The sequence below is a fragment of the Acomys minous genome (assembly GCF_964271855.1).
Source record: "Acomys minous genome assembly, chromosome: 13".
Classification (NCBI taxonomy): Eukaryota; Metazoa; Chordata; class Mammalia; order Rodentia; family Muridae; genus Acomys; species Acomys minous.
In genome coordinates this window covers 31,579,653-31,651,741 of record NC_140495.1, presented here as the reverse complement: position 1 = coordinate 31,651,741, position 72,089 = coordinate 31,579,653, and the positions used below count along the sequence as shown (strand labels likewise).

Here is a 72,089-nt window from a genome sequence, read left to right as displayed (position 1 = left end):
TATGATTGTTCTTTTAAATTTTGAATCCTTCAATAATTCTTTTTTACAGAACAAGTAGGTTTTGGAGAGAAAATGATGGCTTGATAGTCCCTATTGTTTGTAATTTTGTAATAAGATCTGGGCTGGTTGACTTCTTTTTGGTAGTTCTGTATCTTATTCTGACAGAGCATCTTCAGGGAGAAGAGAGGATGGACAAGTAATTGGGTTCTGGAAATGGTTTGGGTAGAATGAAGTCAGGTGGTCAGAAGGAACTCCTTTGGTGTGTAGCGTTTGTAATCCTGGAGTGTGTGGCTAGAGTCATTTGCAGAGGTCTGATGTAGCATGGGAGGGACCTGTGGGTTGTGGAGACAGGCAGGTCAGGCTCTGGCCAAAGCCTAGAGGCTTAAAGTGGCATGTGCAGGTGTGCCAGACTAGGTTGGGGAACTCGGCTCTGCGCTAGATATGGGGGGTTGGGGAGAGTGCCCGGAAATGAGGATAAAGTAGACACATGGGGATAGAGGGATCTAATGAGCAGCTTTTTGGCAATCAGCATTATGTGAAAGACAAATAAGATTTTATCTTAGTAGGCAGCTGTGTTCTAAACAATGAAATCACCTTGGTATACGTGAGTGCTGTGTAGTTGGAATTAAGGATAAAAAAATAATATGTTTGGAAGTGCTGTGGCTCGTGGCTGCTATTTTCTCCATGTGGCATATACCCAGAGAGTCTCATATGAACGGTGACTGCATGAGATTCTGAGATGACTTAGCAGATCCCACAATAACATACTAATGGCCTCCTGCTGGAGAAACAAGAGTTAATTGTTAGTTAGGAGGAGGGGACTTGTCTGTAAGAAGGCACCTTGTGCAAACCAAGCAGTCATGTGGTGGAAAGAGTAACAGTACAGGGAGACAACAGCACAGCAGAAAGAAATGGACAGGTTGTGTTGAAGGACTACTTGCAGGGTAGGGGTGGTAGGTACAGGAGTAGGGAGGGCCGTTTTGGAGTAACATTGTGTGCATAAGGAAAGAGCCCAAACCATTACTGTAAAATGCAATGCCTGCCTGCTAAGGTTCCTAGTTGCTTCTGGCAACCTTGAGTCTTTGAAGATGTTATGAACAGTGGGATGCTGAGGAATGAAGTGGAGAATCAGACAGGGAAAATATTCTATAATCGCACATTTCCTAGGAGTGGCTTCACAGATCAGGCATTTTCTTTTTTCTTTTCTTTTCTTGGCTTTTCTTTCTTTTTAAAATGGGACACCCAATTGTTTCCTTTGTTCATTGTTCATTTCAGTGATCTGAAAAGAACTATTACTTAAAAATTAATCCTAAAATAAATTCAGCAATATTAAGTTTACATGGATTAGAAATATCAACGTCACAATGTGTTTTGAAAGATACTTATAGTCCTATTTGTTACTGCACTAATGTCTTCTCTGTAACCAGAATTATACAATGCTAAGTGAGGTAATGAATGCTGCAAAATGTACACTCTTTTCACTATTTACCCCAGGTCTGAATGACGAGTTTATAATTTCTGAGTAATGGAAGCACACTCATGGCATTGGAATCTGTCATTATTAAAACATAAATCAATGCATCAAAGCCTTATGGCTATGGCTGGCTATGGGAAAGACTAAAAATATCTAATGCTTTCTGTAAACATCTGTGCTTCTGATGCAGCAGCTTCTGTTGATTTTCTGAGAAATTACAAAGTTGTGTCTATTTTGGTACTATCAGCATATCTAAAGATGTTTATAATAAGAGAGATTTTAAAGCTATGCATTTTGTAAAAACTGTCCTTTGATGAAAACAAAAAATTGTGGCTAATAATTCCTCTTACCCATTTCAAAATGATAAAGACAATACTGTTAAATATAAAATTAACCTGAGCTGGATATAATTATTTTTCTGCACTGAAACCATCTGGCCCTGGGATTTTTTGGATGGGAGAATTTTTATGACTGCTTCTATTTCCACAGGGGATATAGGATTATTTAATTTGCTTAACTGATCTTGATTCAACTTTGGCAAGTGGAATACATCAAGAAAACTGTATATTTCCTGTAGATTTTTAAATTTTGTGGCATATGAGTTCTGAAGTAAGACCTCATGATTATTTGGATTTCCTTGGTGTCTGTTGTTAGGTATCTCTTTTCATTTCCAAGTTTGTTGATTTGGATAGTGTCTTTCTGCCTTTTAGTTAGTTTGACTATGGGTTTATCTATCTTGTTGATTTTCTCAAAGAACTAGCTCTTGCTTTTATTGATTCTTTGAATTATTATCTTTGTTTCTAATTTATTATTTTTGGCCTTGAAATTGATTATTTCCTTGGGTGCTTCTTTTTTTCTAGGGCTTTCAGATGTGTCATTAAGTGGCTTGTATGAGATGCTATCAATCTCTTTACAAAGGCACTTAGTGCTATGAACTTTCCTCTTAGCAATGCTTTCATTATGTCCCATAAATTTGGGTATGTTATACCTTCATTTTCATTGAATTTTAGGAAGTCTATAATTTCTTTATTTCTTCTTTGACTCAGTTATCACTGGGTAGAGAGCTGTTTAGTTTCCAAGTGTGTGTAGACTTTTTGTTATTTTTATTGTTGGTGAGGCCCAGCTTTAGTCCTTGGTGGTGTGCTGGGATACAAGGTATTATTTCAATCTTCCTGTATCTGTTGAGTCTTGCTTGGTGACCTATTATATGGCCAATTTTGGAGAAGGTTCTGTGAGTTGCTGAGAAGAAGGTATAATCTTTTGTGTTTGGATGAAAAGTTCTGTAGATATCTGTTAGGTCCATTTGATTCATGACATCTGTTAGTGTCATTATTTCTTGGTTTAGGTTCTGTTTCTTGACCTATCCTTTGGTGAGAAGAAGTGTTGAATTCTTCCACTATTAATGTGTGGGTATCAATGTATGGTTTAAGCTTTATTGTTTCTTTTACAAATGTAGGTGCCCTTGTATTTGGGGTATAGATTTTCAGAATTGTGATATCAACTTGGTCGAACTTTCTTCTGATGAGTATGAAGTGTCCTTCCTCATCTCCTTTGATTAATTTTGATTGAATGTCTATTTTATTAGATATTAGAATGACTACTCCAGCATGTCTCTTCTATCTGTTTGCTTGGAAGAACTTTTTCCAGCTGTTTACCATAGTAGGTAATGTCTATCTTTGTGGCTGAGATGTGTTTCTTGAATGCAGCAGGATGTTGGGTCTTATATATGTATCCATTCTGTTAGTCTATGTCTAGCCTTTTTGGGTTGGGTTGGAGTTTTCCTTCTAGCAATTTCTGTAGGGCTGGATTTGTGAAGAGGTACTGTTTGAACTCATTTTTGTCATGGAATATCTTGTTTTCTCCATCTATGGTTATTGAAAGTTTCACTTGTTATAGTAGTCTGGACTGGCATGTGTGGTCTATTAGGGTTTGCAAGACCTCTGCCCAGGCCCTTCTGGGTTTTATTGTCTCTGCTGAAAATCCAGTGTGATTATGTTAGGTTTGCCATTATATGTTACTTGACCTTCTTCGCTTGGTGTTTTTAAATATTTTTCTTTGTTCTGTACATTTTATATTTTTATTATTATGTGGGCAGGAGGATTTTCTTTTCTTGTCTACTCTATTTGGTGTTCTGTAGCCTCTTGTATGTTTATATGCATCTTTTTCTTTAAATTGGGAAATTTTTCTTCTATAATTCTGTTGAAAATATTAGAGGCACATATCCTCTCGATTCCTATTATCCTTAGGTTTCCTCTTTTTATGATGTCCTTGATTTCTTGGATGTTTTATGTCACATATTTTTTAGATGTAACATTTTCTTTGATGTTTGCATCAAATTCTTCCATTGTTTCTTGTGCACCTGAGATTCTTTCCTCCATCTTTTGTATTCTGTTGGAAATTCTTGCCTCTGCAGTTCTTGTTTTCTTCTCTAAGTTCTCTCTTTCAAATCTTTCCTCCGTTTGTGCTTTTATTATTATTTCCATTTTCATCTTCAGATCTTGAACCATTTTTTAAATCTCCTTCAACTGATTGTTTGCATTTTCTTGAATTTCTTCCCGTGATTTCTTCATTTCCTCTCTATAGGCACTCTAAGGTTGTCAATATGTTTGGCTATATCTTTCTGTATTTGTTTATGGATTTTATTCATTTTTTCCATTATAATCTTCATTATGAAGAATTTGAGATCATTTTCTTGTGCTTCCATTGTGTTTGAGTTACCAGGGCTGATTGCTTTGGGATAACTGGTTTCTGGAGATGCGATATTATTTTGGGTTTTGTTGTTTGTATTTTTATGCTGGCCTTTAGTCATCTTATTGTTTTTTGTGTTGGGTGGTAGTTTCTGGTATCTTTCACTGGCCATTAAGATCAGCTCATAGGAAAGTGGCTGGAGGTTGAGACCCCTCACCTGTGGAATCAGGGAAACATTGTGTGGATCAGACAGGTGACCTGGGTTCAGACCTGGGGACTTTCCTTGCATTGGCTAGGTGGCCTGACATCAGATCCACCTGTGCTGTATACTGTGGTGTTTCCTCTGGGCTCTAAGACACAGACATTGTTACTTTTTGGATGGTGCAAGACCATACCCACCTGTGCTCCACCCAGTGTGGACCCCTCTCAGTCAGGGCACTCCAGCTCTTGTTGTCTGTAGCTCTCAGCCTGGTCCCTCTGCTCGGTCCTGCCAGTCAGACAGTGTGTGGTTGATGCCACCATCTTGCATTACCCTCTAGTCTGTGTCTCTATTGGAGAGTGGAAACCATTGCTATTGAGAGAGATTAATTACCAGTGACTATCAGGTTTTTTTTATTTTTATGTTGGTTGTGTTAGTGTATTTATGTGCTTGTCTAAATTTTCTTTTACTAAAATGAAGTTATCTATTTCTTATAGTTTCCTGAGTTTAGTTAGCCTCTTTTGGTTGAAGTTTTTCTTCCAGTATCCTCTGTAGAGCTGGATTTGTGGATAGGTACTGTTGGAATTATTTTTTGTCGTGAAATATCTTGTTTCTCCATCTATGGTTATTGAAGGTTCCACTGAGTATAGTAGTTTGGACTGGCATCTGTGGTCTCTTAGGGTTCGTAAGACCTCTGCCCAGGCCCTTGTAGCTTTTATGGTCTCTGCTGAAAAGTTGGGAGTGATTATCATAGGTTTCCATTGTATATTACTTGGCTTTTTTCCCTTGTTGCTTTTTAATATTTTTTATTTGTCTGTACATTTTTGTTTTGACTATTATGTGGCAAAAGAATTTTCTTTTCTTGCCTACTCTATTTGGTATTTTGTAGGCTTCTTGTATATTGATAGGCATATCTTTCTTTAAATTGGGAAATTTTTCTTCTATGATTTTGTTGAAAATATTTTCTGGGCTTTGGAGCTGGACATCTTTTCCTCCATCAATTCCTAGTATCCTTAGATTTTTGTCTTTCATGGTGTTCTTGGTTTCTTGGATGTTTTTTGTCACTATTTTTTAGATTTAACATTTTCTTTGATGGTGGTATCAAATTCTTCCATTGTAGCTTGTACAATGGAGATTCTTTCCTCTACCTCTTATATTCTGTTGGAGATTCTTACCTCTACAGTTCCTATTTTATTCTCTAACTTCTCTCTTTCCCGGCTTTCCTCAGTTTGTTCTTTTATTATTGATTCTATTTTCTTCTTCAGATCTTGGACTGTTTTATTGATTACTTTCAACTGATTGCTTGCATTTTCCTAAATTTGATCTAGTGATTTATTAATTTTCTCTCTTTATGCCAATGTCATGGCCTCTCTAAGGGCCTTAATCTGTTTGGCTGTATCTTCTTGTATTTCTTTGCAGATTATATACATTTCTTCCATTATCATCTTCAAAGGGAAAGATCTGAGGCCATCTCCTTGTGTTTCAGTTTATCTTCAGAGTATCCAGGGTTTATTGCTTTTTGAATAACTGGGTTCTGGAGCTGCCATAATTTTTTGGCATTTGTTGTTTGTGTTTTAGTTATCTTGCTGTTTCTTGTGTTGGGTGGTAGTTTCTGGTGTTTTTCATTGGCCCTTGAAAGCAGCTCATAGGTGAGTACCATTGGTAATTAATATCTCTCAACATCAATGGACTCAATTCCCAATAAAAAGACACAAGCTAACATAATGGATGCAAAAACAGGATCCACTCTTTGGCCACATAAAAGAAACATACCTCAGGAATAAAGATAGGCATTACCTCAGAGTAAATGACTGGAAAAAGATTTTCCAAACAAACAGACCCAAGAAGCAAGCTGTAGTAAGCATCTTAATGTCTAATAAAATAGACTTTCAACCAAAATTAATCAAAAGAGATAGGGAAGGGCACTTCATACTCATCAAAGGAAAAATCCACCAAAATAGCATTCCAATTCTGACCATCTACAACTCAAATACAACAGCACCCACATTCATAAAATAAATATTACTAAAACTTAAATCACACATTGAACCCCAAATAATGGGAGATTTCAACACCATTCTCACACCAATGGATAAATCATCGATACATAAACTAAACAGAGAAATAATGAAACTAACTCATCTTATGAGTCAAATGGACCTAAAAGATATCAACAGAACACTTGATCCAAACTCAAAAGAATATTCCTTCTTCTCAGCACCTCATGGAACCTACTCCAAAATTGGTCATATGGTCAGCACAAAGCAAATCTTGCATTGGAATTTATATATCTAGCTGTTCCTGGTGTTGTCTTGATGTTCCTGATGCTGTCAGGACTCCTAGGAAGGCAGGTGGAGAACCTTGCCTTGACAATGGGCTCAGAGAACAGTCTGTTGCTCACCTCTGCTGGCTGTGCCCCAGGTGGACCTGAATGTTCCCAGGGTCCTGTAGGTTTGCTCAGGAAGGGAGGCATAGCTGTGAGACTGACAATGGAGTTCAGGGAGCAAAGGGCAGGTCATCTCTACTTGTTGTGTCCCAGTAGGACCTGACAGGCAGAGGCCTGGCAAGCCTGGGTGTTCCTGAACCCCTGAAGTACTCCTTGAGATGGGGCTCTGGGGACAGTGTGCAACTTACCTCTCTCTATTACATTGTTTTTGATAGAGATACATCTGCATTACAACAGGAAGGTATGTTTCAATTCTATACAGCTATTAAGCTGCCTTGTTCATTTAAGTTATAATTTCTTATAAAAATGTATTATTATTTCTATTTGATTACATTTATTAGTGTGCTTATTTCAAGATCGCTCAATTCATTTCTGTTGATATCAAACAGAGGGTCAAAGAGAAAATTTAGACACTTGGTTAGTAGCAGGAGGCAAATGAAAGTGATAGAAAATATTATACTGGTTTTAAAAGCCTTGTTACTTTTCTTATTACTCAGATATATCTCACTATGTTTCAGCAAAAGGCACCTGATGGTTAATGGAAGGCTTATTGTAATGTGAATATGCTGACTTGAGTCCTGGTAAAATAGGAAGTGAAAGGTAGAGCCAAAGAAACATCATGCAATAAACTTGGATACTGACTCCTTAAATGACATCAAAATGAGTGCATTGTCAAGTTCAGTGATCAGAGGGCAGTTAAAACAGCTAAAAAAGCTTTTGGTAAAAGACGCAAGCATCCAGTTCTGAGCAGAAATTTAAGGTGGATTCCACTGAGTATGGGCATGGCTTATAGATGCTTCCGTGCATTCAACATCAGGATGCAAATGTACTCCCTTTATATATGCATGTGAAATCTTTCCAACAATTATTTGTAAAGAAAGCAGCAGGGAGCTCACTGGCAAAGACATGAGTTCATGGCAGGCAGTGGAGAAGAGGGATAAAGCTCACAGAATATGAATCTCTCAAGAGATGGCCAAAACAAGGTCCCACAACAGAGCACTAAACATAAGGTTAGAACTATAATTATAAATAACCCAAGTCCCTTACTATAAAAAAAAACCCAGAGAATAATGTGAAAGTAAAGAAATATGTTGAGCTTGGCAAAGCCACATTCTTTTTCACCTTTCTTTGAACCGGTTTTGTTTTTTATCCATGATTCTTTTAGAGCTGAGGAAAAAAAAAAACCTTTGTAAGGGCTATCTGGAAGTTTTCCAACTCACGCTGTTGTTTTCTTTACTCTGTGTTCTTCTAGAGCTCCATGTGACTCCTTTTGAATTTCATATCAAAGATATATGTTACATATATTTTCTTTCTAAAATGTATTTTTTCTCCCTCACTCTACAGTACTAAGAGCAAATTATTTTGAATGCCTGGCAAAGAAACTTGCATTCTGCCGCTGGTTGCATCCACAGGTACTGCCTTTGATCTACAAATCTATCTTGTGCGCTGCCTATCACAGAACACATGAACAGGGAAGGCAAATGCAAAGAGCTCTATTGGGGACAGGGTGACTGCGAATGTTCTGCTAACTGTCATAGCCTTGAGGAATCAGAACATGGCCGAACCGTCACATCAGGTGGGCACTGAACACACTAACAAGTGGGAAAACACCAGGGATGCAGCTCATATTTCCAGGATGCAGAGAGATGAAGAATCACATTCTCAGTCTTTGAAGGGGGAGCCTTCTCTTTCTAAAAGAAAAGGGGAGGAAAACCCAGCCTTCACAAATAGATTGCCATAGTTTACCCACCACTGACAGGCTTCACATTTGTTTTCTTCAACCCGAGAATAAAATCTCTTGGACATTCTATACAAAAATACAGCAAAATTTGTGCGGGGTTTAGTCGTATCAGCTGAAAAAGCAAGTTTATTCAATAAAACCAAACCAAAACAAGAACAGAGGATGCCTCACTTAACCTCTACCAGTTCCCACCACAAAGATAAAAGCAACAACTTGGTGAAAGTGGGACTATCCAAATAGTATTCACACCAGTTCCACTAGACAGTTCACACATGCTAATTCTAACTTCTTTCTCTTTTTTAAACGCCTAGTTAAACTGCATGATCAGTTAGGTCAGAGGATGAGGAATGTCTGAAGATCATGTATTCTATAAAGGTGTGGGTAAGCTGTCTTGAAGATTGTTGGTCTGTGTACATTTTACAAATGAATGAGTTGCTAATGGGCTTTTTGTTTGATGTCCTTATGTGACTAATAGGCTTCATATACTTCTATAAAAATATTTTTTATAAAAAGAAAAGGCAATTGTCTTTTGTTCAACAAACCAGCAATCAATTATAGTTTCTTTAATGCTAATAGATTCTCAATTTCTACAACTATTAACCTATAAATATATTTTATAGTATACTCCACCCCTAATTTTACTCTTTCTGAAACCAATTGTTTATTTATGTCCATGCATTCAGACCTTCAACAAAAGCACATCTTTCTGTGATTGCCTTCAGGAGCATAGCCTTAATCTTCACTTTTCAATACTCTTTGTGGTGGTGATAATAAATTCAGGAAAATTCATTCATTGAAATCAATCTTGGGAAAATGCACTGGTCTATAATTTAAGATTATTTGACTGTTCACTGGGAAGTGATTACATAGCTCAACCATTTAGTGATTTTGATCTGAATTTTATGAAAATCATTCACACACCATGTGGTGGATGACAGCAGAGAAAGGAGTGAAAAACTAGCAGCAGGTTTTAGGCAACTGATCTCCTCTATAGAACTATAGTTGCACATGTAACTCAAAGTCTTCTGGGAGACTCACAGAGGGCTGATGACAAGAATCATCTAAGACACTTCACACTTGTAGATGGACTAACAGACACATGTATGTGTTCATCCACACACAAACATTCATGAACATACATGCAAACATGTATCCTTATTATAAACTCACCAGAAAGCTTCACCTTAATTAGGCTCAAGTTTGTGAAGAAGCCAGTTGCTTTTTAATTTTTCCTGACACTATTTCACTAAAACACTATCTAGACAGTATTTATTATCTTGTAAGTCCAGAGATAATCATCCCATTCAATCAGGATTCATGAATAATTCAATAACCCCAACTTCACATAATTTCTGGTTCTACTTTTACAACCAGTGAAAGAATCATTTGTATCATTTATTTATTTATTTATTTTGGTGACAATGAGTAAAAGATAAAGGAGGTTTTATTTTGTGAATTTCTTTTCAAAGAAAATGAGCTTCTTGGCTCTTTCATTTCAAATTGGCCAAAAGCAGTGCCATACAAACAGGACAACAATGGGTACGCGCAGCAGTTACCTCTGAGAATTGTTTCTATATAAATTTGTTGAGGGGAATTTTAATCATTGTAAATAGTTTAATATTATTTTATACACTATTGCCAGGAAACAATTATAGTTTCCGCCAGACTATTTTAGCTATAATTTCAGGGGTCATTTCAGCAAAGTGCAATTTCAAAAGTACATTTGAAAGAGGATGAACTGCTTTAAGCACCGAGGAGAAGTTGATATCATTTAATCTTAGGACAGAAAATGTGGCTGTTTCTCATTTTCTGACATAGACACTGAGAGACAATAAAAGAGAGCGTGTTTGCCCTTCACAGCAGTTTTGCCCTGTGGAACTTTCTGCGGCACTTACGTCTATGCAATTCGGACTGGGAGCCTTTACCCCCAAGGTCCTACAAGATACTCACAGTGGCTCATACAAACTGGAGGTTGAATTGTTAACCATACATTTAAAACAATTTCATTTAAGTTTCAGTAGCCACGTGTGGTGACGAGCGGCTCCGTGTTTGTCATCATGTCCTGTATGTCCGCAAGAAAAGTGGCTTAGTGAATTGTGAAAACCAACAACAGGTAGATATTGTTCAAACCCCTCTTAGTAAATGTGTCATTCCTATGAAAACGCTCGCTTTCTTATTATGGATTAGCCAGGCATTTCTGATTAAACACTTAAAGAAATGTTCAACATCATTAGTTATTAGAGAAATGCAAATCATAACAACTCTGAGATTCCATCTTACATCTGTCAGGATGGCTATGATAAAAAATTCCAGTGACAGCACATATTAGAGAGGTTGTGTAGGGAAGAGGAACACTCCTCCATTGCTGATGAGCTTGCAACTTGTACAACAACTGTGGAAATCAATCTGGCAGTTTCTCAGAAAATTGGAAATAGTCCTACCTCAAGACTCAGCTATACCACTCCTGGGCATATGTGCAAAAGATGCTTCGCCATACCACAAAGACACTTGCTCAACTCTGGTCATAGCAAAAAGGGAAATAAAAAGGACATTGGAGGTGGATGGATAGAGAAACCAGAGTAGGAGATGGCACGGGGAGAAGAACAGAGGTGGGGACTAGGAGTAGGGAGAGCTAGGGAAAGAAGTAGGTGAGAAAAAATAAACAAGAGGTGGGGTCACCTCTGGGATTTGTCAGAGACCTGGGATAGGGGAGGCTTCAGGAAGTTGAAGGACATCATCACCCTAGCTGGGACTTCTAGCAGTGAGGCATATGGAGCCTGAAGTGACTACCTCCTGTCACCAGGCAGGAATAAGAACACAGACACACCCACAAATCCTTTGTCCCAAAATTTGTCCTGTCTATAAGATGTGCAGAGACAAAGACGGAGCAAAAGTTGAAGGAACGGCCAACCAAAGACTATCCTCGCTGGAGACCCACCCATGGGAGAGAACAAATCCCTGACATTGTTAATGTTACTCTTATAGACAGGAGCCTAGCATAACTCCTCTGAGAGGCTTCATCTAGTAGCTGATGGAAACAGATGCAGAGTCTCATAGCCAAACATTAGACAGAACTCGAAGAGTCCTATGGAAGAGTTGGGGGAATGATCAAGGGAGCCGGAGGAGTCAAGGACCTCACAACAAGACCTACAGAGTCTACTGGCCTGGTTTCATAGGGGTCTCACAGAAACTGGCTAGACCTAGGCCTCCTATAAATATGCAGCAGATGTGCAGCTTGGTCATCATGTGGGTTCCCCCCAAACTGGAGTAGGGGGCCCTCTTTGACTCTGATGCCTCCCTTTGGACCCTGTTCCCTTAACTGGGCTGCCTTGTCTGGCCTCAGTGGGTGAAGATGAACATAGTTCTTTAGTGATTTAATGTGCCAAGGTGGGTCATACCCATTGGGAACCTCCCCCTTCTGTGAGGAGGAGAGGGGAGAATGAGATGAACAGGTGTGCAAAGGGCAACAGGGAAGAGAGGTGGGGAGCTGCAAATAAGGATATAAAGTGAATAAATAAATTCGAATTTAAAATCTCTGAATATTTTAATTTATAAAGTGAAGTTAATGTGTACATTCTTGGATTGTTGAAGAGATTAAGGAAATAATAAATGGAGCTGTGCTTCCTCTAAAAAATGACTATTTGAGTGTTGCTACTATCAATACATTTCCTGGCTATGTTGAAATTCTATTTTTTTTTTTTTTTTTAGTCTTTCAGAATGGTGAGTCCCACTTCAGAGCCATGTAGTAAAAAAAAAAAAAAAAAAGCATAAACTTTCTCCAGTTCTATATTCTTTAGTCTAAAATAGAAACACATATTTGTTGAAATAATCTGATTCTGTTCTTCACTATATTATAATCTCTTTGAAACTAGAAATATAGTTCCTCTACTGATAATAAAATATCTGAACTTTGTTGATAGAATTTTTGCTCTGTTATTATTTCAAGTATATACTTCGCTGCATTCTCTTTAAATCTAAATAAGTATTAATGTTGACTTCATATCTAAAATAAATTCTAGCTTTAGATCAGAAACAGGATGAGCTCGCTGCATTAATCAGAATTTTCTAAAGGAAAGAAATGATAGAATAAATATGCATATATTACAAAGGGATTTATTAGATTGGACTAAAGAACATGGTCCAGATAGACCAACAATAGCTGTCTTAAACTGGAAAGGCCAAGAACAGCATTTGCTTAGTTTATGAGGCTTAGTGTCTAAGCAGTTGCAATCTAGTGCTAAAGGCCTGAAGATTCCTGAGGAGTTGTTGGTCTTCATCCTATGATGGAAGATTGAGGAAGCTAGTTATAATACCAAGAAAGGAATATAGCAGCAGTAGGACAGGTGAACTTGCTAGTAAGAATGAAGATAAACATGAAATAAATAGTTTCCTCTTTTTGTGTTTTTTAAAAAATCTGATCATCTGGTCTACCTCCACAAACAGCATGGTTTTCCCTACTTGGAATAATCTGATCAAGAAAGTCCCTCAAGGGAGTGCTCAAAATGCTCTGAAGCTTACATTTTAATTGATTTCAGTTCTAGTAAAGTTGGCAAACAATATTCATTATCATTCCTCCTTTGGTATAATTGAATTAATTTTCTATTGTAGCATAATGGACTACTACAAGTAGTGTTTTAAAGCAATGAATCTTCTATCTATCATTTCGAGAAATATCTTCATTAGATTATCTTCTTGTCATCTCACAAAGCTATATTTTCTGGGCCACAGCCTGTGATTAGCCTAGAAATAGTAGTTAAATTTCTTCACATGTCACACAAAAGAAGAAATTACAGAAAGGATAAGCACCAGAAATAGGGGTCACTGTGATCTACTTAAAATTTGTAATCCAAAGTGATGTTAAGGGATACAAGATTTTAGTTTTCATTCTTGCAAAAAATTGTACGTTTGCTCATTAGTGTTTTTGTTGAAGACAGAATTAGATAATAAAAATATATTAGTTGCTTATGTTCATTAAGAAATAACAATAGAAAATAAAAAATAATATGAAACCATTTCTGATACAATTTTCTATACTAAAAATCAAATACCCTAATTGTATTTATCTTGCACATGTCTAATAGTTGATCTATTACAGTAGAGCCATCATTAGGAAGATAATTCATCATACTACAAGAGTTGTTTGTGTTATGTGTTATAAATTGCTATAATAATATCCTGCACCTGATAGCTATTCATTTTAGGGCTGTCTGATTTATCATAAAATCAAACTCTATTGTATTTGAAGATAAACAAATTGAAGTTCATTTTCTCGGTCTTTAGGGATATGCTAAAACCAAGATGCTCGAGAACATAATTATTAATTGGGAGTTAACTCTATTTCTGGTCCAGGTTTTGATTACCTAGAAATGGTAGTTAAATTCTTTACACTGTTGTTGGTGTTAGGTCAGTTTATGTTTCATTATATTATGGTCATTAGGAAGATGAACTGGCTCATGCTATCTTTCTTTCAAATAGTATTAGGTGACTTCTGTCAACCTTTTTGATTGTTGAAACTGCAGTTCTATTCTGATATCTAATGGACAGAATCTAGGAATGCTGCCACATATTCTACAATACATTCTATTGACTTTCCACCTTAACAAAGAATTATTGACTCAAAACTTACAAGATATAAAAAAACCCATTTCTTTAAAAAATAGAAACATGAAGACAGGGCAGTAGGATGTACCTCTGCAATTGATGGAATAAAAAGTCACCAACAGATAGAGGTGTGGTTTTGAGAAAGAACACAAGACCCAAGACTATGAAATAAATTTGCCTTTTTTCTTTATTAGCTCTTTTTCAATTTTGTGTAACATATTTTGATGCTATTCCATCAAGTCCCCCAACTCCTTCAAGATCCACCACATTCATAATACCTAATTTTGTATGGTCATCTAAAAGCTCATTAAGTACAATTTGCTACTAATGTATTCTTGGATATATAGCCTTTTAGCTATTATTGCATCATAGGGTGACATTCTTTTAAAAAAATTGACTTTCCCTCCCAGAATCTAAGACTTATCAATAGGTCCACAGATGACTGATGCTGTCATAAGCATGGTTCACATGGGCAGCTGCTCTGCCACATACAGAAAACACTGTTTCTATTCCTTACAGTATTTCTTTCTCTGCTTATACAATAATCCTTGAGCCTTGAGAGGAAGAATTATGATATAGATGTTCCATTCAGGGCTGAGAATTTCCTAGTCTCTATCCTCTACATCTTAGCCAGCTGGGGTCTTCTGTGTTAGTCACTGTCCACTGTACACAGAAGCTTCTCCAGTGAGAGACAGAGGGACATATTAATCTATGTGTATAACTGTAAATCACTAGGGGTCAGTTTAATACTAGATTATTTTGACAAAATGATAGCAGTGCTTTCTCCCCCAAGGTCTACAACCTGTCATAGCCACAGATTCTTGGCTTGATAATGATGGCATGTATGGGTTTTGACTTATGGAGTGGGGTTTTAATCAGGAATTGTTTGGGCCTTTCTATGATATTTGGTACCACTAGTGAACCAATGTGTGCAGTTTTTTAAAGACCAGAGGAACCTGAAAGGCCAAAGCAACATATAAATTAAAATTCATTATTATATGTGGCAACACTCCAAATTTCTAACACTAATAAGTCATTAAAACAATTATATTTTGTTTCCTTTAATTTCATAATGACAAAAATGTATAAAGCTATGATTTCTTATGACTGAAATTTAGTAAACATAGATGACTGATTCTACTATAAGAAGAGTTTGTTGCTTGTTCTTTGCTTTCAAAATGAATAACAAAGTAAAAACACGAATGATTTATTCATCACTATAAATACATTTAATAAATATATTTTCACCTTTGGTTTAACATTTCCACAAATTATGTCATGGTTAATGCTTTTTAAATACATACATATAATAAAATTTTATTCAGCATAAAAGAGAAAAAAATTAAAATTTTATTTATTTATTTCTTAGAATTTTTTAATTTTTATTTTTTAAATTGATTTTTTACTTATTATAATTTACTCACATGACACCTCAATTGCTATCCTCTAGCTCTTCTCTTCCTGTTCCCACCCATCCTCCATTCCCCCTCCATCAGTTTCATTGTCCTCTCCAAGGCCTCTGCCAGGGGGGCCCTCTTCCCCCACCTTCTGGCCACAGTCCATCAGGTCTCATCAGGATAGCCTGCATCCCCTTCCTCTGTGTGCCTGCAAGGCCAAATTGCCAAGGAGCAGCGATCAAATTGTGGGCACCAGAGTGCATAGCAGAGGTGGAGAATTAGCTGTCCATTGGCTACATCTGAACAGGGTATCCAAGTTCTCTGTGTGCATTGTCCTTGGTTGGTGCATCAGTTTGTCCAGGCTGCCCTGTTTGCAGATCTTCCAGCCTTGATGGTCTCCCTATGGAGCACCTGACTCCTCTGGATCCTTTCATTCCTTCCACTCTTCCATACAGCTCTCAGTGTTCTGTGCAGATAAACAAACAAACAAAGAAAAAAAATCAGTGGCCCTCCTATATACAAATGACAAATGGGCTGAGAAAAAAAATTAGGGAAACAACACCCTTTACAATAGCCAGAAATAACATAACACCAAGATTGGTGTAACTCCAACCAAGCAAGTGAGAGACTGGTATGAAAAAAACTTCAAGTCTCTTAAGAAAGAAATTGAAGAAGATATCAGAAGATGGAAAGAGCTCTCATGTCTGTGGATTAAGAGAGTTAACATAATAAAAATTGGCCATTTTACCAAAAGCAATCTACAGATTCAGTGCAATTCCTATTAAAATACCCCCACAATTCTTTACAGACCTTGAAATATCAATTTTCAACTTCATATGGAAAAACAAACAACAACAAAAACAACCCAGACTAGCTAAAATAATCTTGTACAATAAAAGATCTTCCAGAGGAATCTCCATCTCTGATCTCAAGGTGTGCTAAAGAGCAACTGTAATAAAAACGGCATGGTACTCACATAGAAATAGTCTGGTTGACCAATAGAATTGAATAAAAGAAACCCACACAGACATGAACAATTGATTTTTGACAAAGAAGCCAAATCCATACAATGGAAAAAAGATAGCATCTTTAACTAACGGTGCTGGTCTAACTAGATGTCTACACATAGAAAAATGCAAATACACAAACCTTCGTATTTTAGCCAATCTCAGAGCTATTCCAATGTAGTAGGATTAGCTATATTAGTTACCTGCTTGTTTTGCAGTTTGAATTCTTTACATCCTGACTGAAGCTCCCTCCCTCGCCTAGTCCTTAGCAAGGAGCCCTCCTCCCTTAACATTTGACCTCACTTTATCCAGTGTCCTCTGTACTGCCTGTAACTTCTTCCTCTGTGGCCTGGCAGGGTAATTAGATGCCAGTCTTAGTATGGCATGAAGGAAGACTTGCAGATGTCTTACTTTGGCTCTTACAATGAGCAGAGAAACAGGCTTAATTGCTCTGTACATCCTGCACACCTCATACCATCACAATGTTAGAACTGTATAATGCTTGTGAGAAATTATGTTTTCAGAACAAAAGAACTGGACACCAACACTTGGGTCAGACCTGACAGGATTTATTCCTCTCAGCAAGCTGGATGCTGACATCCTGCATCCTCCATGTTCCAGCCCCAGGCGCCTCAGTTGCTGTTACCCATCAGAACAGGACAGCTTTTAGGGCAGCATTGTAGAAAACTTCTGACCCTAATTGGTCCAGCAGTTCAGACTATCCCACACAGGACTCCAATTAAGCCTGGAATTTCACAACTTATGAAAAATGGACCACAAATGCTATCCCTGGCTTGCTTAACCATTTCTCCAATTTTTTGGGGCCTTTCAAAGGAATTATTTGCCCTAAATCAGCCTGAAGAAACCTTAAGAGAACTGCATCCCATTTCCTCTAAGGGGTGTTGGATGGGTTTCTGTTTACTCTCTTGGTCTGCAGATGCTTATTTTCATTGGGAGTTGGTTGTAAGTCTTTTACAGAGAGGAAACTAGGTTTGACTCAGAGATGTATCTCTTTTCCTTTATCTTTCTTTTGTAGGTAAGGAGCTGAAAAGAAAGAAAGGGGGATATAGAAATACAGAGGGAGGATAGAACAAAAGGTAGACTATTAAATCTACTTCTCATTTCAAGGCCCTAATTGTTACTCGTAGATAAGGTTATTTTTTAATTCAATGGTATTGAATTTTGTAAATTGATGCAAATCATCCTTATGTAAAAAACTATTCTAATTTTGTCACAAGAATATATATTCTAGGTCTAATAGATAGATATGATTCTATAGGTATATGAGGTAGAATAGTTAAATAAGATCTTCAGAACCTGAGACCTACAGAATATGGCATTTAAAGATGTTTTTATTATTCTAAAAATTCTTTGACAAAATGACAAGTTGACTCTTGGCAACACCCAGCCTGCCTCAAAGAAGAAGATGAGCACCAAAGAACCTCCTTATGGAGTTGGTTTCAAATGTGGCAAACAAGCCACTGGGCAAATGTCCTCTTTTCTGCCACAGACAGAATTCTGCCTAAAATGGGCACGTTTAGGTGCAGGCAGAGTCAACGGCCAAATTCTGCCAAGATAGGGTAAGCAAGTCCTCAATAGTTCCTGCCTTGCAAATATGTCTGTCAGATATATTGGGCCAAAAGGCTGAAGATGATGCTCCAACATTATAGAGAGTATTGGGTGACTATTCAGGCAGTAAACTGTCTCAGTCATTTTTTTCATTTTGGAAGCTGCTAACCTTCACTCCAGGTTCACTCAGGTATTTAAGTTTTATCCCTTCTCAAGTCTCTGATGGGTTTGCAGACCATATAGTTTAGTCTTTCAATTAAGCATAGTAGGTTAGGGGTTAAAATGTTTTTATATCAAGATAGATGGTTAATAAAGATGAGATATTAATCTCCATTCAGAAATTTAGACCTACAAGATAGGAAAGATGCTTACTTCAAGTTTGATGAATACAAATAACCAAATCACTATGAATGTAACATTTGTATAATTCCTGATTGTCTCATGGTTCTATCTGCTGTATGCATTTTATTTTACTCATGTGTAATAATATAAATGTATATGTTAAAAAAGAAACATAATAAAATTATTAAAAAAGAAAAATACAAATAGATCCCTATTTATCACTCTGCACAAAACTCAAGTTCAAGTGGATTAAAGAACTCAACATAAAACCAGTCACACTAAATCTGTTAGAATAAAAATGGGGAAGAGCCTTGAGCTCATTGGCACAAGAGGCAACTTCCTGAACAGAACAGCCCAGGCTTTAAGGTCAACAGTTAATAAATGGGACCTCATGAAGTTGAAAAGCTTCTGTAAGGCAAAGGACACTGTCAACAGAACAAAGGGACAGCCTATAGACTGGGAAAAGATCTTCACCAACCCTATATCAGACAAAGGGCAAATTTCTAAAATATACAAAGAACTCGAGAAATTAAACACAACAGACAAATTATCCAATTAAAAATGGGGTATAGAGCTAAACAGAAGTCTCAACAGAGGAATCTCAAATGGCTGAGAAGCACTTAAAGATATGCTCAACATACCTAGTCATCAGGGAAATACAAATCAACACAACTCTGAGATTCCATCTTACACCTACTAGAATAGTTAAGATAAAAACCGCAAGTAACAGCACATGCTGTTGAGGATGTGGAGAAAGGGAACAGTTCCTCTATTGCTGGTGCGAGTTCAAATTTGTGCAGTCCTTTTGGAAATCAATCTGGCACTTTCTCAGAAAATTGGGAATAGTGCTACCTCAAGATCTAGCTTTAGAAGCTCTACCGCACAACAAGGTTCATAGCAGGGAATTGGGATAGTAAACATTTTTTAAAATAAAATTTGTAGTCAATAGATAAAACCACCAAGTTATACAATCTTTTTCCCCTTAAAGGGAGTTTTCAATTTAATATTAATTTTTATTAATTTATTTGCTCACTTTACATCTAGGTTGTAGCCCCCCTCCTCTACTCACAGTCCTATCTTTCCTTCCTCTTCCCCCCACCCTCTCCCCTACTCCTCAGAAAAGGGGAGACCCACTCCAATTCATCAACTTGGATCAGGACTGAGTTTATTGATTTCCCATCTGTCAAGACAGTCCCTCTAGGGGGAAGTAATAAAAAAAGCAGGCAACAGAGTCCATGTCAGGGACAGCCTCTGCTCCCCTTATTAGAGGATCCATATGAAGATATAGCCTCCCATCCGGCACATCTGTGTAGTCTACGCATGGTCCCTGGTAGGTGCTTCAGTCTTCACAGGCTTCCCTGGGCCTTAGTTAGTTGGCTCTGTGGATCTTCTTGTGGAGTTCCTGGCATCTCAAGGTCCTTTCACCCCTTGACCCTTTATTTTCCACAAGACTCCCTACCCTTCACCCAATGTTTGGCTGTGAGTCTCAGCATCCGTTTCGAGCTACTGCTGGGTGTACATATAAAGATATCTGGGATGTGTTTGGTGCTTTTCTATTGTTCTGCTGATAAAACACCATGAACAAGACAACGGAAAACATTTAATTCAGTTTATGACTCCAAGGGTTAACTTTTTTTTTTCTTTTAATGTTCTTGATGATGGAGGAACGATGCATGGTGGCAGGAATGGCTGAGAGGTCACACCTTGACTGGAAAGCTGGAGGCAGAGAGCACACCTGGAAAGGTAAGGATCTTTTCAATGGCCAGAGCTCAACCCCAAGTGACATAGGTTCTCCAGCAAGGCCATACCTCCTCAAACAGTCACCAACTGGAGAGTAATTGTTTAGCAGCTCAAGATGTATAGGGGACCACCACATATGTTAAGGCAGCACTATTTGTCTTATTTCCTTTGCTTCTGGATGGCAAATGTGTTTTTTTCCTTGTCGATATTGTTGCTTTCATCCTTACTTGCTATCACAACCCAGCTTGTTTAGTCTTCCTACAAACACCAAAGACCAGGACCTTTCCAAGAGTCCTTTAAACCTTCAGCCACAGGCTGGTACTGCTGAGGAATCCAGCCTTTTCAACAGAACTCTCACTAGTTGTTAGCCTCTTCATTATGAACCTAACCATGGTTATACATGGTACATCATGGATATACCATAACATGTGAGCCAGCTAATAAATCCACTTATATATTAATTCTAGCATATCTGTTTCTACAAGAAGCCCTGATCAATACAGGTACAGGTATATGAATGGTTTTAGAGAAATAGGTTTATAAGGATAAACTTCTCTAGAGACCTTAGCAATATCTGGAGCTGATTTTTCAATTTGACTAAAAAACTTAAAGTTTCTAAAGATTTCTCTGGTAGCATGGGAAACAATGAAAATCAATTCATTTTATACTTATGGCTAACACATTGTGAGAAGCTAAGTATTTGTTGACACTATAAACATTTTGAACATTTTTGGAAGTGCAATACAAAGCTGCTGGTTGTTTGTTTGCTTCTATTATTTCTGGAAAAGGTAACAAAAGAATGAGCTTAGTGATGTACATTGTCTTAGAGTTATCATTGTGATAAAACACCATAGGCAAAGGCAACTTGAGGAAGAAAATGTTATTTGGCTTATACTTCCATATTGCTGTTCATAATTAAAAGGAGCCACCACAAGAACTCAAAAAAGGGCAGGAGGCAATGCAGAGGCCATAGAGGGGTGTGCTGCTTACTGGCTTGCTCATCATGGATTTGTTTAGCCTGCTTCTTATAGAATCCAGGACAATCAGCCCATGGATGGCACCACTCAATGGACTGTGTGCTCTCTTATCAATCACTAATTAATAAAATAGACTACAGCCAGATCTTATAAAGGCATTTTCTCAATTGAGGTTCCCTCTTTTTAGATAACTCTAGCTTGTGTTGGGTTGACAAAATACGATGTAGTGCGCGCACACACACACACACACACAAATCTAAAGGCTTCTACATAAGCCCTCATAGAGAATATTCTTCCAACAGCCAGAAGAATGAAGTTGGTAAAAACGCAGCCCAAGGCCTCATCATTTGATTAGCTGACTTACAGTGCAATTAAACACAAATCTCAAAGGGTGTTGGCAGGGCCCTGATTATAAGGGAATTAACTGGAAAGAAGTGAGATTCTGAAACTTGAGGTGGAGACTTGTAGGGCATGCATGAGACTGAAGATACTGAACTCTCAGATAATTACGACTTTATCTTATCTTGAGGAGTAATAGGCCTACCCCTAGTGGCAGATGAGTCTGTACCTCACCCCATTCAGCCTAGACCTCTCTACTCTTGCACAGAACTAATCCTCTTTTGTTTATGGAATCAGAAATGAACAACACTATCAAGCAAGACAATATTAACACTCCTATGTGCCCACTTATCTATACCTCTAGAGCTGCAACAAGAGTCATAGCTTATCAGGTCTTCAAGGGATGTGTTACGTGCTGTGACCCATGAAGAAGTGAGTGACATTCATAAAGGACTTCTTGAGTTTTCTAATATATAGAAGCACATGTCTGGGGAATGTGTATGTGAAAGATCATAAGAGTGTGTGATGATGGTAAAAGGGACATAAAATTATACCAGTGTGAGTGTATTTATATAACCACATAGATAGAGTTTCTTGGTTTTGTCCTGCAGCTTTCACAGTTAACATAGAGGCCAAGTGTTTGGTTGCTAGACTGAAGTATAGGTTAAAAGAAGACAGAGTACCAATGAGCTGATGATGTATGATATTATTCTTTGTCTGACTGTTGGTGAAGAGATTCAAAATTAAAGGAAATTGGAATGTGATGGTGTATTATCACTGGAAAATCTAATCCTCCATAATGTGAGAGTCCAGGAAATTTAGCTTTTGCTATCATTTCATGATACAGATTTGTGAAGGCGGCACCTGAATAATTGAAAAAAAATTGTTATTGTTTTTACTGTGTACGGACCTTAAACTAGGAGCCTTGGCTCCTCCATTGAATAATTTAAATGCAATAACTATATTTGGGTCCAAGAATAGCAAGAAATGAGTGGCAGTAGAGAATCTCAAAGGTAAAGTCACCATATCTACTTTAATAGCAAAAGCGAAGAAATGCTCATTATGCTCTGATTCAAGTAGTCCTTAGGACTGCCTAATTAATCAAGGTGTCCCTAGAAGGAAGGTGGATGGGAAGCCTACTAAGCTCCTGCTCATTCTATATAAGCAAAAGATTTCCAGAACACCTAGGTGAACAACTATCTTAAATTAGAGCAACAGAGAGATTTTGGCTCCAACCAATTTCCAGAATTCATCAGTTAACAGACACATAATCCCTTGAACAAAGAGGAGGTCACACTTATTTGAAGAAAGACCTTGTTATAGTACTTTATAATCTTACTATTGAGTGCTGGAAGGTTGGCTCAGAGGTTAAGAGCATGGACCCAATTTCAATTACCTGCACCCACTTTGTACAGATATTCTAGTAAGAGGCTGTGGGTCATTTTGGGTAAGGATAGATGGGATGTTTATAGTAACACTTAAAAAAGATTTTAATTTAAAAATTATGTGCATACTTGAGGTTCTGCGTGTGGATATGTGCACATTCATGTGCACACTCCCAGAAAGGGTCCATTTATGCCCATTGAGTTTGCATTCTCCACATCAGGTGGCTGATGGCTACTCTTTACTCCAGATTTAAGGGAGAGGGTTCTGATATCTCTGGTTCAGTATTGTGAAGTGTATCGAAATCTATTTATATGCCATACCTTTGCATGTGCTTAAATCACTACATCTCCCATCCAATCAATACTCAGTTATGTTCACTGCCACTTGATTCACAATAGTTAGGAAGTGAAAACAACCTAGATGTTCTTCAGCTAGTGAACAAATGATTAAAATGTGATTCCATTGCACAGTGGAATTCTATTCTTCCATATTAGAAACAAATGACGAAATTTGAAGTTAAATGGATGGACCTATAAAATACACTGACTGAGGTAACTCAGACTCACAAAGAGAAGTGCCAAACTATTTCTTATTTATTGACTCTAGCTGTGAAGGCGTAGATAATGATATAAGACCTGGAGTAATTGCAGATAGTAGGAAAGCAAAAAAGAGACCATGGTGGAAGAGAGAAAGGACCTCTACAGAGGAGACTCGCAGGATACTAGTGGCATGAAGGAATAAGTGGATAATGAGAGGGGACTATCATTAACTGGGGAGTGGAGAGGTAGGACAACACAGAGGGAGAGGAGGAATTAAATTACACTAAAATGTTAAAAATATATGATATCATTATTTTATGTTTATTTAAAACTTCATATTATAAATGTATAAGTATATGTGTATACACATGTATTGTGTATGTTATATATCCTTCAATATATACTCACACAGATTCTTTAGGAAAGATTAATAGGTGTCTGGCCTTCTTGCAGTAGGTGTGGTCTTGTCGAAGGTCACTGAGGGTTGACTTTGAAGTTTCAAAAGCCTCGTGGAGCCCAGCATCACTTTCTGCCTGTGGATCAGGTTGTAAAACTCTCAGCTACTTCTCTAGTGCTACCCTGTCTGTCTCCCACCACGGTGATCAGGAAACAAACATCTAAAACTGTAATCGAGCCCCTAATTAAATAGTTTGATTTATAAAAGTTTCCTTGGTCATGGTGTCTCTTCATAGAAAAACAACAGTAACTAAGATAGTTTCCAAACTCAACTTGTAGCTGTTTGTCCAGATCAGAATTCATAAATGGGATAGATACATAAATTATATATATGCATATGTGTATGTATGTATGTATGTATGTATGTATGTATGTATGTATGCATGTATGTAGTTTCACAGTTTGCTAATACTGCTCCACTGAAGAATCATTAACAAACTAACAGACTAACAAAAATCCTTGTAAGAAGACTTTTGGGAAATATCCTTTAGAGTTGCTCTTCAGGGGAGTCCAAGAAAGCATCAAACATTAAAGGTTAGTCTCTGTTTCTGAGGGCGCTACACACTTTAGGTGCAGGTAGTAGAGAAGCCAATCTGGATGTGGTCTGGATGCTTCTTCTTTTAGAAATAGCTCTCATAATGTCTGGAGGTGCTATGCAAACTACCGAGGGAGAAAAACAATAGTCCTACCCAGATGTGAAACTTACAAACCACAACAATGACATCAATATAGCCCAAAAGTTGTAATATTAACACTTGCAACTTGGGGATAGCCAATAGCTTTTCCATTGAACTCAAAGTCTCACTCAGTAGGGGAGGAATTCATGTCTAGTGCTGTAAGCCTAACCCGCCACTCCACCTGATGAGGCCATGGAATCTAAAGGAGAAAGGACAACCGTTACTTTCTTAAACCAGTATTTTGAACTTCATTCTAAATACTTTTCCTTATGCCCAATGTAGCTCTTACCAAAAAGAAACTTCTTTCTGGAGCAGATGGACACCTTTACAGATGGGCACACCAGCTGTAATGCAGAGAGCATTATGACTATGAGAAATTGAGCTCCAAGCAGTACATCTACAACTCGATTCCTACATAAAACTCACCACCATAAAACACCACAGAAGACTCCTCATAAAACATCACAGTGGAGGCACTGAATGGTTGCAAGAGGACCAAAGCGTCTTCAGTGAGACTATCTTCTGTATATGACAGGAAAGCTATGCTCATGAAATATCTAGAATATACTTGCCTAAATAAGAGCTGAAAAACGACACTGCTATGCAAATGTGTTTGGGGAAGATCTCACGAGGCTCCACCCTTTGTTTGTTTGTTTTTTTTTTTTACATTTTTTTCTCCTTTATTAATTTATTCTTGTTACATCTCAGTGGTTATCCCATCCCTTGAATCCTCCCATTCTTCCCTCCCTCCCATTTTCCCCTTATTCCCCTCCCCTATGACTGTTCCTGAGGGGGATTACCTCCCCTTGTATATGTTCATAGGGTATCAAGTCTCTTCTTGGTAACCTGCTATCCTTCCTCTGAGTGCCACCAGGTCTCCCCCTCCAGGGGACATGGTCAAAGGTAAGGCACCAGAGTATGTGAGAAAGTAATATCCCACTCTCCACTCTACTGTGGAGAGTGTTCTGTCCATTGTCTAGATCTGGGTAGGGGTTTAAGGTTTACCACCTGTATTGTCCTTGGCTGGTGCCTTAGTTTGAGCAGGACCCCTGGGCCCAAATCTGCCTATCATAATGCTCTACTTGTAGGCTTCTAGGACCCTCTGGATCCTTCTACTTTGCCATTCTCCCATGCTTGTCTCATGTAGAGTCCCACTAGAATGTCCTCCCCTCTGTCTCAGTTTCCTGGTAAGTGAAGGCTTTGATGAAGAGCTACAGGCAACTGATTGACCCAGACTAGCATGCCGTTCTTCAGTGACAAGGTCCTAACGAGGAGGACTAGGAAATCAGAAGATGAAGAAGATAGGAAAGTTGGGCTCAGCAGATCTTGCACTAGCTACATCTTATGCCAAGAAAGTTCATTAAGAAGTGCAGCACCTAATAAGCAGTTTTTTAGGGGAAAATGGGACAGAGTCAGCAGAAATGCATCATATGATGTGATAGGCTAAACAAGCAGTGTTCTGCAAAGGGAACACAGGATATGTTAAGAGTGTCACACCAAGCATGTAGTGGCCTTCGGACTGATACCTTCAATCACTTGAAGGGAAGGAAGCCAAGTTCTGAAGAGCCAAACAAAGCTTTAACTCCACCAAGGCCCTGGATCAAGCCACAGACCAATTCTTGCCAAGTCTGCCTCTGGGCAAGGGCAGAGAACTAGGTTCCCTTTGTCCTTTCATTAGGGCCTGTGAGAGAATCTTGTGTTGGCTTGGCTCTTAACAAGTATTCACTGGTGAAAGTGAGAAAAATCAGCCTTTCCCAAGGATGAGCTCACTAATTGGTTATTCAATATTAAGGAGTCAGACCTAAAACCATATACATACTAGTAATACTAAATGGACTCAGCTGGTTTTACTCATTTGTTTACATACATACACACATACCAATAACAGTTAAAGAAAAAGAGACCATGAATTTGAAAGGCTGGGAGGGACATAGAAATACCTGATGAGAAAATAGAACGGAATAATGTAAACATAGTAATCCTATATTAAATAGTTAAAAATTAAATATTTTAAAATAATACTTTGTGAAAGCATTTAAAACATTTCATCATATATTATCCATTTTAATCTTCTAATCTATTTAGTTTTGCAATGGAATCATTACATATATTGTTCTCACTTGTATATTTTATTTTTCTCTGACTTCCACAATTGATAAGCACTCAATGTTCATAAAAAATAGGGTTTTATGAAGGTCAATGTCTTTTTATCCAAAGTTAGACTCATGATGAATTTAGTGACTTCCTATAGTGCTTTTGATGAGAATGGACCCATAGACTTATATAAAATTTTTATTCCACAGTTAATGGAACTTTTGGGGACAAATTAGGAGATGTGGTCTTCTTGAAGTAGGTGTGGCCTTGTCATTGGGGGTGGGAGTTGAAGTGTCAAAAGCCCTACCAGTCTGTCTGTCTCTATCTCTCTTTATCTCTGTCTCTTTCTCTGTCTCTGCCTCTATTTCTCTGTCTCTCTGTCTGTCTCTGTCTCTGTCTCTCTGTCTCTCTCTGCCTCTGTCTGTCTCTGTCTGTCTGTCTGTCTGTCTGTCTGTCTCTCTCTCTCTCTCTGTGTCTGTCTGTCTGTCTCTCTCTCTCTCAATTTCTCTCTCCTTCTCTCTCTGTCTGCTGCCTGCAGATCAGGATGTAAAGCTCTCAGCTATTGCTCCAGCACCATGCCTGTCTGCTTTCTACCATGATGATCATGGCCTGACCCTCTAAAACTGCGAGCAAGCCCCCAATTAATTGCTGTTATTTATAGACATACACCTTGGCCATAGTGTCTCTTCACAGCAATATGGAAGTGACTAAGATAGTTTCGAAATTCAACCTGTGCTACTTCTACCACCCCAGGATGCATAATTTTCTAGGTATAAGGTAGAAAGGAGCAGATATCCCACATTGGTTCACTGACCTTCTTAATGAGGTGCATTATGTTTGGAATGATCAAATGGAAGCCTTAGAGCTGCCTCTATGTGGAAAAAAGTGAAGTAAAATATATCACATCTTTGAGTATTAGAAGGATTAATGCCAGCATCAAGAACTTAATGCTACATGGTAGTGATGCCACCATATCTCGTTTAGCTTTCTTGTTGGGGTTGTACAGAAGATGCATGCATCATGGAGAATAACAGGTAATTTACAGAAACTTGTTGACTCCAGTGCCAGCTGTTGTATAAAGTAAAATGGTTTCCTTCTTTTAGCAGATATCAACTTTTTTTGATACTCTGTATAGATTTTTTGACATCAGAATTCCTTTTATTTTCTTCCATGCATGACCATAAGGAACACCACAAACAATTTTTTTATTAGTTTCTATTAAGCCAGTATGCCTTTACAGTTCTACCTTGAATATATTGACTTTCCAGACCCATGCTAGAGATCTTGATCATCAGTCTTTTCTGTAAGGCATTACACAGTTCTATTACATTGATGACATTGTGCTGATCTGGTCAAGGAAATAGACCCTATAAAATTGTTGACAAAACACGCATGCATTACCAGATGAGAAACAAATCCAATCAGAATTCAAGGACTTTTTGCTACAGTATAATTTCTAGAAATTAAGTTCACAATTGGGACATAAAGACCAAATCTTGACTTATTGTCATCTTGGTACAACTCAGGGTCAGTTTAGAAGAAGGAACCTCAAGTAAAGAATGTTTAGATTTGATTAGCCTGTATTTGTGTGAAAGATTGTCTTAATTAATAATTGATATGGGTTGGCCCAACATCCTGGGCCAGCATTTCTCGATCCAGCTGGGTCTGGGCTGTATAATAAACCTAGTTAAGCATAAGCCAGCGAACAAGCCCATAAGCAATTCTTTCAGGCTTTAGTTCCCTCCCTGACTTCCCACAGTGATGGATTGTGACCTGGAAGTGTTAGCTGAAACAAAACTATCTTCCTTAAGTTGCTGTGGCAGTTTGGATGAGAACAGGCTCCCACAAGCTCATAGATTTGAATTCTTGGTCATCAGGGAGTGGCACTATTTTAACAGATTAAGACTACGGTCTTATTGGAGGAAGTGTTTCACTGGGGATGAGCTTTGAGGTTTCCAGTGCTCAGTCCAAGTCCAAAGTCTCTGCTCTTTCTGCTGCCCGTGAATCTGGATGTAGAACTCTCAGCTATGTCTTCAGCACCATGTCTTCTTTCATGTGAGCATATTCCCTGTCATGATGACAATGGAGCCAACCTCTGAAACTGTAAGCAAGCCACAAGTAAATGTTTTCCTTTGCTATGGTCATGGTGCCTTTCCACAGGAACAGAACACTGACTAAGACAGCTGTTTTTTTGGTCATGGAATTTATTATAGCCACAGAAAGTGAGCTAGAACACACCTCTTTGTCCCGTAACTCAGGACATTTTGTCTTACAGGGAGCAGAAATACACTCAAAGCCAAAGATAAAAGTGGACCAGAACAAAACAGTGTCTTGTGGACATGGTAGAACCACTTCACTAGGAAACACACAGCAGCTATGCTTTCCTGCATAAGATCAAGCCATTGCATAGTCCAGTACAGAGGTGGGAGGGGCTCATGAGCTCTCATTCATAACTGACATGTTATCAATAGTTCATGGCTTCTAGAGGAGAGTTGGTTTTCTGTTAGAATGTGGCTGCCCCTCATAGGTCAACCATACTCCAGTATATGGAAAAAACACAAGTAGAACTCAGGGGGTTATTTTTTTTTTAAAGAGGCCATGAAGTTGGGGTGGATATGGAAGTTACAGGCAGATCTGGGAAAAATTAGGGGGCAGAGTGGAGGTGAAATGATAAAAAATACATTCTATGCATACATGACATTCTTAAAGGATTAATAAAATACTATATTTTAAAGTTAATAATAGCGATTTAAAAAGGTCAGATTCATGAATTCTAATGGCTGTATGGCTTATATGAGAAAACACAAACTTGTCCTACATAAAAGCTAGTAGCTTTATAATCTGACACTAGGATTATTTTATGTGGCTAATATACAATAAAAAGCACATGTATCATACACACACATTGGAAAGGAAGTAGTTCTTGGGTGGCATGACCTATGCATGGTTATTATGCAGTTTGAATGCCAGGCTTCACAAACCATGCGGTATTCTATGTTCTTAGAACATCTCAGGCAAACTTTTCTGAAAAAATAAAAAATATTATTGAAATAAATATAAAATTTGAAACCATTTATTTCAGTCTTTTTGGAAAAACATGGTCCCTTGCATAAGGTTTCCTTGAAGTTTGTTTTTGCAGAACAAATACTTGTGTTGAGTACAGAGCAGAAGCTAGGAAAACTGCCCTTCTAATAGTGATGCTGAGCAGCCAAAGCTTGTAAATGTAAAGTTCATACACAGCCGTGCCTATCTCTGGCTGCACTAAAAAATGAAGTCTAGGTTATGTCTGCATAATTATCTTTGTGTTTTCTTTACTGGTCTGTATCATTGTCAGTGTCCTATAGATGGGGTTACAAATGACAGACTCATTAACATCACGCCAACTTTCAGAGGCTTAAAACACTTTAAAAATTTTTTTTTTAATGTGTCACAGTTGGGCACACAAATACAAAGACAGGATTCCCATATACAAAATGAGTGCATTCCATGATAATACAGGGCTTCTAACTGAAAAGGAGAGAACTTGGATTTGGGTAATTGAGCTTATCTGTATCACAGAAGTCTGCTCTGGTGCTTTGCACTTTCCACTTGCCTAACAGCCAGTTTCGCTGCCTCTTTTAGATTTCCTTTCTTGATGGTAAAAAGCAGAATCATTAGACCTTCTCTTCATTCTTTAATAGACTCCAAGTTTGCAGTCACAACATTATCTCCCTCTGGGATGCGACTTTGTGTTTTGTTTTCTGAATTTCCTGAACAATTTTTAAATCCCTAAAGAGAGAGACGATATCTTCTAAAGACAGAGACTATATAATACAATTAAAAATGCACTTGAATGAAGCATATATGGAATCCAAATTTAATCGAATGCACATTGTTCAATGGTTGTAGAAAAAATTGACAGAAAATGCCTCTGTGTTTAACATTTACAAATATAAACAAATGTATTGACTAATGATCAACAGCTTATTAACATTGTGTCATTTATTGTATTTAGCACCATAATCATATTATGATTACTCTACTCTTTCATCCTGTTTTACCTCTTCATATCTGTCTAGCTACCCTCTCCACTGCAGGTGAAGAGGGTATGTTCATGTCTTTTTGTTATGGAGCCACTGAGTTTAAGTAGGTCAATCCTTATGACCACGCTTTTACAGGTATCTAATAGAGCTTGGTGAGCTCACTAGTGACTATGTAACTGAGATACTGGCTTTTCTTCCCTAGTAATGTTCCAATACCAATAATTCAGAAGGGAAAAATAAACCCTCCAATGTCCACGACTATTGATAGGTTGAGTCTTGTAAAAACCCAGTATAGACAAACACGGCTGTCGTAAACTCATGTTTGCAAGGCCTGTGCCATCCCCAGAAGATACATTTCAGTGCCCATATCCATATATGTATGGGCATTATATTCTTATATTTTTGGTTGTGAGCCTGACCTTTAACAGCTGAGCCATCTCTCCAGCTTAGGTATTATACTCTTTTTGCTTCTTCCTCCAAGTGTGAGGTATCCCACACTTGGCACTGGGATCTTTTTTTTTTAAACAACCCATAGCTTCTAGGTGTAACTCTACACAGCCAAACAGAACATTTTTCTTCCATTTTTTATTAATTTTAACATATTTTAACTGCTTTTCATAATAAACTTCAGTATGTTTTTTGCTTTGTTTACCTCCACCATCTCCCTCTTCCCTCTAGCTCCACCCCTGTTAAACATCTCCACACTCAATATTTTCCCTTTCTACTTTCACATCACTTGGGTTATTCTAATCTCACCACCTTGTCCACTCCAGTTTTCTGGCTCTCATAGGTACTTCATGTTAAACCTCTAAAGACTGACACTCACTCATATATGAGAAAGAATAGCCTACATTTATCTTTCTTTGTCCGGGTTACCTCTGTATAGCCATTTCAAATTTATCTGCAAGTTTCATAATTCCATATAGCTGCCAAAGACCTTTCTTCCATAACGCCAGATGCTTCCCTTCTCAGGTGACTGCTTCCTTTTCTGCACAGCTTCACAGTTGTTCCATGAAGTCCTAGCTGCCAATCATTGACTTTATTTCCTGACAGAGTGACGCTTTATGTAGGAAGTCCTTATTTGTGCCTATATTTTGCAGCACGCTTACTATGTTCTACGCTAACAGTTTCAAAGTTTTAGTGTTTGCCCTGAGATGCTTGATTCATTTGGAGTTGAGTTTTATACAGGATGGGAAACAAGGATCTATTATTTTTCTTCATGGATACAGATGGACAGTTTTCCCAGGGTTACTTGTTTACTTTTGACATCTTTGTAAAAAGTCTGGGGGGGGGGTTGTAATTGTATGTGATTTTGTACGTGTAACCTCTATTTTTATTCCATTTCTCCACATGCCTGTTTTGTGATAGTACCATGCCTCTTTAAAAAAGTATGATTGCTTTACGGGATAAATTGAAATCAGATACGGTGTTTGTGACAGCTTTAATTGTCAACTTGATGCAGCTTATAATAATCTGGGAAGAGAGGGTCAATGAAAGTTTGTCTGCGTTGGCTTGGCTGATGATGTGTGGGCATTGTCTTAAGTTAACTGACATGAGAGGACCCTTCCCACTATGGGCAGCACCACTCCATAGGGGAGGGAGGAATATCCTGAACTGTATAAAAGTAGATCAGTGGAGCTGAGTATACACAAACAATCAAGCAGATAAGTACGTATGCATCCACTTGTCTCTGGTATTGCCGTCAGACGTGCATACCATAAGCTCCCGCCACTGCAGCTTCCATGTTACGATGAACTGTAACCTGGAACTGTGAGTTGAAATAAATATTTTTCCCCTGTAGGTTGCTTTTGTCAGTGTACTTTATCACAGCAACAGAAATAAAACCATGTAGGAACCAGGCCCGACTGGGCTGCCTGCCTGTTTTGCTGTTTCATGTCCTGTTTCTAGCAGCTTCCACGTCTATATTTATCTTGGTTAGCTAGTCGTGTTTACTGCTCTGAGAACGCGCCCCTCCCTTCCTCGAGACTTTTCCTCCTGTGTGCAATCACCTCTTGAGGGATTTCACCTGGGAGGAGGATTCCTGTTTTGCTGCCTGTAAGAAGGCTCTTTGGAACTCTGGAAGAGGAATAAACCGCTGCCGCGGCTGCTGCGGCTGCTGCTCTCTTAGCACGAAGAACCTGCTGTGTTATTGTGTGTGTGTGTGTGTGTGTGTGTGTGTGTGTGTGTGTGTGTGTGTGTGAGTTAAGTCCGCAGTTCCTCGCCCTCGACTTGGTACTGTGGTGGCGTGGACGCCACAAAACCAGAACAGTACCTCTAACCGTACTCTTTTTACTCTGAATTGGTTAGGCTATCCAGGATGTTTCATGCTTGCGTATGGACTTTAAGATTTTTTTCTATATCAGTGAAGAATAGCATGGTGATTTTGATTTGCATTATATTGAATTTGTGTGTCAGATAGACACTATACTACAGACATACTCTATACTAAGTCATAACTCTGTGGCCTTGTTACTCCTCTGCTAAATACAGAGGATGTGATACCAAATATTTGAAGCCCAGAGGCTAGGAAGTAACTCTAAATTTAGAAGTTACAATCTAATTCCGTTTTACATAGGACAAATTGATTGTTACTAGTTTCTACCAATGTTCACTACAGAAGAACAATAATAAGCTATAAAATATTTTAATAAGATTATTTACTAAATCCATACACAGTGTGTATGGATATCCTCTTGTCTGTCTATTTTCTTCCACAAAACACAATCATCAATGCTTCTGTTGGGAAAGCGCCATAAAAACATTTGTCTACATGGGAAAGAAAACTTCTGTGTGTTTGAGCCATGTACACAGAGTGCTGGCTGTCTGGAAAGGTTCTACTTTATTATATCCAAGATGATAATGAGTTAATTAGGCTGAAAGTAAAGTGTCAACGAGCTTATAAAGGGGTTGTCAGAAGGTAGGGGTGGTGTTCATAATACTGCAAAGAAGAGTGCTGTTCGGTGGGTTGCATTCACCCTTTGATGCACGCGTGTTCCATTACTGGGAACTGCACATGCATTTTTTTTTTTTTTAGAAAGCATTATGCCGTGCAGAGTACACAGAAAAAGAAAACACAGGCATGAGACTTTTTAAAGACTTTTATTTATTTTTTAAATAAAGAAAGAAAGGGGAAGCAAAATAGGATAGAACCCCCAAACCATTTTGTGTCTATATGCCTATGGTGATAATTATAACTGTGGATGCTGAAATGAAAGCATGTACTTTTAAAGAAACTAACTGTAGTTAAGTGCCCTCCCACTCACAGATTTTTAACAGTGTATTTAAGACCTGGTACTTCAGCTGTTCATTTTATGGAACAGTAGGTACATTGAATTGAGGTATTGACTCTATTTTCAACTTTTTAGTTATTTATTTTCAATGTTATAACAGTATTATAATCATAAATTACAGAATTAATGTTACTCTATAGGTATGTCTTTTACATTGAATATACAATGTAATTACTTGCATATCAAAATACACTTTATATAAAAGTAGCAGTCTATATATGATTAGAATATACTTAAAGATTACAATTTTAGGCAATAATTGACATAGAGACTATTTAGTCCCTGTTGAAGTACTTAACACCAGAATTTAAGTAAAGACGTACTTTTTTTTGAAGTGTGTAAAATGTTGGTAATGTTGTAAATATTTTGAATTCCTATCCCACAGCTAAGAATAAATTTCAAGCATGTGTGAAACATTTGCAAAAAGAAAGAATTCTGGCAAATAAATACTGAGTCAGTTCCAGAAAGGCAATAGACTACAAATAGCATATGTTTTTTCCTAAGTCAATTCATTTTGGCAAGCTACATGGTAAGCTTCTTCCATAGTGATGAAAAAACAGTTTCAGTATAAGTCATGAATAGACCAGCTTCTAATGATTAACATTTACTACAGGATAGTTTATGCACATACTAGAAATAGATGTGATTTCTGCAGTATAATTTTATCAAATGCTTTAAAGTTTTCTAGTTAAAAAAATACTGACCGGCCTCCAATTATCACTGTGTGTGGCTTGTGTGCACAAAGAAAAGAGGATCAGTTTAACATTTCCACTATGACACCCGGGGCTATAAGAATTACTAAGAGCACAGCTACTACTTAGGTTTGCATGGGCAATTTATAATTTTGGAACTTATCTTGTCCAGCTGGATGTATTTCCCAACATTTTAATAATAAAGTAGATAAGGCTAATTATACTGATGGTTCTTATTTTATCTTCCTTTGAGATTATTGTCCTTTCTCATAATAATTCTGGTATATATTCACAGTAATATGCATATTAGAGATGAGGAAATTGGACTTGGGAAGTTAACTTGCTTTACTAAAATCCCACAGCTACCATATCTGAATTACTAGGACCAATTTGTTTTAGAAAATAACTTCTTAATCTAAATAAATAATCTCCATACTTACATTTAATATGGTCTAAATTAAATAAAAAGCACTATAGAAACATACATTATCTTATGATATTTTAAAATGTAAGATAAAGATTATATTTCATTGCAAATGAAAACACTTTTAAAATGCACACTGTATTGCACAATTGTATGATCTTATAGACTGCTTTGATGTTTTTTAAATCTAGGAATTGGAGGATGTGGGCCATATTAGAATATTGGCTAGCATCAAAGTAATGGATTGCTTTTACTTATTTCAGCTACTGTCTGGATTCCTAATCACAAATAACATGCCAGAACTTCCGATGTTTGAGCGATCCATTTCCTGACCAAATGTTCTTCTGCACTTACTGTTGCATACAAGTGATAAATATTTGAGCTTTGGTAGCATAATGAATCTAGGTACTTAAAGGCTTTCTCTTGTCGCAAAGTTTTTGAAACAGAAAAGAAAACTTCCTGCTGTTTGATTTAAATTGAATTTCCAGATGTCCAGGGTCAAAGGTCAAAAATAAAAGTATCAAGTTTTGCCCTGCTCTACCCAGGTGGCATATCCCCACATGTGAATGTTTTCCCAGAGGGTGTTCAGGCCTAGTCCTGTCCCTACTGTAAGAGTTTTGGATCCTCTTTGTTGAATCACATCAGTTTAATTCCACTTTGTAGGTGACCTAAGGTCTTTTGAATTTATTATCTTGAAATGTCGGCAACATGTACCTTAAAATCCTTGTCATACCTGCATACACTCTGCAAGGAGATAATTCTCTTCCTTCTCAGTTTTACTAGATAGCTAAATATTAGAGTTGTGGAGGATATTGAGACTAGGGACCTCTCATTTGTAACGAACAGCATCTAAAAAACAATGACTGCAGATGATTGGACTCTAATTAATGATCAAAAAAAAAAAAGTGAGACCTGAGTCATATTTGTTTTGAAAGACATATGACAACCTGAACGCCTCCGAAGGTCATTGATGGATAACTGTCTGAATATGGTTCCAGGAGCCCTAAGCGCTATAAGATGGCTGACCAGTTGGAAACCGTCTGACAAGGAACAAGAGCACACACCATACCCATTGTGCCTTTCTATAGGAGTCAGTCCATGCAGGCCTATCAAAGGACCTGATGTTTTAAAAAAGTACCGTAGGAAAAACTACTTCTTTCTTGAGACTTGTGGGTAGCAAGACTCCAAGTCTGTAATAACAAATTCAAGAGCATTAACAGGGGGAAGGTGGGGCTTTATTTTCATTTCTGCAGAAGGAACGACCAACTCAACAAAATGACAGATGTACTGTCTAAGCACAAAGAACAACTTTAGTAGTGCTGAACAAACATGTCTGCCCCTTCCTTTTCAATCATTGATACTCATATTGGTTCAGTCTTTCTCTATTCCAATTCTCCCCCTGGGCTTCCTTTATTTCCTAAGATGGAAAATTCTATTCCTTGGCCAGATCTATTTGCTTCACATTTTGCAGGATGCTTAATGTCATAGACGTCAGCCATCCTGGAAGCCCCTACAAAACAGGTGACATCAATTGTTAACTGGGGAGACATGAGTGGGTAGGGATTAACTCCTCATCACCTGTAATTCTTTCCAGAAGTAAAATCTACCAAAAGCTTTTGTTAAAAAAAAAAAAAAAGAATGGAAAATGGGCCATGGAACGCACAAGGCCCAGAACCCGTTGTGATGGCGATAGGTGGGGTCAGCCGAATGAAATCCTAGTGACATCACTGGGTACCACTGGGTGATATTCTCCTTGTCGAGTACTATCATAATCAGAGATAAAATCAAGATAAAATAACAACAACAAAACAAAAGCCAAAAAACCCAACAGATGTTATGAATTTGATTTTATCTTCTTTTGCTGAGCAGCTGCTAGAATTGCTTTATAGTTTGAGGAGTTTTCGTGATGTTGTTTTTGCTAGCTACATTACATTAGCTACTTTTCTTTCTTTCTTTTTGTAAGAGAATATCTGGTGAAGGTTATTTAAGGGAGAAATTACTTATTCTGACTTATTGAGGACACACCATACAGGAAAACTGTTGAAAACGAGGCAGCTGGTCACTTTTTGTCCATAGGCAGAAGCAGAAAGAGAGAGAGAGTAAGGAATTGTGAACTTCAGTTTCTTTTTCTCCCTTTTCTTTTTATAATTGTAGAACCCAAGACACGGAATGGCACCACCCAGATATAGCATAGGTCTTGACCGCTCTGTTAATATTCTCCAGAAACAATCAAAGCGTGTCTCATTAATAGCATAGAATGTCTTTAAAATTTGTTTAAAATTTTTATTTATTATAATTTATTCACATTACATCCTGATTATTATTCTTCCACCCTAGACCCTTCCTCTAGACCTCTGTGAGGGGGGCTCTTCCCCCTCCACTGGACCACAGCATATCAGTTCTCATTAAGGTAACCTGGTTCCCCTTCTACTGTGTGCCACCAGGCCTCCCCACCAAGGAGAAGTGATCAAATTGGGAGCACCAGAGCTCATGTCAGAGGCAGTCCTTGCTCCCCCTACTCACTACCTCATTTGAAGAATGAGCTGTCCATGAGATACATCTGAAAAGGGGGGTCTAGGTTCTCTTCATACCCTGTCCTTGGTTGGTGCATCAGATAGTGTATGTTCCCCTGGTTCCACAACCTTCTGCACTGGTGGTCTCCCTGAGGAACTCCTGACTCCTCTGTGTCCTTCTATCCACTCACCCTTCCATGAGACTCTGGCAATGAGTCCCAGCATCTTCCCCAATCCTCCACTGGGTAGAGTCTCTCAGAGGACATCTATGTTGGGCTAATATCCACTTATAAGTGAGTATATACCATGTGTGTCCTTCTGGGTATGGGTTACCTCACTCAGGATGATCTTTTCCAGTTCCATCCATTTGCCTGCAAATTTCATGATTTCCTTCTTTTTAATAGCTCAGTAGTATTCCATTGTGTAAATGTACCACAGTTTCTTTATACATTCTTTGCTTAAGGAATATCTAGGTTGATTACAGCTTCTGGCTATTATGAATAAAGCCTCTATGAATATAGTTGAGCAAATGTCTTTGCTGTATGGTGGAGCACCTTTCGGGTATATGCCCCGGAGTGGTATGGCTGAGCCCTGAGGTAGCGCTATTCCCAATTTTCTGAGAAAGTGCCAGATTAATATCCAAAGTGGTTATACAAGTTTGCACTCCCACCAGAAATGGAGGAGTGTTCCCCGTTCTCCACATCCTCACTAGCATGTGCTTTTACTCGAGTTTTTGATCCTAGCCATTTTGATGGGTGTAAGGTAGAATCTCAGAGTCCTTTTGATTTGCATTTCCCTGGTGACTCAGGATGTTGAGCATTTGTTTAAATGCTTCTCAGCCATTTGATATCCCTCTGTTAAGGATTCTCTGTTTATCTATGTACCTCATTTTTACTTGGATTATTTGTTTTCTTGGTGTTTCATTTCTTGAGTTCTTTGAGCCTGTAATCTTCTCTCTCTATTATTCTTAGGTTTTGTCTTTTCAGAGTGTTCCTGATTTCTTGACTATTTTGTGTTAATTTTTTTTTTAGCTTCAACATTTTCTTTGACTGGTTATGTCAGTTTCTTCAATTGTATCTTCTACACCTGAGAAAAGACAATCTTCTTTCCTCCATCTCTTGTACTTCGTTTTTGATGCTTACCTCCGTGGTTCCTGTTGTCTTCCCTAAAGATTCCCTGAGGTTGTGTTTGTTTGTCTGTTTGTTTTAAATTGTTTCTATTTCCCTTCTCAAGTCTTGAACCATTTTATTCATTTCCTTATCCTGTTTGATTATAGTTTCCCGCACCTCTAGGATTTTATTTATTTTCTCTTGAAAGGCTTCTATCCACTTGATTGTATTTTCCTGTATGTCTTTAAAGGATTTATTAGTTTTCTCTTTAAGTTCTCCTATGCTCTTCATAAGCATAGATGTAATGTTATTTTCTTGTGTTTTAGCTCTATTAGGATATCCAGGGCTTATAGTAGGGAAGCTGGGTTATGGTGATGCCACACTGGCCTGGCTCTTGTTGATTGTATACTTATGCTGTCATTTAGCCATCTGATTGTTCCTGATGCTGCCTGGCTGTTTTTGGTGCCTGCAAGAATTTTTTTGCAAAATGGAAAGAGCCTTGGTCCAAAAACCTAGGGATGGATGTTCCTGTGGCTTAGTAGCCCTCCTTGGGATGGTGGATATGTCTATGGACCAGCGGTTGGATTTCGGGGGATAGCCCTCAGCTATCCTCTGCTTAGTGTGATGCAGTTGGACCCTCAGGCAAGGTACTGAGTGGGAGGTGTTCTAATCTGTATTATCCTCAGGTCCAGGGCATCTCCATGGGACGGCTGATAGGACCATGAGCTGTCTCTTTAGGAATAGTGTCCTTAGAATCTGGGAGCCCTCCTTGGGATGGAGTGTCTGTGGAACCCAGGAGTCTTTTTCAGGTAGGTGGATAATCCCAGTGTTTGATGGAGAAAGACAGACACTGGTGTTTCACAGTCAGCAGCACTGCTATTTTTCTAGTTCTGCAGTCACTAAGCTCTGCTACTCAGACACCATGTGTCCTGCACACCTCCATCTTAGAGTCTCCCTGGGATTTATTATTTTATTTCTTCAATAATTTATTCCAACTATCTAGGAGAATGACTACATACAACAGAAACTCAAAAAATATTTTTATATAAATGAATTGGACTATTTAAAGAGTCAATTTATGTTAGTTGTAGTTAGGTGATAAAATATTACCATCAACTTACATTAAGTAATATAAACAGAGACAAAGAAACGTATTTCCCCAAAATAATATTTTTATTAGTCATTTTGAAATTTCATACAATGCGTGCCTTTTCCCCTGAACCCCGAAACCACCAAGTTAAATTTGTATTGCTCACATACTCACTGGTTCACGGGCAAACTCTCAAATAGCAGCCCCATAAAGAAAACTGAGTCCTTCTATTCCCTGCCAGAAGCAAAACAAAAAATTTTTAATCAAATTAATTTAATTGAATGCAAGGAAAGTATATAAAAAATAAGAATTGGTCACTTATTATTTAAATGACTCATAGATTTTAATTTTAAAATTTTGTTTGTAGTATGTTTGCAAGAGACAGACACATCTAAAGGAAAAAACACAGGTCACACAAGACAAACTTCATGAATGACGTATAGCTATAATGAAAATAAAAGTGACATAACAATATTACAAGACAGAAAGGAAATTAAGAGAAAAGTCATTAGTAGGAACAAGGAAGACCATTTCACAGTGAGAAAGAAAGCAGTTTTCGAGATGATACAATTATAAAGTTTTAAGTATCTAACAACTGTTTGGATACATAACACAAATATAACTCATGAAATTATGACAAATAACTTAATGTCTATATTGGGAATTTAGATGAAATGTGCTCTTTCTAATGTTTCTGTTGATGTCTCTAAAACTGAAACAGGAACAGAGAGACAGGAATCGATATCAATAACCATCAAAGGAGGTTCCATGGTCAGATGTTTTTTTGTGAACAAGTTTTGCCATATGTTCAGAAAAGACATCATCTCCCTCTAATCATATTCTATCTCATAGAAAGCATAAGTGAAGGTGAAAAAAAAAAAACAAAGGTAACACAAGTTTAGTTCCCTAAAGCTAACTTCATTTGTTCTTTTCTCTAATAGTGTGTCAAAATTTTAGGAGAGGGTGAGATGTGAACATGCTAATGAAGTGGTTTTCCACATATATCATGGCTTCAACACAGGCTTTAGTTATGCAGTCCAGATCTAAGAAGTTAATCCTTCAGTTCCTAATTTCTCCTTTTTAGAATGGAGATACCTGTCCTTTTTTTTTTTTTTGGAATTCCTTTAAAACAGAAATCATCTGAGTTTATATTTGTAGGCCTGGTCCCTCTTCACCATCTCCCAGTTTTAGGTGGAAACATGCTTAGCTTCCAATCACTCTCCCCATGTACTCAATAAAGTGGATGACACATGATGACAGATAAAATGGAGTAGTAGATCCAAGTACATCATATCCACATGTATTATAAACATATAATAATGACCACTCCTTTTGGCAATTAAATAAATAGACAGACAGATAAATAAAAACCCCAAAAGGAAAAACAGATAGTGTGATAGAGCAGTTGTGACCACTGTTAGCTTCAAACAGTACTCAAGAAAACGTCAAAACCCACTCTAAGCCTCGCCACCTCAATGACTTTCTCCTGTTCAGACTCACTGCATTATATCACTCATTTTCTTTCCTGCATCCTTTTTTGAGAGTTTTCTCACCTTTCATAATAGATCAAAAACTGATAAAAAAGACAAACTAGAGCTATCAGTTTTCAATTGATTCAAAATAAATTGTCATAAACTTGGCAAGTTAAAATAAACCCACAAATCCACTGTTTTTTGCAGATCAGGAGACTCAGGACATGGTTCTCCACTTAGTGTCTAACATGACTGAAATCACCTTGTCGATCAGGGCTTTAGTCTCTGACACCCAGGCTCCTCTTCCAAGCTTCAGTTTACTAGCAATGCCTAATTCTTCATGACTATAGGACCGAGGGGCCTGCTTTCTTGCTGGCTGACAAGATGAAGGCAGTAAGATGAAGGTGCTGCTCCTATATTCCTTCCTCTGTTCGTTTTCTTTGGTATGTATCCTCCTTAAAAGCATGCATGGGATGAGTGCTGTCTTGGTTACTGTACTGCTGATGTGAAGAGACATCAACAACTCAGAAACCTCTTACAGAAGAAAGTACTTATTTGCAGGCTTGCTCACAGACAAGCGTAGTGCTGGGGTGAAACTGAGAGGTTTATATCCAGCAGCAGCAATACCAGCAGCAGGAGGGATGGAGGGGGAAAGAGAGAGAGAGAGAGAGAGAGAGAGAGAGAGAGAGAGAGAGAGAGAGAGAGAGAGATGGAGAGACAGAGAGAGACAGAGAGACAGAAAAACAGAGAGACAGAGAGAGACAGAGAAACAGAGAGACAGAGAGAGACAAAGAGAGAAAGACGGAGAGAGACAGAGAGACACAGAGAGAGACAGAGACAGAGAGACAGAGAGACAGAGAGAGAAAGACGGAGAGAGACAGAGACACACACACAGAGAGACAGAGACAAAGAGACAGAAGGACAGAGAGACAGAGAGAGGGGGTGGGGCTTGGAATGGGCTTTTTGAAACCTCAAGGCCATACCTCCTATTCCTTTCCACACAGTTTATCAACTGGGGAACCGGCATCGAAGCATGTGAGTCTAGGGGGCCATTTTCATTCTAACCAGCATAGGTGTCCACATATGGTGGCCATCAACACATCAATCTTGGGGTTTTAGAATCTGTGCTTTCCCCAAGCTAGTTAGTAATTATTTCCCTTCAGTTGCTCTTTGGTGGATGAATAACTTTCTTTTTGCTTATCTTACTATCTGTAGTCACTATTTTTGTCAATCTTCAAAGCTATTACTCCCCCTTGTCTCCTTAGGAAGAAATATTCTCAAGAAGTAGATGTGGTAGCTGTAAAACTAAAAATATATGGCAATATTCATTTGTATAGTTGATATAAGATAAACAATCACGTGTTACACTGTGGAACTTGATTGAACTGATCTCTTAAAAAATATAATCAGTACGAATTTCCAATTCTTTCGATATCCTTGTTTTACACAAATTCTTTTTCACTTTTTGAAATATCAGTAAGAATAGTAAATAGTTATGAGTACAGTTCATTAAATCCAATTTATTCCTAGTTTTGTCTTTAGCTAAATATACCATTTGTAAAAATGTTTTGATTTTAATCACTGTTTGGTATTTAGCATTGCTTAAACATTAACAAACATTTACTAAAAAAAAAATCCCCTATTTGTTTTCCTAAATCTATACCTACCCACACCCATAACTACTGTTCTGCAATTTTCTTTTCTATCTCTCCTAACTTAGAGTTACATTATTACTGTTCCGCTGTCACTCTCTTCAACCTAATTCCTGCCTCACCATAATTCCTTTTATTGAGGCTGTTCTCTGAGAGACAGGTATCCATCCTCAGGGAATTTCTCATATGTCTGAAGAAAGACAGTGCTTCAACTGAGAGGATTGCTGATTCAAGAATAGACATTAAGGGACATCATGGTTTAAGGATGCGCACCATGCAGCTTCCTAATTTTAATGAAGCATTTCCTAACTCTCATCAAGTCTTTTACTTTTGCATGTGGGATTTGATTTTTTAAAATAGCAGAATGGTTATTGTTTAGGAATTTTAAAGTTACTAAAAGTTAATACAAGCTTTTATGTGTATAATTAAAGTCTTTGGGGGAGATATGTCATTTACACAGTGTAAGCATTTTCTAGATAAGGGAACTCCAGTAGAATGAAATGTTCAACACTACTTGTATAATGCTTTAAAACCACAGGCAGCTAGCAGATTTAAAATGCGTTCATGTTTCATATCTTTGATTTTAAAGTTCTGAAGTGTCTTTACATGCCTGTATATATATGTGTGTGTATGTGTGCATTTGTAAACTTATACATAATAAGTTTACATATATATATATAGTTATATAGTTATATATTATTTAACTGGAGACTCCATATTGAAAGTATTTAGTACTATCAAAGAAATTTAATAGTTTGCCTTATTAGAAAAGTCTATTTTTAAAAGTTTAGCCTCAATTTTTTAGAGCATTTATAAATAGGAATTTCTCCATTTTGATTCTGGATAAAATTAAAAAGAAACAATCTCAAATATTTTAAATCTATTTCTACTTTCAAACTATTTCTAACATGACACATTTAAACTTAAAAAAAAATTGGATAGCGCATTCAACAAATGGTGCTGAGAAAACTCCATATACAGAAGAATGGAATTAGACCCATATCTATCACTCTGCAGAAAATTCAGCTCCAAGTTCATCAAATACCTCAATTTAAAACCCGAACTGCTAAAACAGCTAGAAGAAAATATAGGTAGTGTAATACAAGGGGGAGGTATAGGAAAGGACTTCCTAAATAGGACTCCATAGGCCTAGAGCATAAGGAAGCAATTGACAAGCAAGACCTCACAAAACTAAAATTCTTCTGTATAGACAAAGAAATAAGCAATTGCATTAAAAGAAGCCCATAATTTAAAACCTGAAATGTTAACAACTGCCAGAGGGAAATGGAAATCAGTATCAAAAAGCTAAAAACAAGTCTACCTTATGGGCCATCTATACCAACCTATACCGAAGGATTCGACCCTATAGATAGTTGGTCAGCAATGCTCATTACTTCTTTATGTGTAATAGGTAGGAAATGGAAACAACCTAAATGTCCTTCAACTGGTTAACAGATAATGAAAACGTTGTACATGCATACAATGTGATACTTTTCTGCTGTAAAGGAAAAGGAAACCATGAAGTTTGTAGGTAAATGGATGTAACCATCTATACTATTATCCTAGAGAGCCCGTGCCCTATGTTGTTTTCATGGCCAAGAACCAGACGCCTAGGCCAGAACTAAATATGACTTGCAAAAAATTAGAGAAATGATTCCTATTGATACTATGCTATAGAGGATGGGGACTCTAGAGATTGGTGCCTTGGCCACTTGTCATCAGAGAAGCTTCCTCCAGCAGCAGATGGGAGTATGTGCAGAGACCCTTAGCCAGACTATCTATCTATCTATCTATCTATCTATCTATCTATCTATCTATCTATCTATCTACCATCTATCTATCTATAGTGTGTGTGTGTGTGTGTGTGTGTGTGTGTGTGTGTGTGTGTGTGTCTGTTTTTTTGTTTTGTTTTGTTTTTTTATTGAGACAGGGTCTCTCTCTGTTAGCCTTGGCTGTCCTGGACTCACTTTGAACTCACAGCGATCTGTCTGCCTCTGCTGGGATTAAAGACTTGCGCCACTATGCCCAAGCCGAGGGAGAGTGTCTGAACTGGAGGTCTTCATTGGTCCCTCCCCTAGAGAGCTAGGGGAACCCTATGGAGGAGAGGATGGAGGACAGCAGGAAGAACAAAGTGGCCACGGAATCAACTAACAGGGTTCACACGGCTCACAGAGACTGATGTGGCAAGCATGGGGTCTGCATGGCTCTGCACCAGGTCTTTTAGTATATGCTATGGCTGTTAGCTTGGTGGTTTTTGAGGGGATTCCTAATGGTGGGAGTGGGTGTATCTCTGACTCTCTTGCCTACTCTTGGAATTCTTTTCCTCATATTAGGTTGCCTTTTCCAGCCTTGACATGAATGAGTTTGCCCTGTCTTATTGCATCTTGATTTGTCTTGTCTTTTGAAGGCCTACTCTTTTCTGAAGAGGAAATGGAGGAGGGGTGTCTGGGAGAGAGGGGAAGTGAGGGGAGCAGCTGGGAGGAGTAGAGAGAAGGGAAACTGTGGTCAGGATGTATTATTTGAGAAAAATAAACAAAACGATTACACAAAATTACAACAAAAACAGGGAAAAAAAGAGAAAAAAAATATTGTGTCAGGTAGCCCAGGTACATGCTCTGTCTCATTGAATGCTCCTATCTCCAAATTTTCTGATGTGATTTTATAACTTGGACTAACCAAGCAAGTAAAAAAGGACCGTGAGAGGATGGGGATTTTAGAGAAAGGTTGCAAAAACACTGTTGATATAAAAGGAAAAATGGGGAAAACAAGGAGAGGGGCTTTTATTGGAAAAGTAGGTAGGAAATTAATACAGAAGTCAAAAGTGGAGGAGAGGGACACTTAACATTAAGCATGTTTGATGGCTCAAGGTATCAATTTACATCTATCTATCTATCTATCTATCTATCTATCATCTATCTATTATCTATCTATCTATCTATCTATCTATCTATCTATCTATCTATCATCTATCTATTATCTATCTATCTATCTATCTATCTATCTATCTATCTATCTATCATCTATCTATTATCTATCTATCTATCATCTATCTATCTATCTATCTATCTATCTATCTATCTATCTATCAGTCCATCCATCCAGGGAGAGAGAGGAAAGGGGCATTTGGGTTGTTGATGCTTCTCTTGAGAGACATAGACTAGGTATCAACCGCATCAACAAAAATCAAGTACCTGGCATGAGAAACTGCCATTCTTCTTATTGGTCAGGCAAGTCCAATTGACTCTCAGAAAACATTACTGCTGTTGTCCTTGGTTAACTCTCCTGGACTGAGGGTAAGTCTCTATTGCTGAAAATGTATGCTCTTCTGACAGTACTTGGAAGATTGGAGTTAGCTCAAACCTGAAAGCCACAGTCTAGCTTCATTGTATAATACCAAACGGTTCTGTGCAGGCTTCCAAAAGAGCGAAGCAGTCAATAGTACTTTCCACCTGTGTCGCTTATGAAACACAACAATGATGAGGATTTCAAGATATCTCTAAAGGTGTGATAGTGGCACTAATATATGGGCCGTAACCAACATCTCTCTAATTAGTCTTGAGTTTCACACAACAAAAGGGAGATCATAACCTAGTCAACTGCCTATGGCCAGAGAGAGCATAGATCTTAGAGGAGATCGTACTACTTCCATTTTTCTAGACAAGCACAATTCCTAACTTTATTCTAAAATTTATCCTTATACCTACAGAGAAGTTAGCTTTCATACCACCTAGCAGAAGCATTTTTTTCCCCCCAGAAAATAGAGACCTTTACTGAAATCCACAACTGTTCATAATTCTATTGTTGTGAAGAGGTCCCATGGCCAAGGCAACTTATAAGAGAAAGCACTTACCTGGGAGGTTGCTTAGAGTTTAAGATAGTTAGTCCATGGCGGTGATGGTGGGGAACACTGCATCAGGGAAGCGGGCATGGTGCTGGGGCAGTAGCTTAGAGTGTAAATGTGGTCTGCAAGCAAGAATCAGAGAGAGAGAGGAGAGGGGGAGGGTGTCTTCAGGGCTATTGAAACCTCACATGACACTTTTCCTCCAACAAGGCCACAACGCCTTGTTATTTCCAAATAGCTCCAGCAACTGGGAACCAAACATTCAAACATGTGAGCCTATGGGAGCCATTCTCATTCCAACCACCACAGTTCACTAAGACTCATTGTTTGCAGCCAATGGGCCAGGCATTCTTCTTTATATTCAATTATTTATTGTCTTAGATTATTATAAATAAAATCTTACTTTTAGATGAGGAAGATAAAGCACCAAGAGGCAATGTATAGCCTAAAGTTGCATATATATAAAAAATAAAATAAAATGCTTAAGACTTAAATTCAGAGCCTATGATCATAAAAGTTATTCTTTGGAGACTTTTAAATTATTTTTATATTTTTAAATACCAGCTCTAAAGAGATTATCCAATATTAGTATATGTGAAAAAATGCAAAAACTGATAGTAAAGAAACTAGAAAAGAAAGGCCATATAGTTGTCATTAGTAGAAGATGTTTGAGAATCTGGGAAAATATCTACATTAGTATTTTAGATCCAAGAACTTCTATGTTCATATTAGTAAGTGAAACTAACTTAAATTGCCAGTGAATTTTCTCAGATCACTATTTTAAATATACCTTTTGTATTTAGATTTTTCAAAGTATTATATACGTTTCTCCCACATCAAGAAGGCTTCTGATATTTCTAAAGAGAGCCATTATTTCATTTCCTCAAATTTATGTTATTTTTCTATTATTCTGTGAACAATAACAACATCAAACTCTTACAGAACCTTAATGGAATAAAGACAAAATTTAGCTGCTAGACAGACAAAAGGCTTTTATAAATTAGGCACTATCACACAGTGATCAGAAAGTAATTTTTTTCAAGAACAAAATTTCTGTCTTTCTAATAATGTGATTTATTTTCTGATCTATAAATAAAGAGTGAGAAAGGAGAAAATGAGAAGAAAGTAAGAAATGATACTGTTGACTAAGAATATTAAAGCGAACAAAAAACAAATTTATCTGTCATTATAGAATTTTTTAAAAGAGCCTTTAGGCCTTTAGTTCAGAATCCATCACTCCATTAGCTGCGCCACTGTGGTAGATTTCTGTGAGTGAACTTATGCATACTTGAAATTAACCATTTTATAGTCACAGAATGCCTTGGTATAATTGCAGTTGAAGATAGGAGACACAAACATCAGTGAGTAGACAGACAAGCCAGGATACTTCTGTGTGATGGAGAACTATTCTTCTTGACTGGTAATCTGTAACTGAAATATTTTATATTTCTCTTCCTGATGCAACGACTTCTTTTCTGTTTTCAAATATCTCTGTTTCATACTTTCTAGGACTGATGAAGCCCAGGTGTTGGGTGTGTAATTCTATTCTGGAATAAGTAAAAAGACCATAAATGCAGTATATATTTACCTTCATATTGATAACTCTCAAATGTTTTCCAGAAAAAAAATGTGTATTTGAATATGAGCTGGATCTAATGATCAATGAAAGAGGGTTTTTTTTTAATGTTTTGAGATTTGAAATGGTAGATTTATTAAGCACTTTGGACATATCATGCTACAAGTGTTTATTAGAAAACATTAGATGACAGAGTGTAAGATATAGAAAGAGCAAATAAGAATATCCTGGGGACAGACTGACAGAGTTCCATTTACAGTACATTCTTGTTTATAGACTTCTCAGAGAGAGGTAAAGTTATAAAGTGAACAGAATCTAACCTTGTTATCACAGTAGCTACACATCGATCACGACACACTTGCCTCCTCTGGATAAAGTAGGTGAAATTAAGTTAGAGCGTATTCCATTTTTGTGACTTGTTAGACAAAGAGATAATTTAGAATTCTGGGTAAGAGCCATAGCTAGCAACCCCACAATGGTTTTTTATTATTATCTTGCCATCCGGATATATGCTTGATCACTAAGGTGAAGGCCACAGCTGGTTTTTCACAAGCCAGTAGTCTTTCCCATCAAGGGTCTCATAGCCAACCATTAGTCCACCACGATGCACACCCTCAGGTACAGGAGGGGACATCGTAGACACCACTTCTGTAGAGAAAGGAGGAATGGCTGGCACCAGTGGCCACAGATTCAGGTCCTTTACTGGCTGTTGCTTCTTTAAGGGAATCTTTGCTGCCAGAGGGAAGCTCCATGTACAGTGAACATGTGGCAGCTCGATCTTTTGAGTCATAGTGACACTTTTCATCTGTGGCTTTGTAGGGATAGGAATACTCTGACTCAATGCTGCCATTGTTGATGATGCACTACTACTGGAAAGCCTCTGTCATGAAGCCACCCCCAGGCCTTTATCCTGGTATTTTTATTTTAATTTATATTTTTTAAGTTAATTCACTTTACATCCCGATTGGAGCTCCCTCCCTTTCTCTTCCCTCCTCTCCCTTTCCCCTAGTCCTCAGAAAGAGAGAGCCCTCTTCCCCCTAACATCTGAATCCAGCCTCTCAAGGCTCAAATAGGATTGCCCATATCCTCTTCCTCTGTGGCCTGGGAAGGCCAAATGATCTGGCACCAGAGTCCATGTCAGAGGTAGTCCCTGCTTCTCACTTTAGGGGACCCACATGGAAACTGAACTGCCTATCAACTACATGGGTCCTCTGTATGCATGGTCGTTAGTCGGTGCATCAGTCTTTGCAGGCCCCCCTGCATCCAGATTTGTTGGTGCTGTTGGTCTCCTTTTGGAGCTCCTGTCCCCTCCAGGTCCTTCTATGCCCCAACTCTTCCATAAAACTCCCTGCACTCTGCCCAAAGTTTGGCTGTGTGTCTCTGCCCAAAGTTTGCCTGTGAGTCTCAGCATCTGCATGGATCTCCTACTGGGTGGACTCTTTCATAGGACATTTATGGCAGGCTCCTGTCCTGTTTCCTCTCTTCAACTGCTTCCAGTGTCTACTCTATTTGCCCTTCTGAATGAGAATTAAGCATCCTCCTTAAGGTACTCTTTGTTATTTAGCTTCTTTAGGTCTGTGGAATGCAGTATGGTTCTCCTGTATTACATGGCATGGCTAATGTCTGCTTATAAGTGAGTATATACCATGTGTATATTTCTGGGTCTGGGTTATGTCACTCAGGATGATCTTTTCTAGTTCCATCCATTTGCTTGCAAATTTCATGATTTCCTTCTTTTGAATAGCTCAGTAGTATTCCATTATGTAAAAGGTCCACAGTTTCTTTAACCCATTCTTCAGTTGAAGGACATCTAGGTTTCCAGATTCTGGCTACTATGAATAAAGCTGCTATGAACATAGTTGAGCAAATGTCCTTGTGTAGTGGAGCATCTTTCGGGTATACGCCCAGAAGTGGTATAGCTGTGTCTCGAGGTAGCACTAGTCCCATTTTTTCTGAAAAGTACCAACAGACCAAATAATCCAACTGAAAAAAAATGAGGTACAGAACTAAACTGAGAGTTCTCAGCAGAGGAATATCTAATGGCTGAGAAACACTTAAAGAAATGCTCATTGTCCTCAGTCATCAGGGGAATGCTAAGATCAAAAAATTCAAGTGACAGCACAGGCTGGTAAGGATGTGGAGAAAGGAGAACATTCCTTCATTGCTGCTGGGAGTGCAAACTTGTATTCTGGCATTTTTCTCCAGGTTGAGCATTCCACCAGGCTCTGAGCACTGAGAGACAGGAGTTTCCCCCTTTTCAGCTTCAGCTGTGCTTCAAGGGACACCACAGTGCTGAAAGCTCAGCATGCACCACAGGAACCCTGGTATTTCACTGCAGTGACACACTCCCCTCTCACACTAGTTCAGAGAAATCAGAAAACTTCTGATTAGAGTTTGACTTGAAAGTACCATTTTTTTCTGCCTCTCACTGGGAACTTTCAGGAAGCTCATTTAAGATCCGACTTCTTCACTGGTCATGCCTCCGAGATGGTTCAAGGCCATATCATACGAATGGGTTCTCGTAGAATATTCCAGATCGTGAAGCATCATGAACTGCAGATTCTTTTTCCACATGAGACATTGCGCTTCACCATTCCTCTCCTTGTACTGTTTGCCATGTTCCCCCCCTCCCCCAGAGTTGCCAGTGGTGGTCCACGATAGGATCTCTAAGCAGTTGCTCCATTGTCATGGCCCATACCAGGGGCACCCAAAACAGCCATCTTATTATGGCAGCATGAACGGGAGTCCTCATGGTCACCCTCAAGTGTGGTGCTCATTCCAAAGATGTCCCAGACAGCAGGAGGCTGAGTGAACTGACTGCAGCCTTAGTCTCACCTTGGACTCTCTGGCTCCATCAGTGCCACCAAGGCCACTCCCTCATCGTGACCTCTTCATGGTGACCTTCTTCCCTCTCTCCTTTCTCCATCTGTCACCTCCCTCCCTTGATTGCCCAATGAAAGGTTTTTGTCCAAGCATATATAACTTTTACATATAACACTAGCTTTGAAAACAATTGTAATTATAACAACTAGAATATAGAAAGTTGCAGCTAAATCATCCTTGAAACCTCTCACTTTTAGTTTTCTCACTCATGCCCCAATCAATGACATTTCTAATTAATTGTCATGAAGCATATGCCTTTTAAGTGAGAATTATAAAGATGTAACCAAATATTCAAACATTTTAATGTATATAAGATTTACATGAAATATTTTTCTTGCTTTTATAGACATCTATGCACATTATTTTTACAAATTCTCCAGTAAGCCAGCAGTAGTTTTTTTTTTTGACCAACTGATGGTGGATTAAAGTAAATCCAGTATGTAAACAGTGATAGTGATACTCTGGTTGGTGTCCGCTAATTATTAAATCTCCTGAAGCTTCCCTGTGACCTCTAATAAGAAAATTACAATAAATGTGATGTCTTTTGCTCTCTTGAGTCTAAAGCAAATAACTTCGTACAATCTTTTGTAAACGTGTTATTGTTATAGGCTCCCACTCTGAAACAACTATTTGATGCATTTTAAGCCAACGGCTGTCCTTTAGGGAGTTTGACTGCAAAGGTCTCTTCTCCTCGGATGAGGCAGCTACAGAAGAACTACTCTTCTGGAAACAGAGGGCTCTCCATAGTCTGGCAAGCACACAGGATGACAGACACCTGTGCTGTCAGCATTTAGTGGGATGGAAAAGGCAAAGACATTATGAAAACATTTGATTATGTCACTAGATTAGATGTTTTTTAAAATTTTATTTTACTAATTTATTCATATTATATTAGATATTTTCTTTGTTTTTTTTTTACTTTGTATCTTGTTAGCAAAAGGATTTTGTCAACTATGATTTCCACATGCAGACAAAGCATTTATAAACACTTACATAAATAATCCTTTTTCTTTTAAAAAATTATAAAAATGGTAATATGCCAGTCTTATTATGCTCTAGTTTACTTTCATTTCACTTTATATTTTCTTTTCTTTTTTTTTTTTATTTTTTTTATTTTTTTTATTTTTTATTTTTTTAATACATTTTTATTAATTTATACATATTACATCTCAGTTGTTAGCCCATCCCATGTATCCTCCCATTCCTCCCTTCCTCCCACTTCCCCCCTACTACTCCCCTCCCCTCCCCTAAGTCTGTGTCTGAGGGGGACCTCCTCCCCCTGAATATGCTCATATGGTATCAAGTCTCTCCTTGGTGACCTATTATCTTTCCTCTGAGTGCCACCAGGCATCTCCGTCCACGGGACATGTTCAAATATGGGGCACTAGAGTTTGTGTGAAAGTTAGATCTCCTTCTCCACTCAACAGTGGAGAATGTCCATCGGCTAGTCCGGGTAGGGGTTCAAGGTTTTTACTGCCTATTTTTTCCTTGGCTGTCGCCACAGTTTGCAGAGGACCCCAGGGCCCAGACTCGCCTATAGTTTTCCAGGACCCACTGGATCCTTCCATTTCCTCTTTCTCCCAGGCTTCTCCCACCTAAAGTTTCAATAGGATGTCCTCCCCTCTTACCCACTATTCTGGTAGGTACAGTTTTTCATGGGGACGTACACCTTGGACTAGTGTCTCGATATAAGTGAGTATATACCATTTAGCTCTTTTTGCTTCTGTGTGAACTCACTCATTATGACAATTTCTAGTTCAATCCATTTGTCCACAAATTTTGGAAATTCCTTGTTTTTAATAGCTGAGTAGTATTCCATAGTGTAAATGTACCACAGTTTCTTTATCCATTCTTCTATTGAGGGACACGTAGGTTGTTTCCAAGTTCTGGCTATTATGAATAAGGCAGCTATGAACATGGTTGAGCATATGTCCCTGTTGTGTGGTAGTACATCCTCTGGGTATATTCCAAGGAGTGGAATAGCTGGGTCTTGAGGAAGCCCTATTCCCATTTTTCTGAGAAAGCACCAGATAGCTTTCCAAAGTGGTTGTACTAGTTTGCATTCCCACCAGCAATGCAGGAGTGTTCCTCTTTCTCCACACCCTCGCCAGCATGAGGCGTCAGTTGAGTTATTGATCTTAGCCATTCTGATGGGTGTAAGATGGAATCTCAGTGTCGTTTTGATTTGCATTTCTCTGATGACTAAGGAGGTCGAGCATTTCTTTAAGTGTTTCTCAGCCATTTGATATTCCTCTGTTGAGAATTCTCTGTTTAGCTCTGCGCCCCATTTCTCAATTGGGTTATTTGGTTTGGTGGTGTTTAATTTCTTAAGTTCTTTATATATTTTGGATATTAGACCTTTGTCAGATGAAGAGTCAGTGATGATCTTTTCCCAGTCTGTAGGCTGTCGCTTTGTTCTCTTGACAGTGTCACCAGCCTTACAGAAGCTTCTCAGCCTCATGAGGTCCCATTTATTAATTGTTGATGTTAAGGCCTGGGCTGTTGGTGTTCTGTTCAGGAAGTTGTCTCCTGTGCCTATGAGTTCCAGACTCTTCCCCACTTTTTCCTCTAACTGGGTTAATGTCTGTGGTTTTAGGTTGAGGTCTTTAATCCACTTGGACTTGAGTTTTGTGCATGGTGACAAATAGGGGTCTAATTTCATTTTTCTACATGTAGACATCCAGTTAGACCAGCACCATTTGTTGAAGATGCTGTCGTTTTTCCATTGAATGGATTTGGCTTCTTTGTCGAAAATCAGGTGACCAAATGTGTGTGGATTCATCTCTGGGTCTTCAGTTCGATTCCATTGATCCACTAGCCTATTGCTGTGCCAGTACCATGCTGTTTTAATTACTGTTGCTCTATAGTACAACTTGAGATCAGGTATGGAGATTCCTCCAGCGGATCTTTTATTGTATAGGATTGTTTTTGCTATTCTGGGCTTTTTGTTTCTCCATATGAAGTTGAGAATTGTTCTTTCAATATCTTCAAAATATTTAGTAGGTATTCTGATAGGGATTGCATTGAATCTGTAAATTGCTTTTGGTAAGATGGCCATTTTTACTATGTTGATTCTTCCAATCCACGAACAAGGTAGATCCCGCCATCTTCTGATGTCATTTTCAATCTCTTTCTTCAGAGGTTTAAAGTTTTTTTCAAATAAATCCTTCACTTGCTTGGTTAGGGTTATTCCTAGATATTTTATATTGCTTGTGGCTATCGTGAAGGGAGTAATTTTTCTAATTTCTTCCTCTGCCTGTTTGTCATTTGTATATAGGAAAGCTACTGACTTTTTTGAGTTTATTTTGTATCCTGCCAATTTGCTGAAGGTGTTTATCAGCTGTATGAGTTCTCTGGTGGAATTTTGGGGGTCACTTATATACACTATCATATCATCTGCAAATAGGGATAATTTTACTTCTTCCTTTCCCATTTGGATCCCCTTGATCTCCTTTTGATGTCTTATTGCTCTGGCTAGAACTTCAAGAACTATATTAAAGAGATATGGGGAAAGTGGGCAGCCTTGTCTGGTCCCTGATTTTAGAGGGATTTCCTTGAGTATCTCTCCATTTAATTTAATGTTGGCTATTGGTTTGCTGTATATAGCCTTTATTGTGTTTAGAAAAGTGCCTTGTATTCCCGATCTCTCCAGAACTTTAAACATAAATGGGTGTTGGATTTTGTCAAACGCTTTTTCTGCATCTAAAGAGATGATCATATGGTTTTTCTCTTTCAGTTTGTTTATATGGTGGATTACATTGATGGATTTCCGTATGTTAAACCATCCCTGCATTCCTGGAATGAAGCCTACCTGGTCATGGTGAATGATGTCTTTGATATGCTGTTGTATTCGCTTTGCGAGTATTTTGTTGAGTATTTTTGCATCAATGTTCATAAGAGAAATTGGTCTGAAATTCTCTTTTTTTGTTGGGTCTTTGTGGGGTTTAGGTATCAATGTGACTGTGGCCTCATAGAAGGAGTTTGGTAATATTCCGTCCATTTCTATCTTTTGGAATAGCTTGAATAATATCGGTATTAGCTCCTCTTTGAAGGACTGGTAGAATTCTGCGCTGAAACCATCTGGCCCTGGGCTTTTTTTGGTTGGAAGACTATCAATGGTTGCTTCTATTTCTATAGGCGAAATAGGGCTATTTAATTTGTTTATCTGGTCTTGGTTCAATTTTGGTAAATGGAATCGGTCGAGAAATTTGTCCATTTCCCTTAAATTTTCAAATTTTGTGGCATAAATGTCTTTGAAGTAGGTCCTTACGATTCTTTGTATTTCTTCGGTGTCTGTTGTTATGTCTCCCTTTTCATTTCTGATTTTGTTAATTTGAATAGCTTTTCTTTGTCTTTTAGTTAGATTGGCTAACGGTTTGTCTATCTTGTTAATTTTCTCAAAGAACCAGCTCTTGGTTTTGTTGATTCTTTGGATTGTTCTCTTTGTTTCTAATTTATTAATTTCAGCCCTGAGTTTGATTATTTCCAGGCGTCTACTCCTCTTGGGTGTTTCTGCTTCTTTTTTTTCTAGGGCTTCCAGTTGTGTTGTTAGGTTGTTTATGTGGGAAGACTCCATTTTCTTTTTAAAGGCACTTAGTGCTATGAATTTTCCTCTTAGCACTGCTTTCAATGTGTCCCACAAATTTGGGTATGTTGTTCCATCATTTTCATTGAATTTCAGGAAGTCTTTTATTTCTTCCCTTATTTCTTCCGTGACCCATGTGTCATTAAGTAGAAAGTTGTTTAGTTTCCACGTGTTGGTATGCTTTTTGTTATTTCTATTGTTGTTGAAGTCCAGCTTCAGACCATGGTGATCTGATAAGATACAAGGTATTATCTCAATCTTCTTGTATCTGTTGAGGTTTGCTTCGTGACCAACTATGTGATCAATTTTAGAGAACGTTCCATGGGGTGCTGAGAAAAAGGTATACTCCTTTGCGTTTGGGTGGAAAGTTCTGTAGATATCTGTTAGATCCATTTGATTCATGACATTGGTTAATGAGGTTATTTCCCTGCTTAGTTTTGAAATCAAAGTCCTATCCTTGAGTGAAAGTGGGGTGTTGAAGTCTCCCACTATTAATGTGTGGGTATCAATAAATGGGGCAAGCTTTGTTAATAACTCTTTTACAAATGTCGGCGCCCTTGTATTCGGAGCATAGATGTTCAAAATCGTGATGTTTTCCTGGTTGACTTTACCTTTGACCAGTATGAAGTGACCATCCTTGTCTCTTTTGACTAATTTTGGCTGAAAGTCTATTTTATTAGATATTAGAATAGCTACCCCAGCTTGTTTCTTGTGACCATTTGCTTGGAATATTTTTCCCCAACCTTTCACTCTGAGGCAATGTCTGTCCTTGTGGTTGAGATGTGTTTCTTGAATGCAGAAGAATGTTGGGTCGTGTTTATGCATCCATTCTGTTAGTCTGTGTCTTTTTATTGGAGAGTTGAGACCATTAATGTTGAGAGATATTAATGACCAGTGATTGGTAAGTCCCTTCATTTTTGGTATTTATAACAATCGAGTTTTTGTGAAGTTGTGATTTTGCAATGGTGTAGTTATTTATTTCTTATGTATTTTTGGTTGTAGTTTGACCGGTTGGGGTGGAGTTTTCCTTCTAGTAACTTCTGTAAAGCCGGATTTGTTGCTAGGTACTGTGTGAATTTGTTTTTGTCGTGGAATATCTTGTCTTCACCTCCAATGGTTATTGATAATTTTGCTGGATATAGTAGTCTTGCCTGGTATCTGTGTTCTCTTAGCGTTTGCAGAACCTCTGTCCAGGCCCTTCTGGCTTTCATGGTCTCTGCTGAGAAGTCAGGAGTGATTCTGATAGGTTTGCCTTCATATGTTACTCGTCCTTTTTCTCTTGCCGCTTTTAATATTTTTTCCTTGTTCTGTATATTTTGTGTTGTTATTATTATGTGGCGGGAAGATTTTCTTTTTGGGTCTATTCTATTTGGTGTTCTGTAGGCCTCTTGTATGTTCGTATGCATCTCCTTCTTCAAATTGGGGAAATTTTCTTCTATTATTCGGTTAAAGATATTTTCTGGGCTGTGGAGTCGGTTGCCTTCTCTTTCCTCTATCCCTATTATTCTCAAGTTTCGTCTTTTCATGTTGTCTTTTATTTCATGAACGCTTTGTGTCAGGAACTTTTCAGATTTAGCATTATCCTGGATGATTGTTTCCAATTGTGCGATTGTATCTTCAAGTCCTGATATTCATTCTTCCATTTCTTGCAATCTGTTGGATAAGGCCACCTCTGAGATGTTTGCTTTCTTTTCTGATGCTTCTCGATCACGTTTTTCTTCCGTGCGTTCTTTTATGATTTCTTCCATTTTTATCTTCAGGTCTTGAACTGTTTTAATAATTTCCTTCATCTGGTTATTTGTGTTTTTCTGAAATTCTTCAAATGCCTCTTTATATGACTCTTTTAAGTCATCAGCCCTCTTGTTTGCTTCCTCCTGCATTTGTTTACAAAATTTATTTGTTTCTTCCAATATCATCTTACTTAATAAGGATTTGAGGTGGTTTTCATGTATATCCATTGTTGTTGGGTTCTCCAGGTTGTTTTCATTAGGATTGCTGGGATCTGGAGATGCCGTCCTGTTTTGGTTTTTGTTAGCATTCTTTCGTTGTCCCCTTGTCATTTTGGTGACTCTAATGTTGGGAGGTGGTTTGTAGTGACCTTCCCTGTTTGGGAGTGGATAGTTGATGTCTGATTATAGGTAGGCTGCCCTTACCTGTGGGGAACAGGGAGTACTTCCCTGGACCAGGCTGGTGATTCAGTTTCTACTCCTGTAGATTTTTCTCAACACCTTGGGCTCCAGGCTGAGTCCTGCGAAGTAGGTTTCTGTTTGGGCCTTTTCCCCTTACTGCTGTATCTCAAGTCAGCAGTATTGGGATCTAGAGTAAGGTCAGCACACAGGCTCTCTGGTTGTGTAGGTTGGTCCCAGCTGTCTGTCTTTCCTGTTGCTTTGTAGCCAAGACCCCCGGTGGATCAGATCTTCTGGGTTGTAGCTGTCTTTTAGCTCTGCCTCTACACTGTGTAGGTGCGTCCAGCCTTTCCCATGAATTTGGGAGTTCTTGCTGGGTCTGCAGGAGCTGACACAGCTAGGATCCGCCTGTTGGAGATTACAGGATCTGTGCCTGTAACCATATGGCTTCAGGCCACTGGCAGTATCTGAGGAGGTAGCAGTTTCCACGCCCCTGTATGCCAGGCCACTCCCAGCTTGCTATAAATTAGCAGTTATACCCTGCCCGCATGAGCCACAGCTCCCTATATTGTGGGATACAGCTAGGGAGAGCCCAGTCAGAGCCAGCAGATCGTCCAGTGGCTGGGGCCAAAAGCCGCTTAGACCGCTCCCAGACGCTTTAAGGCAGCAGTTATTCCCTGCCAGCAAGGCCCACAGCTCCAGATAAAGTGGGCGGTCCTAGCAAGGGCGCGCAAGAATGACCCCTGCTAGGTCTATTTTTCAGGGAGAGCCCAGTCAGAGCCAGCAGCTCGTCCTGGTGGCTGGCGACACAAGCCGCTTAGACCGCTCCCAGACGCTTTAAGGCAGCAGTTATTCCCTGCCAGTAAGGCCCACTGCTCCGGATAAAGTGGGCGGTCCTAGCAAGGGCGCGCAAGAATGACCCCTGCTAGGTCTATTTTTCAGGGAGAGCCCAGTCAGAGCCAGCAGCTCGTCCCCTCGGCTGGCGAGAAATCTCCTGTATTTTCCCTTTCTGCTAGAGAAAGGCAGAGTGCGTCGCCTTAGGGCAGCAGTTATTCCCTTCCAGTAAGACCCACAGCTCCCGATAACCTGGGTGGATCTGTCGCGGGCCCACAGAGATGGACCCAGTTAGTTCAGTTGTTTGGGGATTGTCTGCAGCCGGGCCACGCAGCTGGTGCCAAAAGGGGTTCAGACCGCTGGCGTGAATCTCCTGCCGGAGTACTGCCAGTTCCCTTTAGGGCAGTAGTTAGTCCCTGCAAGCGTGACCCTCGGCTCCCTATACCGTGGGCGGACCCACTGGGCTGTGGGAGCAGACCGCGCCGGTTACTAACGGCCCCAATTTGCCGGGTCAATCCTTTGCGTCTGGCTTCAGCTTGAGCGCAGGACGCGGACGCGGTCCCCAGTTCTAGTTGGTTTTGGTGAGACTCGCCACCTGTGTTTCCACCCAGGTTAGGCAGGTGCCGTCCGCAGTTCAGCGTGGTGTGGATGAAGAGGATCAATGGTAGTTTCACCCTATTCGCTGAGACTCCTCAGGCTTGGGGCTCCGGAAACTCTCCTCCCCAAGTGGCGAATTTGGGTTTTTTGTGCTGGTTACAGCTTGATTGTGGATTCCTTTTCAGAGTTTGGGGAGTGCGTTTAGCCCTCGGGGCTGTCGCTTGTCCCGGGGTTGGACCCCCTGGTGGTCTGCGGAGTTTGGGGCCCCACTCACCTACAGTTCTTAAAATCCAGCAGTCTGTGGTTCCATTCAAGTCTCTGGTCTCCTCGGAGAAGCTCAGCTATGGTGCCTACTGGTCGACGCCATCTTGGAATCTCACTTTATATTTTCTTGACCTCAGAAAGAATGGTATTTTTCTAAGATGCCATGTAAATTATTATCTATAAATGCCATTAATTATGAATGATGTGTTTTTATGTATATTGCCATTTAAATACTATTATTTTTGTCAGTATTTTTAGTAGAAATGGATATAGATAACAAAATAAATTTTATTCATATTTCAAATCATATGTTCTTTAAACTGGGTAACCGGCTTTATAACATAATGTCTCTGAGGTGAATATTGAGACGTTGGGTATTGAAGAAACAATTTGTAAAAAAATTTACTTTGACAAAATTTTGAGGTAGTCATTTTACAGAGTACCTACACCTATAATTTAAGATTAAAACTGTAGCCAAGAATGCCACTCATATAACTTATAAATACACATTTCAAGCACTATTTATAACTAGTTACAACAACGTGATAAGATTAAAGCATAAGTGACCAAGTTGATAAGTTGAATTAATTCAGATTTCTCTACTCCGAACTCCCATGTTTTTTGTAGTTTCTTAAATTAAATTTCATTTCATATTTGCCCTCCTTTTCATCTTTTACACCTTTCATGCCATCCCCTCCTTCCTCCCTCCCTCTCAAATTAACGGTTACTTTTTCTTTAATTATGTATAGTATGTAATTCTATATATAATATGTAATATTGTGATAGTAATTATATATACACATATGTTATTACGATAAGTCCAGTTAAGTGTTGATTGTACGCATATATCTTCAGAGATGACCACATTGTATTGGATAAACAATTAAAACGCTCATCACAAGCTAAAACAAATTCTTCTCTCAGCCTTCGTCAGTTTCCTGAAACTTTTCATCTAGAGCGGGGTACTGTGAGTGAGGTACTTTCTTCTCCATCCATATGCTGATAGGTATGCCATTTTACAAGCTTTGTTTGGGCAGCCATTTGTTGATGTATCATCGGGCAGCTTTCCTGTCCCCTAGCTCTTACAGCCTTTCAAACTCTCTTCCATAATATCCTCTGAGCCTAAGGTTTGGGGATCTGCTGTAGACGTATTGATTCAGAACGGGCACTCCATGATCAGTTGTTCTCTGTATTTCGACCCATTGTGCCTTATTGCAATGATCTCTGTTTGCTGCAAAACTTCTTTGGTGTGGGATAGGAGCTACATTTACCAGAGGATAGGATGATCAGTATTAATAATGCAACCAGGAGTATCAATGTAATCCACCATATAAACAAACTGAAAGAAAAAGAACTCCACATGATCATCTCTTTAGTTGCCAAAAAAGCATTTGACAGAATCCGTTCATGTTTAAAGTCTTGGAGAAACCAGGGATTCAGGGCACATACCTAAGCATAACAAAGGCTATATACAGCAAGCCGATAGCCAACACCAAATGAAATGGAGAGAAACTCAAAGCAACTCCACTAAAATCAGGGACTAGACAAAGCTGTTCACTCTCTCCATATCTCCCAGCACTCTGGGAGGCAGAAGCGGGCAGATCTCTGTGAATTTGAGGTCATCCTGGTCTACAAAGCAAGTCCAGGACAGCCAGGGCTACACAGAAAAACCCTGTCTTGGAAAACAAACAAAACAAAAACAAAGCAATGCATCCATCCATGAATCATGTTTTAGGAGAGTGGTAGCATTAGGTCCTATTCTAAGATCCAAGTTCTCACTAGTCCTAGGTACTCAACTTTATTTCCATTAGCAAGGATGATGTCCCTCCAGTTAAGTTTTACTTAAGTCAAATTAAACAAAAATTTACAGCCAGGATATGAGTGCCATTATTAAACCTTTAGGGATACCTTTCTATTCAGATCATTGTGGTATATAGGCATCGCAGCTGTTAAGAGTATCAGTTGCTTTGGTCCCTTGGCAACTTCTGGTATGGGAGCTAGTAGTCCTTAGGCAGGGGAAGCTTCCAGACCATGTCTAGCTCCAATCCTTCAAGTTTTGTGTCTAAATTACTTGTTCTCTTCAACACTAGGGAAACTTTCTTTCAAGTATGTCAGGAGAATCCAACTGACCCCCCCCTCCCCAAAATGGTATAGGATGTGCCTGTCGGATTTGGTTGACCCCAAGATGATTTAGAGAATCTCAATGTCATTGCTACTGATCATCATCATTATTACTATTTTAAAATTCAGCTTTGGCCAGATTCTCAAGACAAAGGTAAAAGGTACCCAGATTCTTTGCCAGACCATGGCAGTTCCAAATCAAGTCCTTGTTCTTCTCCCAGTCCCCACGAGCTGAACCTTTCTCTCTGAACTTTGATTTTTCAAATTCCTCTCAGTATGCTGGCAGCACTGTGGGATTTTCTAACTCAAAGTTACAAACCAGTTCCAAAGGCCTAGGGACAATGCAGTCGGGTTTTTCACAGCGACAGCCTACTCCTGAGTACCAATCTCTGCGTTCTTTACATCTCCTGCTGCTGCCACTTAATGCCTACTGAAGGCAGGTTAAAGGGGAGGAGTTTGTTTTGGCTCACAGTTTGAGGGTGCAGCCCATCGTGGCAGAGGAGGCATGACAGCAAGAGAACGAGGCAGCATCTACAGTCCCGAAGCAGAGAATGGTAAATGGTGGGGCCAGGCGCAGTTTCTCTTTTTTATTTTTTTCAGGTCTCTAGCCCTGGAATGGTGACACAAACATTATGGTGAATCCTCCCACCTCAATTAGCTCAATGTAGACACCCCCTGTGAGGGGTGATCCTAAATCCTATGAAATTTATAATAAAGATCAGCCATCACAATGTATATTAATTATACATGGTCTTGGGTTCTATACAGATAATTTTTATACAAGTATATAACATACTATTAGCATATTTTCCCTCACAACCTCCCCTTTGTCATTTATTTCCTTTCTATTTCATTAGTTGCTTTTATTTCCCTAAACAGTTTCTCTTCCATTTTCACTAGAGGATATTGATTTGAAGTTATGGAATACATGGTAAAAATTATGAACCTAAAAGAGGAGGAATGTTAAGTTTGGGGTTTTGTTGTTGCTGCCTTATACCAAATCTATAAGTAAACAAATACGTAAAACATCTAAAAATCAAACAACACAATTCACAAAAGACAGAACTGTCTTTTGAATGAAGAAAGATGCAAAAGTAGACATGGGAGTAAACGATAAATAGTTCACTACATGGAAATGATATTAGTATTCAACAGAATAGAATCATTTATCTGCTGATGACTTAAAACTAAGTGTGTCAAACCTAATCTAACTCAAGGAAATATAATAAGCATTTTTGAAGGTTCAAAGCTTATATCTCTGGTAGCCGCTTTTACCCACAATTTCTTTTTTAATTTAAATTATTTATTCAGATTACATCTTGATTGTTATGTCCTCACTTGTATCTTCCCATTCTCCCTCTTACTGACAATATCATTATCGCTCAATGTACATGAAACCCAGAAAAGATCATGGTAGTAAGCTGACTGCTCAGAATACCATTACTGCTTGTGTTTTCTTCATACCGTCAACTTTATGTGTTTTTAAGTATAGTAACAAACATTTTAAGACATTCATCAGCAGTGGAGATGCCTGATAATCATAACTGGTTTTGTAAGCAATCGTACAAGCAAGAGAATATTAGAATGTAGTAATGGCATCTGCAGCTTGGCACAGTGGGCCTCAGAAAATCCCAGCAGCATCTCTAGAGCATGTGCTAGAAGTGCTCACCCTAGACATGCTGAGCCAGACACACTGGGAGGGAGCCAAAATAAACTATAAACAAACAGTAAACAAAGCAACCTGAATATTTGAGTTCCTGTAACTGACTCCAATATGAGCTAAAGTTTAATTTTTGAATTGGAAGGACTTATTTAAAATTCATAGGTTATGTAATCCCAGTCGAAATCCAAGAATAATTTCTCTTATACACTGATAATCTGACTTTAAAATTAATGAAGTCAATAAATTCTGAGGGAAAGCAGAAAAATACACGAGCAAACAAAACAGAATAAATTACAATACCAGAAATAAAGACTTAATAAAACCGTAGTTATATAACCAGCAGACCAGGGTAAAACACAGAAACAGCCACCACATGTGATTATCTAATCTAGGACAAAGTTAACAAAAGTACGGCATCAAAACCAGGTTCTTTTCAAAAAATGTTGCTGGGCAAAAATGAATATTTAGTCATTCAGAACCCAAATCAACTCCAGAAGTAGTGAATTAAAGTTATAAGCTGAAACATAAGATCTGTGATGAAAACAGGAAAATACCTTCAGGAATTTGGTGTAGCCTTTTCAATAAGACAGGAAAATACTGATAACAGGAGAAGAATATATAAATATGTTAAAACTCAGAACTTCTACTAACCAAAATATCATATTGAAAAGAAGACAAATTATGGAATGATAGAAGACATTTGCAATATAGCCAGCAGACAAAAGACTTGTCTCCAGTCACATTTGTTGGTGCGTGCCTGCAGTAGAGCACCCGGGAAGTTGAGGCAAATAGATGGCAAGTTTGTGGCTATTCTGCAATATACAATGAGATCACATCATAAACAAGAAAGTAAATGAATAAATAGACAAAGCTTGTATCCAGCTGTATTCAATGACTAAACAACTCCCTCAATCTAGAGAAAAGAATTAACAACCAGTTAAAGGCAGTTTATAGAAGTCGGGGTTTACTTGTATAATCAATCTATGAAAGAAAAGGCACTTGAAATTTTTTACATAGCAGTGGAATATAAATCAAAACCAGAATGCAATACTCACTAAATACCTGTTAGAACATAATGAAAATGAAAACTAGAAAATATAAAGTATTTGTGGGCACCGGGTTTGGTAGTGCATACCTTTAATACCAGGAATTATGAGGCAGAGGTAGGCAAATCTCTGCTTGTCTGAGATCAACCTCATATAAATAGCAAGTTCAGACCAGCCAGAGCTACATAGTAGACTGTCTTAAAACAAAAGAAAACAAAACAAAGCAAAACAAAACAAACACCAACACAGTGCAACAAGAAACTACTTTGCTGTGATGTGGAAGAATAAGACTTCCTAAATTCTATAAATTCTACTCCTAGACATTCTCAAAAATCATTCTTAATGGTTAAACTATAGAATTCAGAATTTTCACAGCATCAGTATTTGTAATATCTCCAGTGTCCAAGTGAATGAGTATCAGTAAAATAGATATAAAAAAACCCAAATTACAGTATAGGCATTCATCATAAACACATTTCAATAAGAATGAATATAATTACACAGCCAAGGCAAGAAGAAATTACAGGAGAAAATGTGGAATTTCTGAAAGTACAGCACGTGATTCTGCTCATCTAAGTTCAAAGCAGGAAACCCAGGCTGTGGGTACAGACGCTGGAGTGAAGGTTGTGGTAATGAGAGTGCACAGAAGTGGTTCTGAGCAGTGTATTAGCATTCTCTTTTCCTCTGGGTAATTGTTACAGGGACATGAACAGTGGAAAAAAAATAAACGTAATCAGATGTAATGGTAACACAAACACGTGCTGTTCTGCTTATGGACTGCATTAGCTACTCGTCTGTGACTCTCTATACCTGGCTGAAGCGACTTAATGATGCAGGGGGTCATTTTACCGAACAGTTACGGGGCACAGCCCATGGTACCCCAGGAGGGGCTCATGGCAGCAAGAGCTTGAAGGGAGCTAGTCACATTGTATTCACTCAGGAATCAGAGGGAGGTGAACACTGCTATAATTTAACTCATTTTTTTTCGCCTTTTCTTTTTTCTTTTTTCCATTTTAAATTCAAGCTGGGGTCTAAGCCCACAGGATGATACGTCCTGCATTTAAGGTGTGTCTTTTTCTCCGTGGTACCTACACTCCACAGTAGTACTTCTCAGATATTGCTAGAGGCTCATCTCATCTCTATAATCCCCGATAGGCATGCCCAGTGGCTTGCTGTCTGCTAGGTGAGTCTACAATCCTACCAAGGTGACAGTCAAGATGATTCATTATACTTCAGCATTTTTTTAAATTTAAGTTTCAAAGAGAACTTACAGGACATCATAAAAATGAAAACCAGGACAGAGAGATAGACGTTCCGGAAACCATGGGATGAATTTATGGGACCATTGCTTTGTCCTAGGGCAGTGACTCTCAACCTTCCTAAAGCCGAAACCCTTTAATACAATTCTTCGTGTTGTGGTGACCTCCAACCAGAAAATCACTTTGCGGCTACTTCATAACTATGATTTTACTACTGTTTGGAATCACAATGTAAATATTTGATATTACTGCCTATGCGACCCACAGGTTGAGAACTGCTGTCCTAGACAGACGTGGTAGTTTAATGTAAGCCAGAAGGAAGGAGATCTAGACTGAGGTAGATCAATCTGAAGGGAAAATCATGTCGTGTGATACACATGAAAGGCGAGGAAAGCATCACCCAAGAAAGTCCTGCCTTAAGCATCGGTCCGTGGAAGAGAAGGTGCTTCCTATGCCGCAGAATCTGAGTTGAGACAGGAGTCGTTCAGGCAGAGGACTAGGTGTGCTCATCACTGCTGCTTCAGTGATTGAGTGTCCTGGCTACTTCCAGCTTAATGGCCCAGCTGGCTTTCCACCTTCGCCTTTGATTCATCTTTGGTCTTGCTAGTTTTTTTTTTCCCTAAGGACTCCCAGGACTCCATCCTAAGCTTCGTCAACTGTTTATATGCTCACACAGGCTCACCTTTCCACTAATATCCATGTCAAACATTATAATTCCAGACATACACACAACCATATGTCTCCATTGGCATTTTTTAAATGATCATTTCAGACTTGGCACATTTAAATCATGAACATCAGATCTTTCTTTTTTTAAAGTCTCCTCCTATAGCACTTCCTCTTTGGCAGCGGATTTCACAAGCCTTCAAGTCAGAGCTGCTTCCTCTCTTTCTATCGTATCCCACTTACAGCACCCTCTAGCTCTGCCTTTAAAATGAATTCTGCAACCTCACTGCTTCTCCTTACCTTTATTGAGGCAGCTTCATGAGAGTTCTCAGTTTCCTACCTGTGTGTCACAGGAACCTTCTTAACCAGTCTTTTCACCACACCTACCTATGCCTTTGCCCCCTGTAATGCACGCTTCTCGCCTCATATTCTATTTTCAACACGGCAACAAGAATTGCCCTTTTAAAATGAGTCAGGTCATTTTTTTTTTTCTGATCAGAATACTACGGTTCCTCCCTGCGCACACAGAAAAGATCTGAAGTCTTTACAGTGATCCACAAACATCCCCCTGACCCTTGCCCACCCTCTCTGGCCTTGTCTCTCACTATTCTACCCTTTTATCACTCAATTCTAAGCACACCAGGTGATTTTATGTTCCTTGAACACATCAAGCATACTCCTCCATGGGAGGTTGGCACAGCCTGGGTAGTATGTTTTCCCCCGAGATGCCCTGGCCTCTTGTCGGTCCTTCAAGTCTTTGTTGAAATGTCGCCTCAATTGTCATTATACATGAAATTTCAGTACACAGTCCATCCCTTATCATGCTTGAATTTTCTTGTATCATGTTCCTCTCCCTTTTTTAACACATAATATAATTATTTTCTGTTGGTTCAGTGTCTGTTTCTCCTTACTGACTGCTAACTCTGATGAAGAAATTTGGGGGAGCTTCGCTGGTTATTTCACTGCCATATTCTAGGTATCTAGACATGCTGCTCCATAGTTAGTGTTCAATACAAATCTAAAATGTTTTTAAGTTCATTAAAAATGTGTAAATCATGGGAATATTTCATGTTCTTTGTTTTGTTCACTAATAAATCCTAAATTCCTAGAAGAATGCCTACCACATCATTGTCCCTCATTAAAAATTTATTGCATTAATAATTAACAGCTGATACAAGCATTTTAAGTTGTCTATTTTAACCTTATTGGAAAAATTAACAGCATAAGTAAAACTCCATAAGAAACAAAATACATTTATGAACATCTATGGAGGGATACTACAATAATGCTACCTTCTCCCAAATCCAGAAGGTCTTAAACATAGATTAAAATAGTACATTTTATCATTTATCAAACACTGAATTCAGTTTTAAACTATGAAATCCAAGAGAATCTCAATGAAATGCCGCCACAATATTTGAAAGAAAACTGTAGAGCCTTTAATATTGGATTTCTGGAAGGATCTCCCATGATTCTCTTTCCATTTTCATCATTTCTTGCATATTGTACCTATCTTTGATAAATATTACAAGTGAATAATTGAAATGTCTTTGCTTGCAATCAAGATTTCTCTGTGTGTGTACACATATACACACATACATGCACACACACACACACACTTACACACATACACATTATTATGTGAATTCAGCATTTCATGAAGTGGATCATATTATATTATCTCCCTCATATATAAAGTCATAACTACGTCCTTACAAGGAAGTTGACATCAGTAAGCTACCTGCTTTGCAGATGTTTTCTTTTCTGCTGGCAGTCATGGTCCTTGACACCTATACTTTCATGATTTTAAGATAGCCATCCATGTTTCAAGTGCAACATAACAAAAATTGAGCTCCTTCTCTATGTCCTAAACCAACCCCTTTCCTAATTTTCTCAGTGAATGATCTTATGCTATGGAAAGATATGGACATCATTCTCTAAACTAATTTTTTTTCATTCTTACTTATTCTTTCCAACTTCATTCATTAGTCACATACTTAAATCATTCAAAGTTGCTGGACGGGTTGGATGGTTAAGGTCAAAGTCCTTTAGGTCAGCGTTAAGTCTCTCAGTAACTTAAAGTTCTCCATTGAAATGACGTTCGTTTTGGCTGCCCATGGCAGAGTTTTGTATTTTCATCTCTTTCCACCTGGTATAGTTCTCGCTTCTCCCTCTAACTGGTTGATGTTACCATCTAACTGCAAGCCCTCCTGATGGGTCACTGCTCATCTTTCTGATTGCAGCCTAACTGAAGGTTACTTGGGGGGAAGCCTACACCAGTCTTCGGAATGCGTGCCTCCTTTCATGTTGCTTTCTGAAAACTTCCTGTCACAGCATAATTTACATTTCTTTTTGACTGGTGACCAGACACTGGACTACCATCTCCACAGGGACAGGTGGGATCTATGATCGACGTCACCCAGAGTGCCTGGAATAGAGATGAGGGCATCTTTATGTTCCGTGATGTTTGGGGAAAGCATATTCTGTAATGAACGTCACCAAGAGCCAAAAAGCCCAGTGGTATTCAGGTAAAAAAGAAATTCTGGTTTAGGGAATAAGCATAATAATTAATCTCTTCTGGCTTTGTTCTAGATGTCTTAACCACTCAATTTTGTGCTGGTCCACCTATTATGGAGTTCAGAAGGTCTTCAGTTGAGTTACGTAAAACAAACAATAAAGTTCTGGTTAAGAATACTTTTAAATAAAATGAACAGTTATTTATGTATTAAGACTATTTACATGGCTTAGAATGCCATATGACTTGCATAGTAAGAATATTAGAAAGCTTTTGGTGTATGAACTTGGAAATCAAGAGAATGAGAGAGGCTGACTCTGAGATTTTCTTCATGCTCACAGAGCAGAACACTTGTTTGCAGAAAGCTGACTGTTGATAACAACTTCATCTATCATGAAGCTACCAAAAACCCAAGCACAGGCGGTACGTATTAAGAAACGCTTTAGGGGTGCTGAGAGATTCTTTTTCTCTCTTTTGAAACACGAGCTCTGAAATAATTTGGTTTCTAGCCTCTTGCCACTGTTCTCACTCTACACTTGCCACTTTATACGTGGTTATTGAGTTAACCCGAAAGGCTTTTACACTGGGAGGCTGCGAGGTCAGTGTCCCTGCCATCTCCCAATCTCTGCCTGTACCTACCTCAGACATGTCTTTGTACTATCCCTGCTGGACACTGCACCTTTCCATAATTATAAATGTCTGTTTCCAGTCACTTCAAAGGTATCTCAGCACTGGGAGTCCTCCTTCAAAAGCTTCCACATTGCTGGGGAACTTCTGTCATTGACAGCGGGTCCTGCTTTGAAGTTTTCATGCCATTTATTGATTTCCACCCTTTAAAGATGTTCAGATTAGAAAACACTTCGCTCCTTTGAAAATGTGCATATTTTCATGACGTTGAAGGGTTAATCCTTTGAAGATATTTACATCTCATAGCAGTGTCCTCATATGAGGAAATTTGACAAGGAATATGCCATATGCTTTATGGGTCTTTCATTTTTCTCTGCTGGATCCTTCAGGATCAAGATCCTTTCAATTTGTGTGTTGGTATTTGTGGCAAGCTTTTGTTCTATTTTAGCGCAGTGCCAAAAGAGCCCAATGATTATTGTAAAGGAAAAGTTTACCTAAGTTGGAGATGCCATTGATTCTGCTTATTAACACGAGCATGCTTAATATTCTGAGATGGTTAGTGTTTGGGGATGTTTCTTCCTGTATTTCATGATCAATTCTGGTGCCGTAATCTTACACATAGCCACCAACAAAGGTTAGCTTTGGAAATCAGTTCTATTAGTTTCACTTGTATCATCCTTGGTGCATACGTGCCTTAATTTCTTCTTTGCAAAGGCTTCAGGAAGCTATGTGGCTTAGATGAAACCATCCTAATTAAGAAGTGCAGCACAGTATCACAGACACAATAACTCAGCTAGGCTCGTGGCAACAAAAGCGCCAAGCCCAAAGAGTTCAATACTGTAGAAGAGTATATGCAGTGCCCTTTATATTAGCTCCAGGGCTGTCACCTACTGCTAATAATTTTATCATCTTCCCACTTGGTAACTGATTTTCAACAGTGTTATCGTTTGGAATTTCTGTCATTTAGTTGTGCTGTGGCAATTGTTAGTACCTTTAGGAGATGTGACACTTTGTGCATGTTAGTAAAGTTAAGACTATAAAAGCATTTAATGGTGAAAAAAGATAAGGTAAAATGATAAAAAAAAAAAAAGTAACCAACTGGTGCAGTTACTATGGAAATCATATGCTGTTTTCTGAAAAATCTAAAGTGAGAACTATCTTTCAACTCATCTAGACAATTCCTGGGGCTGCTTGCTTCTTTGTTTGCTTTCTGTTGCTGTGATGGAATACCTGACCAAAGCAATTTTTGGAAGAATGTGTTCTTGTGGCTTACAGGTTACAACCCATTATTGAGGGAAATCAAAGCATAACTCAAGGCAGTGGCCTATACTTAGGAACTGAAGTAGACTTCAGGCTGTGTGCTGGCTGGCATCCCCTCTGGTTTTCTCAGGCACCCTTCTTATACAGGCCACACCCACCTAGAGTCCGAACCTTCCACATTTCTCATTTCTCAGGAGACCCAAGGTTTTGTCAAGTTGACGGCTGAGGCCATGACATGGGCATATATGCAAAGGACTATAAATCCTGCACCAGCGATGTGTGTACAGCCATGTTTACTGCTGCAGTATTTTCAGGAGGTAGAATCAGTTTAGATCAACAGATGAGTGGACAATGGGAAAGTGATCATATGCATAAAGAAATTTCATTCAGCTGTACACATTCAAAAGAAAAATAAAAGTATGAACGTTTCTGGAAAATATTTGGAACTGGAAATTATTATATGTAGTAAAGTAACCCAAACTCAGAAAAACAAACACTGCACGTTCTTTTTCATATGTAGATTCTTGCATTTAATTTTATATATGTGTATGGATATGGAAATGGTTATAGGTCATAAAACTAGAAATGAGAACAGGAGAAGGAAATGCCATTTTTAGAAATGTGTGTGTGTGTATGTGTGTGTGTGTGTGTGTAGAGAGAGAGTGAGAGAGTGAGAGAGTGAGAGAGCGAGAGAGCGAGAGAGAGAGAGAGAGAGAGAGAGAGAGAGAGAAATAGAATGGGAAATACTGGGCTTAGAAGGGTATAAACAGTGGGTAGGGTGGGGTACAGAGGTTGGAGGTGATTGTCAAAAATATACATTTGAAATTTTCATAATGAAAGTAATTACTTTTATGCTTTGTTTATTTATAAAAAAAGCAAATAGAAGAAGAAATGTTTTTAAAATGTAGAAGATAAAACTTTGAGTCTCCTGAGAAATGAGAACTGTGGAAAGTTCTGTCCCTAAGTGGGTGTGGCCTGTGTAAGACAAGTACCTGAGAAAGCCAGGGGGGTGGGGGGAGCCAGCTAACACAGAGCCTGAAGTCTACTTCAGTTCCTAATTATTAAAAGCTGATGAGTGTAAAGGAAAATGAGCTAAATTTGTATGTGACAAGGTATACCAATACCCACAGCCCCACTTAATACGCACACACAGAATGTGAACTTAATTGACAAAATAAATAGTAATGCTATAACATACTAACAGATGCTAAATCTACATGGCCACTTACAGAAAACAAGTTTTGATGCTTGCTGGACTTGTAAACTCACAATAAATTCAGTCCAGATGTT

The 72,089-nt window shown here is 38.5% G+C and overlaps 1 pseudogene across 1 annotated transcript; it reads right to left on the bottom strand.

The window, feature by feature from the left end:
• Positions 1–48,967: 48,967 nt before the first annotated feature.
• Positions 48,968–50,927, bottom strand: LOC311580808 (cathepsin S-like; annotated as a pseudogene). The gene is made up of 2 exons: positions 50,535–50,927; positions 48,968–49,196 (listed from the first exon to the last, which is right to left on the bottom strand). The product of its transcript is annotated as a cathepsin S-like (transcript).
• Between the last annotated feature and the right edge of the window lie 21,162 nt (positions 50,928–72,089).